The 54334-nt window shown below is 46.9% G+C and overlaps 1 protein-coding gene across 1 annotated transcript; it reads left to right on the plus strand.

The window, feature by feature from the left end:
• Positions 1 to 4492: 4492 nt before the first annotated feature.
• CENPI (centromere protein I) lies at positions 4493 to 31209 on the plus strand. The gene is made up of 20 exons (XM_075007861.1): positions 4493 to 4721; positions 5473 to 5610; positions 8312 to 8430; positions 9796 to 9903; positions 10456 to 10504; positions 11806 to 11852; positions 15246 to 15335; positions 16972 to 17100; positions 17399 to 17563; positions 17811 to 17931; positions 19712 to 19803; positions 20143 to 20260; positions 20349 to 20413; positions 20966 to 21063; positions 21939 to 22074; positions 24011 to 24135; positions 25301 to 25349; positions 25495 to 25728; positions 29862 to 29903; positions 30851 to 31209. The coding sequence occupies exons 1-20, from the start codon at positions 4493 to 4495 to the stop codon at positions 30980 to 30982; spliced, it is 2286 nt and encodes a 761-aa protein (XP_074863962.1). The 3' UTR covers positions 30983 to 31209.
• Positions 31210 to 54334: the final 23125 nt, after the last annotated feature.

The following is a 54334-nucleotide window of genomic DNA, read 5'->3' on the forward strand; positions in this document are numbered from 1 at the left end:
AGAGTGCACGTTGCTGCCCGCTAGGCTGAGGTGCATTGGTTTGTGTGCCCAGGGTTGGGCAGGGGTGAAAAGGAAGGTGAGTATAGGTGGCCAAGACATGGCAGATAAACATGGGTAAGTGGGCACAGACAGGCGTGCATGGGGAGTCACACGTACATTGGCTTGGGCAGACAGGCATGTGTTGATGGGCAGACAAGTGTTTGGAGACAGGCAAGTTGGCTTCGGTAGGTAGACAGGCACCTGGAGGTTGGCTCGGGCAGGCACATGCTAGCAGACAGGTGTAGGTTGGCACAGACAATCGAAAGGTGTGTGGAGACAGACATGGATATACGGTTGGGCAGGCAGATGGGCTTGTGGAGGTTGCCAGGCACATGTACGTGGCCACAGGCAAGCAGAAAGGTGTATGTGGCATAGGCAGATGTTTGAGTGGCACAGGCAGACATTTGGGTTGACTAGGCAGACGGGCCTGGGTGATGGGTGGGTGACATGGGCAGACAGGATGGGCGGCACAGGTGGACAGGTGTGGATGGTACAGAAGGCTGGGGTGGGTGGCAGGGGCAGACACGTGCGTACAGACGGCTGGGGTGGGCTGCACAGGTGGACAGGTGTGGAGGGTACGGACGGCTGGGGTGGGCAGCACAGGTGGACAGGTGTGGACAGTACAGACGACTGGGGCGGGTGCCGGGGCAGACACGTGTACAGATGGCTGGGGTGGGCAGCACGGACGGACAGGTGTGGAGGGTACGGACGGCTGGGGTGGGCTGCACGGGTGGACAGATGTGGACGGTACAGACGGCTGGGGCGGGCTGCATGGGTGGAGAGGTGTGGAGGGTACGGACGGCTGCGGTGGGCAGCACAGGCGGACAGGTGTGGACGGTACGGACGGGTGGGGCAGGCAGCACAGGAGGACAGGTGTGGAGGGTACGGACGGGTGGGGTGGGGTGGGCTGCACGGGTGGACAGGTGTGGAGGGTACGGACGGGTGGGGTGGGGTGGGGTGGGCTGCACGGGCGGACAGGTGTGGACAGTACGGATGGGTGGGGTGGGGTGGGGTGGGCTGCACGGGCGGACAGGTGTGGAGGGTACGGACGGCTGGGGTGGGCAGCACAGGCGGACAGGTGTGGAGGGTACGGACGGCTGGGGTGGGCTGCACGGGCGGACAGGTGTGGACGTTACGGACGGCTGGGGTGGGGTGGGGTGGGCTGCACGGGCGGACAGGTGTGGAGGGTACGGACGGCTGGGGTGGGCTGCACGGGCGGACAGGTGTGGACGGTACGGACGGGTGGGGTGGGCTGCACGGGCGGACAGGTGTGGAGGGTACGGACGGGTGGGGTGGGCTGCACGGGCGGACAGGTGTGGAGGGTACGGACGGCTGGGGTGGGCAGCACGGGCGGACAGGTGTGGACGGTACGGACGGCTGGGGTGGGCTGCACGGGCGGACAGGTGTGGAGGGTACGGACGGCTGGGGTGGGGTGGGCTGCACGGGCGGACAGGTGTGGAGGGTACGGACGGCTGGGGTGGGGTGGGCTGCACGGGCGGACAGGTGTGGACGGTACGGACGGCTGGGGTGGGGTGGGGTGGGCTGCACGGGCGGACAGGTGTGGACGGTACGGACGGCTGGGGTGGGGTGGGCAGCACGGGCGGACGGGCGCCCGCAGACAGCCGGGGAAGCTGGCGCGGCGGCGCGGCACGGCACGGGACTCAGGCTCCCTGCCAGAGCAGGGCCTGTCCGCGGGCAGAGGTGCGAAGGACGCCGGGCTGGGGGCTCCCCGCGGCTCTGTGCGGGCGCGCGCACCCCTCTCGGTGAGCCCCACAAACACTCACGTCCCTCCGCCGCACTGAGCAGGCGCAGAGCCCTGTCACCAACCTGTCCCCCTAATACGCATGCGCGTTCTCCGGCACGGGAAGCTGCGCGTGCTCATTAGGCTCACCGACGCTTCCATGAGGTCAGTCTTTCCCCCGACCAATCCGTAGCCTAGGGCTCAGCGCGCGCCGCCATCACCGTCTTTCTTTAACGCCCCCGTGACGGGGGCGGACTACGCATGCGCAGGGAGTGGCGCGGCGGTTTGAATCGGGCGGGACCGTTAAAGCGACTCATCCCAGCGAAGTCCGGTAAAGGGGTGTTGCCATGGCAGCGCGGGTCGGCGGCGGAGGATGTAGCTCCCCGGGGGCAGGCGGGTTACCCCAGGGCCCCTGACAGGCGGGTGGGCGGTATCCGCCCCCGGGTCTCAGGGAGTCGCGGGGCTGTGCCGTGGGGGCCGAACCTAGAGGATGCGGCCGGGCGCGGGGGGCGTGAGCCCGCGGAGAGGGCTGGAGGCGTGGGCAGGGGTGGCCCCGCGGCTGCTCCCCGCCCCGCTGCTCCCGTGACCCGCTTCAGCGGGAGTGGAAGCCCGGTTCTCTGCACCACGTCGCTGCCCGCTGCGGGGTGTTCCTCTGCCCCGTTCCTGGCCTCTCGTATCGGGCCCTCCGTGAGCCGCCGCCATGAGTTCAGGTAGCCCGACACCCGCTCATCGGGGGGTGGCCACGTTTCCTGGGGTCCCATAAGGCTTGTTTCCCGCCGCCAGTCCCGGCCCTCAGTGCCGGTATGCGCTGTAATCTGCCCTCAATGTCTTCCTGGAGCCCAGCCCAGCCCCCAGCGGAAGGGTTCGTCATGGCCTAGGCCGTTATTGATCTCCCATGTCTAGCAAATTCTCGGGTCCGGCATCAGTCAGGTACCAAGGGTTCTGGGCTGCCCCTGTACCTAAGAAGCGCTGTGACCAAGGGGAGTTTAGTGGGCTGGAGAGCGAGCAATACAAATGGCTCTGTATGGGCTAGAACAATAATCCCCGTTGTTACTTCAGTGGTAGGTCATCAAGCCTCCTGCTTAATGGTTTGGTCAGAGTGCTACAGGAGAAAGTCAGACTTCAAGTACTAATCCATAGAAAAGAGAGGGTGGTTGCAACCTCCCCTGCCACTTAACTTCTCCTCGCAAGGAAAACCTGCAAGCAACAGGTAGCCTAAGGGAAGTCCCAGCGGGACCGAGACAAAGAATACCAGGTCCCTGGCTGTGGCAGAATTACAAATTCTGCTCTGCAGAGGTTCATAGCCCACAAATTGAGGATCCTTGGGGTAGAAATTTGTCCGCAATAAAACAGTGAAAATGTGCACGTATGGTGCCGAAAGCACAAAATAATCCAGGGGAAAGAATTGATTATTCTTTCTAACATTTTCAGTGTTGGATGTTGCAATTGTAAATTTCTTTCAGAGATTAATTTTCAAGCTGACATATTCCCCTTTTAAAAATCCCTATTTATGAGCTTTCCTTCATCTTACTCTGCTAGAGGGAAGAACTGGGCTTGGGTTCGCCCACTAGATCAGTTTTGGGCAACCGTGAACCATGAGTGGTCCACATGAGTGGACATCCTTCAACTAAGTAGGTGGCAGTAGCCTGTTGTCCAATGGGGCTCCACCTGTTTCATGGTATTCCAGTTCTAGGAGGGAAGGGGAAGGAGTAGGGAGCACAAATTGAGTGTTTTTTTTGTAGTGCTCTGAAAGTGATAGAAGGGTGGGATAGGAGTAGAAAGTGCGGCGCTCCAGTGTCCCAGTTTGTGAGAGGCATTGGGAGAGGTAGGCGGGGGCTGTCTCTGGGCCATGGGTGGAGCACCAATGGGCCATATGCAGGCCGCAAGTTCCCCATCACTGTACTAGATGGTCGGTATACAATAAACTCTTCCATATCCAGCACCCTCGGGTCCATGAGGTTGCCAGATATTCAAATGTTATGGATAAGTGAGAGGATCCCTTCACTGTCTGGGGTATGCACTACAGCAATGCTCCCCTTCCAGAAGCTCTCTGCAGCCTGGCCCCTGGAGCACTGCCTCCACCAGTGCAGCCCACCCCGTGCTCCCAGCAGCAGCTCCCTATCCTGTGCTGCCATGCAAGAAGATTGGGGGTAGGGGCTGGCTCCCCGTGCTCCAGCCAGCCATCTTGCCTCCCTCTTGCCGGGGTTCAGGAGCCCCCCCAGTGGCTCAGAACCCAGACTGTGCTGCCAAGTGCAGGCGGGAGGGGTTTGTGCCTGGCTGGAGGTGCTCTCCCCTTCCCTCCCCATACCCACCCAGTGGTGGTAGCTGCTGAGCAGTTCTTGTGGCGGTTACCTGAGAGTACAGGTTAATTGATTACTGGTTAATTGAATGCCACTTAAAAGAGAGTTTACTGCATATAGGTACTCTTCTGACTGGGTTAATCAACCTTTCTGGGGCATATGCTGCACTAAATGGTGTATGGCAAGCTACCATTATTTTATGCCAGATCCTTTAGTGGATGTGTAGAAAAGACTCTGAATAATTGACTTTCATTTTATGGTCATGTGACTCTAATATTCTTCAACTGCTGAGGGTATATCAGGCTTCAGGGCCTTGATTATATTTTTGCCTCTTCAGGGAGAGACGGTTTGGAACCAGACTGGCAGATGAGTGAGCACGTAATTTGCCCTTCCCAGCTGGGACACTGAAGGCATGAAGCAAAGAGAGAATGCCAAGAATCCAAAGCAGGCTTTGCAGGTTCGCCCTCATAGCCAAACTGATCTTTCTGCATGGCGGATAGGAGAGAGAACAGCTGACCCAAAGACTGCGGACTTGAAAAGTGCCCAGAAACATGAGAGAGAAAAGCACCCATCTGCTGGTAACCAGGCAGGCAACACCATACAAGACCAAGTGGAGCAAGCTCTGACCTATTTTGAGAGTGGTAAGATATTGGTAGGACTTTTCTTCTGCTACTGAAAAGGGCATTATCACCTTGAAATCTAGTCCATTTTTAAATGTTCAAAATAGTTTCACATGCAGCTGTTGTCTTTGTGGTTTTGTAATAATTTTTCTAACCTTCCCCCCGCCCCCATTGCTTTACTGGTGGGCGGTTAATGAGAGCTCTAGGTGGACAGCAGCTTTTGCAAATCATGGTGTTTTCTCTTGGGCCATGTCTACACTAGCACAAAACTTCGAAATGGCCATGCAAATAGCCATTTCAAAGATTACTAATGAGGCGTTGAAATGCATATTCAGCACCTCATTAGCATGCTTCCGGCTGTGGCTTTTCGCAATTGTCGCTTTTCGCTGCCACGTGTCTCGTCCAGACAGGAAGGACCCTGCCAACTTTGAAATCCCCTTATCTGCTGATAGGAATAGGGGGATTTCGAAGTTGGTGGGGTCCTTTTGAAAAAGACCCCCTGTCTGGATGAGCCACGTGGCAGCTAAAAGCAGCAATTTCGAAGAGCCGTGGCAGACAGCATGCTAATGAGGTGCTGAATATGCATTTCAGCACCTCTAGTAATCTTCAAAATGGCTATTTGCATGGCCAGTTCAAAGTTTTGTGCTAGTGTAGACATAGCTTTGAAGTGTTAAAGAGCAGGAGACAGATTTGGGGGCAGAATGCATTGGGCATAACCATCCTTTTGAGAAGTGTGTCTCAGGGTGTATTAATTTTTTTTTTTTTTTTTAAGTCAAAGACTACATTCCTCTGAGAAAGAATGAGGTTCTGCAAAAACATTTGGCTACTGTGGAAACAATTGGCCTGCAGAGAGGGTTATCCCCAGAAGGAGTGGATGTGTTGCTGAATGTGGCACTCAGTGGCCGACTTGGTAAAACCTTCAGAAATTGCTCTTGTATTCACTGTGAACGAATTTCTCTTCCTGCCCTCTCCCCGCCATCATCCATGGCTTTGAGAACAAATGTTATAGTGGTAGTATTATCATGGTTTGTTGCTTACTGTAAATTTATAGCATCCTTAAAGTTCTTTAATGCAAATTCTGAGTATTTCCTAAAATAAGTGTAGAAAATGTAGTAGGAACCGGGAATACTTCTGCTTAAAAATTGTAAATATATAGAGGGGGGAAAAATGACTGCTTGTCTTCAGTATTTAAAAGAATACTGCAGTGTAACTTACTTTATAAAATCTCTTAAAGTCTTGGAGTCCCTAGAAACTTTTCTTTCTGAACATGCTTGTGATTATTTGGGTTTCTTTTCTCCTTTTTCATGATTTCATGGAAAAAACTGGCACGATTGCTTATTTTTTAGCTTCAACTTTTACTGTATCACATATGGACAAAGGAACAAAGTGGCAGTGCAGACTCAATAAAATGTGTTCTTTGAAATTATTGGCCACCATTTAGCTTTTAAATTAATGGTGATCCAGTGGATTTAAAATAAATAACAGTTCTCTGCCTCAAAATCCTAAAGCAACATATTTGATTTTGGAAGATATTTTTCTTCTGGTTATTTAATAGCTTCCTTTTTTGACCTAAAATAATTTGTGACCCTTTTGAAAGAATTAAATTGCTGATGTGAAACTAGTAATTACACCCTGCTCATAACATTTGAAATGAGTGACATTTTCAACACTTTTCACTCTTATTCAGATTTTTCTCCTTGTCCTGAGTAATAACTTAGTTTCCTTTTCTAGCTCCCCTGTACTAGCACCATGTTGCAAATGCTGTAAATTTTTTAGTATTTAAGGTGCTACAGGTCTGCTTATTGTTTCTGAAACTACAGACTAACATGCCTATTCCTCTGAATTCTCTCTAACTTAAAGTCTTTAAATAATAGTTACAGAACTGGAAGAGACCTCAAGAGGTTTTCTCTTCCAATATGCTTCACTCGTGGCAGAACTCAGAATTAGCTAGACTGGGGTGGGCAATAATTTTTGATAGGTGAACCACTCCGAGAATTTAGTAAGTTGTCAAGGGCTGCACTGTTCCGTGACATAGAGGAGGTGCAGAAGGGAGCTTGGAGCTGGGGTGTAGGAGAAGCTTTGGGGTCTGGGAGGGGGATGTGACTTCGGGCAGGGGATTGGGATTCCAGAGAGGGTGCAGTGTATGGGAGGGGATTCTGATGGGAAGGAGGAGGTTGAGGGGTTTGGATTGTGACCTAGGGCATAAAGAAGTTGTGATCTGGGTCAGGATGGGGAACACAGAGAATTGAGGGAAGGGGGTGCTGGAACACCAGGAGCAGGCTGTGGCTGGGAGGTGCTTACCTAGATATCTCTTGGCCAGCGGCCCATTGGGACCCTCGGGCAGGCTCCTTGCCTTCCACACCACTGCACACCGCTCAAAGCACCCTAGCTGCCTGTTGGGGGGCAGAGGTGCTTCATTCCCTGCCTGCACCCCAAGCATGGCCTGGGTGAGGTAGGGGAAGGGACTGCCCAAGGCTCCCTCTGGGCCGTGGCATGCAGCAGGCTGGATCTGGTCCATGGGCCATACTTTGCCTGCCCCAGACCCAGAGAATTATGGTTTGAGGATTTCAGAAACTCAGCCAGAGATTATGGGCCCATTACAGGAATGGGTGGGTGATGTTCTGTGGCCTGCAGTGCGTGGGAAGTTGGACTATATGAGCACAGTGATTCCTTCTGACCTTTAAAGTTTTGAGTTTAAATAGGCACGCTGGTGCTTTTCATATACCAGTACGGAACAATGTTTGCTTTGTAGTCCTAAGTCTCTCTCAAGCATTGTCAAACTACTGACTCAGATGCTATGTCCAAAAAAAACCAGCTGCTAATGCAAATGTTTTGTTCCTTAGTCAAATAGTCACCAAGAATTCTTGTTACTTTTGCCTGACTCTAAGAACTAAACACTATTCCAATATCAAAATTCTCAGATGGTTTAATTTTATTTCCAGTGGACATTATTGATAGTTAGGATGAACTTGACACTGGCTATAATGTTTAATAACACCAGAAGATAAGGATGCTGGTTTTAGCTTTCAGGCCACTTGAATGTATAGTTCAAAATGATTTCAGATGCTTACCGTATGCTGATTCAAAGGAAATTCCTTTTTTGTCCAGGTCATGTGTCAATAAAACTCCAGGTATCTAGGGTAATAAAGATAGTATGCATATCAATACTGTATCATTTTCTTTCCTCTGTTACTCTATGCTCTCGGAGAGCCACTCCACAAATTTAGTAAGTTGTCAAGGTCTGCACTCTGCCATGACATTTAAAGGAGGGGATGCAGAAAAGAGCTTGGGGTAGGGGATTGGGATGTAGGAGAAGCTGTGGGGTCTCGGTGGGAGTTTAAGTAAAGGAGGGGGTTGTGATCTGGAGAGGAACATTTGTAAAACTATGTGAGGCAAATCTGATTCCTACTTTTGACTATTGCCAGTCTTAAAGATTTTGTAACGTTTTTCTCCATTTTTGTTAATAAGAAGTCCTTGTTAGTCTTATTACAGCCTGCAAATATGTAAATAATAGGACCTAGAAAGATAGGATGGCCTCACCTGTGTAAGACATGCCAACGAATCTGGAAGTTTGAAGCAATGTTTTACTTTAAATGGTCTTTTTTTTTTAGCCGATGCAGTAAATACTCGAATCTTGAAGTGCCTGATTCCAGCCTCCATAATAGCAGAAAGTTCAGTGGTTTCGGCTGTGTCCTGGCTCTCTGTTGGCAAATGCTCTGGTAGCACCCAGGTAACTTTATGAACACTTGTAGTAGTAATAGCTATTGGGGACAGGTGGCTCAGAGCATGCAGCTTGTAGGAGCAGAAAATCCAGAGGCTTAATATGCGAAGTCGTCACAAAGTTTGGTATCCTTTAGCAAAACTGGCAGAGAAGCCAAGTACTGGTATAGCAGGTCTTTGGCAGAGTTGTGTGAAGTAGGCACAACTTTTGCTTATTCTATGCTTTTGAATTTCTTAGGCATATTGGTGCAAGCAGTTTCCCTTTCTAGCAGGGGTGGGCAAGATACAGCCCACCAAACTGCTGGATCTGTCCCATGGACTGCCTCAGGTACAGAGCAGCCAGCTGCTGCTTTAAGTGGCTCCTGCTATGTGTAGCTCTCTGCTCTGGATCCCAGGAGGGTAGGGGAGGCTTTGTGCACTGCTTCTGCCACCTTGCAAAATATCTCAGCTCTTTGGCCAGTTTATTGTTTCTGGCCAGTAGCAGTCTGGGGCTGCAGCAGGCAGAGAGCCTGTTTTCAGTGCCCTGCAGGGCTGCTGGTCATGAGCTGCCCAAGTAAGTCTCCTGGGCAGAGCCTGCCTTTGGCACCCCAACCACTCCTCCAGCAACTCTCTGCCCCTCTTCCTGCACCCCAACTCCTGCCCCAGGTCACAACACACTTGTTCCCGCTCTGTGCTTCCCTCCCCCTTGTCCTAGGTCACAACCCAAACCCCTGCATCCCAGACCTCTGCCCAAGTCACAACCCCCTCCACCCAAACTCCCTCCTACACCTCAGTCCATCACCCCTAGCTCCCTTCTGCATCCAACCTTCAACATCATGGAAGAGTGCAGTCCTTGACCACGTTCCAAATTCTTGGAGTCTCTCCCCCTGCCTCCACCCACCCAAACAAACATTACCTGCCCCAGCTCAACAGTGTCAAGCCTTTCTCCAAACTGCAGAAACATATTTCTGCCTGTCATGATCATTCACGATCTGAACATTATATGGCCTCAAATAATCCTTGAAGGCACATAGACCAAAGTCTTTATCTTGGAATCCCTTATATCTGGGATATTTTTTGTGGGTGGGTGGGTGGGTGGGAGACTAGTTGGAGCAGTTTAAATTCAAATTATCCATTCCCTAGAGGTTAGTATGCGCTCAAAAGCGGGGCACTTGCTCCATTAAAGTTTAGCGTTAACTGCTCTCCCCAAGCTGTAGTACTATAACCAGGAGATTAAGCAGTTTGGCATAACCAAAGATATTCCCTAGGAGCCTTGCTGATCTCAAAGAGGGTGGATACCTTTAAAGTCCCTGTGAAGTGGGATGTTAGTCTGTCCATCTAGTCTTTTCCCTCATTTATAGCATGGTGATGTTTTTTTGTTTTTGTTTCCTTGTAGCTGCTCTTCTTAAGATGGCTGATTGCAATGTTTGACTTCATTGATCACAAAGAAAACCTTCATGCGCTCTATGGCTTCTTTTTCTGCTCCCTACAAGATGACAAGCTGGTAAGAACAGGAGAATTAATTCATGTCCTTTGTTAACCAGCTTATGAATTGTTTAGACCTAATCTGAGAATCAAGGGCCATCTCCCAATGGGTCCCAACAGGACAACTCCACCAAGGAATGTGCATAATGATGTGAAATGAAACTATTGAGGTATGTACTGGTTATCAGTCCGAATGCAGAACTGTATAAATAATGTATACATAAGACAGCAAGGACACGTAAAATACTGCTGCCTTGTGAGGAGTCTGGTGCACATTCTGCATCGTGGGAACTGATTGACTGATGGAAGCATTTCAACCTCACTATGGCAGCAAGCTCCTCAGAAGGTTTAGTTAAGTAATTGATATCTACCTGTTAGTTGTGTCTAGTGGAAGTATAATCATCCTGATAATCACTTGTCTTCTGTTCTCCTTCTCTGGGGCACCTGGCATTGGCCACCGTCGGCAGATGGGATGCTGGGCTTGATGGACCTTTGGTCTGACCCAGTATGGCCATTCTTATGTTCTTATGTTTGATGAACCAGATTATTTACCAATGCCTTTTCTTTGCAGTGTCCCTATGTTTGTCATCTTCTGTATTTGCTAACCAGAAAAGAGAGTGGTGAGTCCATTCAGTCAGCTTCCTGGGAGCTCCTGTGGGTCCAGTTGATAGGGCCACCTGGAACATAAATATGCATTGACCATCCATTATGTGTGATACAGTTCTGGTTCCATGTGTTCAGAAAGGGGATGGCCTTTATCTTCCCCAGTGACTTTTTTTTTCCTATTATAACAACATGATGGCTTCAGTAATTCATAAACTTTGAAGCCAGAAAGGACCATTTATGCTCATTGAGGCAAATGTGCATAACAGGCCAGAAAACCTCGACCAATAATTTCTATACAAAGCTGGTGCTGGATCTATCTATTCCTACTGTTTCTGGCTATTATCATTTGCAACTTGGTCTGTTCTGGTGCATTGGCAGCCCCTGCAATCACTGTTGTAGCAGGAGCTACAGGGAAGTGGTGTGACTCAGCATTCCCCAGAGGCCCTGCTAAAGGGGGGGTCCCCACTGATTTGCTCTGCTCTGCTCCACCACCATCTATCAGGCAAGCCTAATTGCTCCACTTCAACACAGCAGCAACCAGGCTGGCCTGGGAGATGGCAGCAGGGTGGAGCAGGCTGCTGCCTTACTCTATTTCCCTGTGGCTCTTGTTGCTACAGTGGTTGTGTCTACACTAGCCTAAAACTTGGAAATGGCCATGCAAATGGCCATTTCAGAGTTTTGGGCTAGTGTAGATGTAGCCAGTGAGTGGGGCTGGGGGGACCCCTGCTGCTAGCCTCAGCCCATCCAGGGCCCCATGGACTACCCTGAGTATGGAGGAAGGTCCCATCCATAGGATGGCGGGGTGGTCATCGGGGGGCCCAAAGTGTGAAAGTTAGGGTGATGCTCTGAACTGTCCTATGGACAAGACAACGACTCTGCACACACCTCTGGGGTTCAGGGACATGCCAACATCAGCGCAGAGGCAGGCTGCTAGAAGTCTCTCTAGCCCTGTTGTGTAGCTGGTGGTGGTAGTGGTGGCGGCAGGGGCCCCAGAGGGCGTTTACATCAGCTGATGGGGATAGGGAGACACCCATTCCCCACAGGTCTGCTTGGAAGATTTTACCTTAGGGCCTGTGCCACTCCTCAAACTGAACTTGAGATCCCTGTGCTGCTGCTTCTGGGAGCAGTGCAGCCCACGATAAACATCAGACCTTGCTCCCCAGTGAGTGCTCAGCAGTCATTTTAACCTGGCCCTTGGCTGGGATGTGGTCTGCAGGCTGTAGTTTGCCCACCCTTGGCTAAGAGGTTTCTCATTTGTACCAAATGTTTGCTATGTTATATTCTACCCATAATGGTCTTAATTTTTTTTTCTCAGTTAAGCCTTTTCGTGTGAGGAGACTGATAGATCTACAGGCAAAGATGGTGAGTCACTAGAAATACTGAAATGAGTTAGCAATATAATTGAAATTGGGCTTAAAACTCTTATGGTTAATGTGTCCTGTGAAAAAAACACAATGACAAAAACAATCTCACAGGAAGTTAGACTGCAAAAGAGTAGCTTCCAGCCATCAGAATGCCAGGGACTGCACATACAGCTTGCCATTTAGCATATGGGCTCTATCTAACCATACACAGCCACAATTTATACTTGGTATCCCTTTCAAGCCACCACACAATGGCAACTTACAAAAAAAAAAAACTACAGCTAGGGATGATATAATTACAGCAATTTGAATGTGATCTCTTCCCTTCTCTTTTTCTCTCCTGCACTCCCTTCTTTTGTCTTCCACTCATCTTTTCATTTAATATTTCTTATACTTTTGTCCAAGAATATCAAAGCAGTGGGAAGCAAGCTTCCTTTCTGTGAAAGAGAAAGTGGGGCATAAACGCTGTGAATTGCACAGCTGTTGAAATAAATATCGGAGTCAGGAATAAAACCTCATACGCTGACTCCAGGTCACTTCTAACTACCAGATTGCTTCTTCTCACCCCATACTTTTATTCTCTCTACCTTTTCTTTCTGATTGGTTGTCTCTTTTGTTCTCTTTGCGGCCAGTCCTCTGTCTACCCTTTGCTAGGTGTTCTCCAGTTCCTTGTCGTCCCTTCACCTTTTCTTGTATCCTGTAGTCATTTCTAGACAGCATTTATTTCCCTTTGCTAATTACTCTTAAGTTAGGCTCCCAAATGTGGCTTTGTGGTTAGCCTAGCATTTCTTCTTCCTCTTACAAGATACGTAGTGGGAGCCTGAAAACACAGGGAAGAGTAGTTTCCTACCTCCTACAGGCAAGCAAATTTTTAAAAGATTATAAAGTGAGATCACGGATCATAAAATGCACTCTTGATAGGTAACAAGCTGTCCAGCTCCGAATTAGAACATGACACAGAATGTAATGCGGGGTGAGCAATAATTTTTGATGGAGGGCCACTCAAAGAATTTGGTAAATGGAAGAGTGAGGCCCTTGACCATGATATTAATGGAGGAGGGGCAGGGTCTGGGATTGAGGTTGGGTGCAGAAGGGAGTTTGGGGTAAGGGATTAGGGTGTGGAATCTGGGAAGGAGTTTGGGAGAAGGAGGGGGTTCTGACCAGGAGCACAGGACTGGATTCGGAAGCGAGTGCAGGGTCTGGGAGGTGTGTGGGTGAAGCAGAAGATTCTGGCCAGTGTTTCCCTCTAATTTTTTTCAATAAATGGGCAAAATAAAATATATGTCCATCATCAATAGAAAAACATGCTGGTGGCTGTGGGCACCCCGGTAATCAAGTGGGCAGCACCTAAATCACCTGAGTGGCTGCCCGAGCACTCATATTGCAGGGAACACAGACTGACTTGCAGGGGTGCAGGGTCTGGGAGAAAGTATGGAAGCAGATAATTTGAATTATGTGGGACTGGGGGGCAGGGGGCTGTGAGGAAGGAGGAGCAGAGGCGCCTGAGGCAGGCTGTGTCTGGGAGGCACTAACCTGGGCTATATCCATTAACATAGTTGTTGTCGTCTTTGTGTTGAATTCTTCAAATACAAAAATTCCAAGAAAATATTTCAACTTTTTAAAATCAAACCGTCCACTTTCACTGATGCTGCTTTTGATTGGGAAGGAAACAAATGATTTGGGGCTTTGCTGCAGAAGTTTTAGGAGAGAAGTTGGGGAGGGGGGTGCAAATGATTTTCTGTTCCAAACTACTCCAGGCCATTGAAGACCAAAGTCTCACTTTTTCTGTCATTTCACTAGGTCACATTAATCTTTCTATATGAAATATTGAGCTGTTCGCAAATGCTGAATCTTGAGAAACGGACAGTTTTAGAGAATGTTCAAAAGATACATACCCTTGTATAGCAGGACCAGCCAGCACAGTCAAGTTCTAGACCCTTGATATTCTGATAGTCACAGAAATCAGTCAAGCTTAATATGAAGCTGTGGCTCTACAGGACTGAAACATGGGTGCTGGAGAGACTGAAGAGTACCAGACTGGTGTCTTCTCTCTTCATTGGTTGCTCCATATTAAGCGTCAGGCCAGGATCAACTATGAGCATAGTGGTAGCGTAGCCCATCCACTACCACCACCATCAGCAACAGTTCAGTCTTGGTGATGTTGGAAGACCAGTGAATGACAAACTGTAGTCATGTGGCTAGCAATTGCATGGACACCAGCATTTCTGTGGTACAAAAAGATCACCAGTAATGACGTTAACTAAACCTCTAGCTAGATAGTCTTAAAGTTGTAGCTAGACACAATCTCAGTGGCATTTGATCTGCAGGAAGGCTGTCCTTTTGGATTTGCTGCCATGAGGATTTTGAGAATGGTGCTTTTGAGACTTCATGACTAGAAGTAAAGGCTTGTGTGATTGTTTTGAGGGAACAAGTAGGTTACAAAATGTGGGGCTGCGCCTATGTCCAGGTAATCTTGCTACAGACCTCAGTTACAGGAGGACTGGTAGTATTCACAGAGGTCTTAGAATGATTATAAATTCCTACAATTGTCAGTTTTGCTTGTGTGGCACAATTCATCCCTCTCCATCTCCCCACCCTGATTTAACATTTGCGGTGCCCTTAAGAATATCTTGGAGGATATTACTTTGTATTACAGAAGGTACACTGAGAACTCTTCCTGTAAGAGATGGCTATTAATATATTTTTAAAAATAAGTAGCGCTTCAAGAAGTTTGTGCAGTGGTTGGTTCACTCCTTGGATAATGGGGTGCAGCTGGGGAGTATGGCTAGCACAGTAATACCACTTGGCTATGTCTACTCTGCATGCTGCTGCCAGCAGAGTCATGCAAATGTGGCACTCATTTATAAATTGCATATCTCATTTGTACACTCCTGTGTGAGCTCTGTTCCGCAGACAAAAATGAGGGATAAGGGCCTGTTGGCTAGTGGGGGTTTGGTCAGCAGATGCCTATCTACATGGCTTGTTTTGTGGCAACTGAAGCCTCTGCTGGGACAGCAATCATGCAACGGTATGCAAATGAGCAACACGACTTATAAATGAGTACCTCGTTTGCATGATCCTGCTGGCAGCAGCACACTGCGTAGCTATAGTCCTTGTGTGTGTATTTAGACAAAATAGATATAATGATATACACTTTGTACAGTAATTGTGATTTATTAGTCATTTTATCAATTGCCATTGAAACTCCTTCTATTTGCACCTGAATTTCTTTATTTCCAGCTTTGGTACAAATGTTATATTCTTTCTCCTTTTCCTCCCTCCTTAGTTGTATAATGCTACTTGGAGCTAATTAATAATACTAGTGTATAGACTTACAGTATCAATTGACTGTTCCCTATACTGCACATTTTAACTCTGTATCTTCTTCCAGGGAATGCAGCCTCATCTGCAGGCTCTCCTATCATTGTACAAACTTTTCTGCCCTGAGCTGGTGTCCATAACTCTGCCTGCAAAGGTGAAGGTGAGGAATCGTGTGACTGTTGAAATGAAAGTCTGTTCTGTCTTTCCTAAATGAGCAGGCAGGCTTACTTCATGATTCAATGGTTAAAGAATAATTCTGTATGCTCTTTCCATTAAATACAAAAAGTTTTCTGCAGGATTTGCTATCGTTTATTTATGTTGAAGTGAAAAGACATGTAAAATGATTCAGCAGAGAAGACCAGGTGTTATCACGTTCTTATTCTTATCCTCTGTTGCCTGTTTGTCTCTTATTATACTATTTTTGTCTTGTGTATTTGATCATGAGTGCTGTAGGGGGAGGTAATATCTCACTATGAGTTTGCTGGTCATAGTCCAAACAACTTTCAATGCTATTGCAGCACAATAGTAATAATGAAGCCAGCAGTTAGGTAAACAAGCTAATGTCTACTCTTATTTCTAAGTTGAAAAGCATTAGCTATATGAAAGGTAATGGTGACAATGCTGATAGTGTTTCTGAGATGGATTTGGGGGGAGTTTCAACCTAGGAACAGACTTTATGACTTTATTTTAATAAATGTTTGTGTATTGTGTACACAGCAAATTATTTGAAGTTACAACATGTTTACTACTATACAAAGACTCCAAGAACTCTGCATCAAACTGGGCATACTTTTTGTAGCAAGGCTACCTTGGCTTTTCTGGTACCCCACTGAAGAAGATTTGTCCAGGTCCAAAAATTGAGGCTTTTACTTACTACAGTGTGAAATCAGGTCACATAATCAGACCAAGTTTTCCTTTTGGCATTTGTTTTAATGTTTTTAATGTTTGTTTCAGATTATTTTACATTGCCCAAAATTTGTGGTTTTTATTATGCTGCAGATTTATCTGTGGGAGTAGTCAGAATTTTTGGTACTGGCATGCCTGAGAAAGAAAGAAAGAGAAAGATGTTTCTAGGCTTTGACCTCATATCTATAAAAATTGCACCATTTCACTTAAAAAGAAAATTTATGAACAATTTAACTAAAATATATTTTAAGATAACTTTAGATTTCCTGCATATGGGTTTACAATAAGTTTGTGGTTTTAAAAACTGGTTGTAGCTTCACTGATGCAAATTTTGTTAATCTGAAACCTTATATTGGCAATTTTGCATTTAGTTATTTTTAAAAGTTTTCTTCCATGATATCTAGAAACCTATTTCATTGTTCAATGACAGCTGTGGTTACTCAGTTCACTTCTATGGCAGATCTCGCTGCAGTTTTGAATGCATGCGGTGTTCAGTATAAATACACACCTGTGCCTGGGCAAGTTTTATTTAATGCATAGGATACTCAGATCCAGTCTTTGTGAATAGATAGCAAATATATCAGTATTGTGATCCTAAAATAGATGCAGATTCCCATGCCTTTGAGATCTCAGCGACTTTTTTTCCTTACCTTTTGAGAAGGGGGAGCATCTTTCAGATTGTAGTCAAAAGAGAATAAGTCCAGAGACACACAAGCCATACTGTTCTATGACAGGCAAATGTTGCACCTTGTTTGGAGTGTTAAGTGCAGCCCTTGCAATAGAGCACATAAATATGACCGTAGTGATGTGTATCAAATTGACAATTGATTTTTCTGTCACTCTGCCTTAGAGTTTGGCCTAACACATAGATGCCTGGATTATGTTTTCAGACCTACTTCAAGAACTCAGAAAGCTTATGGAAGGCAGCAATCAATACCATAAGGCGAAGAAATCAGGGAACGTCTCCAACATCCCAGCAACTAATTCTAGGCACAGGCTACCCCCAGTCCCGGAAGAGAGTAAGTTATGAGAACTTATGGGAATACTAGCAAATGCCAAGTCTCTTCTCTGCTGAATTATGGAAAGGAGCTAGAGATGAGTAGATATTGGGGAAGATAATGTAATTTAATGGGAAATGAGTACCCCACTCTGACTTTACGTTGCAAGTCTAAGATGTCGTCTTGCAAATAGCAAGCAAGCATGAGTGAGTGACTCCCAGTGTGTGCTACTGTTAGTTGTCGTCTTTATAGTATATTTATCTGACTGTCCTGAAATCTTGTTTGCTGTTCAATTTCAGTTTCCTGTTTCCCTCTACAGAAATGGAATACCCAGTTGGTTTTGCCTGTGTGTAACACTGACACAAACAAGCCTACTAGGAGTCAGGAGATTAGCCATGCTGACATCCTCAGTCATAATGAATCTTTCCCAGTGGAGCAGCTGCAAACCTTCTCCCAGCTCTTACAAAACATCCACCGCTTAGAGGTGAGTGGCATGAAGGCCTCAGCATGAGCGTGTGTAAATTTAAAGGTGACCAAGGGAGGGAGATAGATGATATATCCTACTTATTGGGCAGTAGGTGCTCATGTTGTCAGGTCCAAAAAGATATACTGTATGAAAACCTGGATATTCCTGGGTAGAGACGTGCTGCACTATTCTGATAGCGTCAGCTTTGTTTTGGCATCTTTCAGAGCAGATATGCAATAGCTGGTTGTTCTGGTTTCTCTTGTAGTTTCCTTCCCAGATGGGCTCAGTGCTACGGAACTCCTTGCTGCTTCACTATATTAATTGTGTCAAAGATGAATCTGTCTATTTGAGGCTCTATTATTGGATGGGCCAGACTCTTCAGGAAGGTAGGAAATAAACATTGCCAGGCATGGTGGGAGGAGAAGGGATATCTTCGAGGCTGTAATGGTACTTATCTATACAGGCATATGTGACTGCCTTTGAAGATATGCCGTTATATCTTAATAAATTTAGATTGTGGTATATACTTATAAAGCTTGTAGGTGATATCAAGCCGAGCGATGTTGCAAGTGATTTGCAGGGTAAGATTCAGAATGATCTGGGCAAATTGGAGAGGTGATCTGAGGTAAACAGGATGAAATTCAATATGGACAAATGCAAAGCACTCACCTGGGAAGGAACAGTCAGTTGCACACAAGAGAAATAACTGCCTAAGAAAGAGTCCTGCAGAAAAGGATGTGGAGTCATAGTGAGCCACAAGTAAAATATGAGTCAACAGTTGCCAAAAACAGCAGCCTTCATTCTGGGACGTATTAGCAGGAGTGTGATAAGCAAAAAACGAGGAGTAATTCTGCTCTTCTACACACTGATTGAGGCATTAGCTGGAGTACTGTGTCCAATTCTGGGTGTCACTTTTCAGGAAAGATTTGGACAAAATCTAAAGAAGAGCAACAAAAGCTATAAAAGTCTAGAAAATGTAGCTTATGAGGGAAGATTGAAAGAACTGGGTTTTTTCAGTCTGGCAAAGAGAAGGCTGAGAAGAGACATGACAGCTCTCGAGTACCTACAAGGTTGTTACAAGGAGGAGGGAGAAGAATTTTTCTCCTTAACCTCTGGTGGGACAAGAAGCAATGGGCTTAAATTGCAGCAAGGGAGGTTTAGGTTGGACATTAGGAAAAACTTTGTCAGAGTGGTTAACCACTGGAATAAATTGCCTAAGGAGGTTGTGGAATTGCCATCATAGAATATTTTAAAGAGCAGGTTAAATACATGTCATGCATGGTCTACATCAGTGGTGGGCAACCTGTAGCCGGAGAGCCACATGTGGCCCAGCAGGGTTCTGTGTGGGTGGCCTACCAGACACTTTGTTTACCATTGCTCATGTGCAAGTTTGCCTGATACACTGAGTTTTGCCCATGCCATGTATTTTTCTTTCTTAACATGCATGTCATTTTATTAATACCAGTAAGTGAGGTGTGTGCTGATTGCACACAACATTGACCGTAAGTGCTGTGAGCTCTATCTGCATCCATTCATACAGCTGCTATGGTTCAGTTGGTGCATCATTTGAATTCTAGGTACAAAAATACAATTAGCAAAGCTACCCTCTCCTGGGAGAACATCTTGAGTACAACTGTTTTGCGACTCACTAAGATGGAGGGCCACTTGTGCCATCCACTCTCTACCCTAAGCCCGTTTCCACACTACCATGGAAGATCGACCTGCTTAGTCAATGTTCCATGGTTTTGTTTTGTGCATGCATGAAATGGTGCTCTCTGGGGTCAACATCGACCCTGCAACTCCTTGCGAGTGGTGAGGATTAAGGAAGGTCAATGGGAAAAGTGCTCCTGTCATCCTTCTTCTGTGAGGACAGCCCTAGCAGCTGACTGCTGATAAATTGATTTTTAGCTATGCAATTTGTGTAGCTAAACTTGCTTCTCAGCGGTTGACTGCTATGTCTAGTGTAGACATAACCTAAGTTGCCTAACATTGACCAAATGGTGCTTGGTCATGCTATGCGTGCAGAGGATGGGACTTGATGACCTCTTGAGGTTCCTTCCAGTCATTAATTTTCAGTACCTGTTCAGGACTGCGGGGGAAAGAAGGGGCTCGTTGCATCCTTGTCTTCACTGCTAGTACCCTGTTACATTTTTCCTTCTGGTTTAGAATGCACTTGGTATAAGATTGATAATCATCAGTATGAAGAAGAGTTCAAGGACTTCCTGGATGTCATCTACAAGACAGAGTGTTTCTTACAGGTAAGCACCTACTTAATGAAGCCTTCTACTCAATTAAGCCTATCTTAAGGTTGTATTTGGGACTCATCCATTTCCTGTGGGATTCCTTAAAGATTACAACCTTAGAAACAGCAATAAGAGATGAGCAAAAATGTGCTGAAAGCACAAGACCAGCTTCCTGAACTCATCCCTCTTCCTGGAGGAATGATAATTTGGGAAACTGCAATCATTAACTGGTGGCTTGCATGAGGGAGTGGAAGTGGGGTAGTCTCTGCCTTTACTGAATTGTGCCAGGGAGTAAGAAAAGGGAAAAGATCGTGATGATTTGTGTTCTTAAGTTTTTAATCTGGTATCCTTCAGGAAGGGTTCTCTTCCTGTGAAGAATTCTTGTATAAGAGCCTTTCCCTCTGGGATGGTTTCTGCTGTCGATCGCATGTCCTCAGACTGGTGAGCTGGATTCCCCTTAGCAGCTTCTCAGGTACATTGTCCAGACTATGATCTTGATCTGTATCACCTCAAGGTGGACTGGATTTTTCCACAGATATTTGATTTATCTTTTTTTCCAGAAATGAAACCACAACTTTGTGAGCCTCTGGCGCAGCTTTTTTTCACATCATCCCTTTATTTTAAGGTAATTCAACATCATTCTACTGTACGCACAAAGGTCTTTGTTGGTATTGCTGTCCCCTTTATGGCAGTGAAGTAATCTATAGCCAACAGTACAGACTTCCCAGTTTGGCATTGGGTACGGGCTTGTCCACCCTGGGTCCACTCCGGTTTATAGAGAGGGTTTAAAATACACAGTGGGACAGTAATTATTTTGGGATGCCTGCTACTTAATATTTATTTTAGGGAAATAATCCGGGATGTTTGCACCCATCATGGTGCTGATTTTAGAATGGTACAATCCAGCAAGACAGCTTTTCTTTTCTTTTGTTGTTTTCAGCCTGAGTTCTGTGTTCCTGCACTTGCTACTCCTTCTGTTAATTTCCTTGCCTTGAGTGCAGGTGTACTCAGATCTCCATGGACATCTCAGCTAGCTCTCTCCTCAGTGTGTGTCCTAGTCCTAATGATAAACTCTCTGAAACCTTCCTGGCATACTTTGAAAATGATGGGCCATTTTATTTAATATTTAAAGACTCTCTATGTTATACATAATCCACTGTTTTCCTTCCCTCCCCAGTGCAGTGTTCTTGAGAGTCTGAAGGAGCTGTTGCAGAACTGGCTGAATTGGCATGTGACACAGTTGGATATAGAGTCTGATCCTAAAATCAGTCCTTTGTAAGTTCATCTGAATTGCACACAATAGAGTATTTGTGTGATGTGCATTAAAATACCCTGTTTTCTTCCCTGCCACAAAGCTAACTAGAGAATCAGAGAATTAGCTTAATTCTTATTTTAGTTTGTTATTGTCACTTCTGTTTGGTTTGCTATGGTTTATTTGTATCTTGCAGTAACTTTATGAAAAGTACAGCTCTTGATATTTTGCATGTCTTTCCGGCAGCGTAGTACTCGAGTAGAATGAATGTACCAATAGGATAGAGTACACTTGCATCACTGTATTTAAACTAGTTCTTGAATTTGGCTGGACAGCTTCTGCATACCACAAGTCAAAATTCCTTTTTCACTTATTTCTGCTTGACAAACATTATTTTCTTGCTTAGAAATGAACAAGCGTCTGCCTAGGTTCTCATACCCAGCTCTCTCATGCCGTCTGAACACTTAATTCACATCCCTTGCTTTCTGACTTATGAGCACTTTTAAAATTGTCAGTGTAGCAAGTATTCCAACTAATCATAGACCACAAAGTAGGCAGGTTGGGGTTAATTTTGTCAATGCAGGGTTGGGGCTGTAACACTGACGCAGTGATGCAAAAAGTTGTGTTTGTAAAAATACTAACACTGAGAATATACATGCCCAAAACTCACCAAATTGAAGTCAAGATCCTTCCAGCAGTGATGTGGCTATGTTTAATATAGTATTTTGAATAACTCTGTTCTATTAAATTTAATAGATTCTATCCTTGTTTCACATTTCTGACTTCAGCATTGAGGGTACAGCAACTTAGAGTTCCCTTGTCATTCTGCTTAATTCTTCTCTATTTCAAAGCTGACAAGTTGTGTTGGTATTATCTGTCTCGCTTACTGCTGTTGCAGGGACACCACTCTTTCTGGACTGGTGAATTCTGTGGCTGAGCTGATCCACTTTGTCGGGTGGATCTCCAGTGTAGCACTGCGTTTGGAGAACAATGCTACTTTCTTGCTGTACTTTATTCTGGATTTCTATGAGACAGTATGTATATGCCATTACTCAGAATTTTAAGATGTCTTTCTTCTGTAAGAGCAGTTTCAATTCACTGTGCAAGAGCATAAGGTTTCTTTCCTTGTAGTAGTTTGTAGATGTTATCCCTGATTAAGTGCGATTACCTCCTAATTACTTGACAGGTCTTAGGTTTCAGAAAGAGGTGAGGGAGGAGGAGGAAACTCTCTTCCTGGCTGTTCCAGGAGATCAGCTGAAGTGTGGACCTAAGTAGCTGTCACAGAAACTTTTATTGGTTTTAAAGGTGTTGGGAGCTGTTGATACGGAGACACCCACCCACCACGCAATAGCAAGATATTGAATGGACACTGCCAATCTGTGTGGTTTTTTTTTTTTTTTTAACCTAACTTGAAAAAAAAACCTCAATTTTCAGGCAGAATGTTCCTTTCAATATTGGCAACAATATTAAGGTTGACATTTGATATAAACTGTTAAGAATTTACATTATAACTAACACTCAAGTAGTCCATGTTTGTTGCCAGAGTTTTTAAAATAGTCAAACTTCTGAACCTGGAGGAATTCACCAGCTAAACACTTACAACCAAAGTTTGCTGAAGTGCTTAAACCAGCTTCTTAACAGAATTGGTTGAATTAACCAGTTGATTCAAAGCTGAGGAATTGGTGAGTTGGAAAAGCAAGAAAACTTGTCTTCCTCTTTTTCAATCAGGGATAAAAACAATATATGAGACGAGGTGTCATATTTCTAAAATCTTAAAGCCTTTGTGACCAGAAGTAATTAATTCAATTTATTAATATTTCCCTTATTTAACAGATCATTTGGTTATTTAAATGTAAAAAAGTGATAATTTTTTTTCTTGTTTCCACCATGTTAGTTTTTTAACCAATAACCATTAAAATGCTTTTATCCACAACAAGCATGGTAAAAATCACAAGTGAAAAATATTAATCTACTAAATCAGAAATGCATTTCTTCTATCAAAGTAAAAATCTAAAGTAATACATTAATCTATTTGATTTAGTAAAAGTGTATCAATATCGTGTTGTCTTATGGCTGGCAAAAAAATACAAAATTTATCATAAATGTACTTGATTGCAAATTCCACGTGTTTTAATGGTTACCAACCAATGAGAATTAAACTTTCTTTGGGAGAATGATCTAAAAATGCAAATGCAGCTTGAGATTTAAACTGATTTAAATCAACTTTGCTGCCTGCTGGTTTCAAATAATGAATAAATCACACTTTTTCTGTGTCAAGTGATACGTAGCAGGAAACAAATTCAATTCAAAATATATAAAAAACGCATTATTTATTTTAAATCTCTTGGGGTTCAAAGCTTTCTGCTGTGACCATGGAATCCCAATGGGCCAAATATAATTACTTAAATCGTCTAACTGATGAAAATTATTTGGTCACAGTTTTGTGGTTCATTGATCTGCTGCTGAGTCAGATCTGGTCTGGTCCAAGCTACAGATACGGAAGCATCATGAATGATCCATGAGAAGGTGAGTGACTGCTGTATGTTCACTGAAAGGGAAGATTAGATTTCCACCACCCAGTGCTAGAGTGTAGGCTAATTTGCAGGTTTAGGCTGACATTTACACATTCTTCTTTGTAAGAATCATGGTGGATTCTACATCCATGGCAATTTTTGAAATCAAGATTGAATGTTTTCTTAAAAGATTCTGCTCTAGGAATTAAAATAGGGAAGTTCTATGGCCTGGCTTATACAGGAGATCAGATTAGAAGGTGTCACTGCTCACCTCTGGACTTGGTGTGAGTAGGGTGGAACAAATGGAACTGCTTCTCCCCCACAATTCCTTCCAAGGTGTCTGACTTAACAGGTGGGCATGAAAGTAACATAATGATAATTTTTCTCCGTAGGAGTTGTTAAGGATTGATAATGGTCATGGTTTAAAAACTCATCTGGATTTACTTCCTTCCTTCAGGTATGTGATGTGTATCTGAAGTATAACCTACCCTTGTTGGTGATGCCTCCTCCTGGAGTTTTCTACCCAGCCTTGCTCAGCATGGATTCTGTCAGCCTTAACCAGCTCTGCTACATTATGTACAGGTACCAACAATGGGGGAGAGCTCTCAGTCTTACTGATTCTTCCAGTCTGATCACCTGTTTGGGGGAGAAGCCGCTCTTCATCTTGTCAAACAAGAGCACGGGAATTCCATGAAATCATTTGTATTTTCTCCCCTCCCTGTGTGAATTCTGAGTGCTGGGCATGTACCTCACAGCAGAGATTCTCAACCTTTTCCGTATTGTTATCCCAAATAACAGTAGAAACAAGTCTTAGGACACTGCTCCCTCCTTTGGATGCCATCTGTGTGGTAGGTAGGTAGGTGTTCCCTTAGTACTCTGAGAGAGCTTAAGTCAGTCACTGAATAGGAATCGGTCAGGAATTGAACCTAGAACTTCAAAGTCCCAGGTTTGTGCTCTGTTAGACTCACATTAGCAGAAACAGGAAGCAATGTGCAGCACTGTTTAGGGCAGCGCTGCATAGGAGGAGTTTTGCTGCCTCCGAGTCTAGGGAGCCCGGAGGCTGCCTGCCAGCCTGGCGAGTGCATTGTTCATTTCTCTGTAGGACCTACTGAACTGCTGCTGTTCTTGGTGGTGTTAGCTCCAGTGGTTGCATCTGATAAGAGAAGTAGCCAGTTGCTGACAGCTGGCGTAGGGCTGTCCATGCGGTTTCTCTCTGAGGAGACTGTAGGGTAATTAACGTGGCAGAACGCTCTCTGGGAGATAAGAGCAGCCAGTGCTTATTTGTACAGAACTGTCATGTTCCATTACTTCCAGTGGCTTTCATTTTCTATACTTGCTGAATAAAAGGCTCCTTCTTAAAGGCACACTGCATTTTTGTGCTAGATTTCAGGACTGCACACTGATTATAGTATGTGTGTTGTATGAAAGTGATTTTTGTCCCTGATTTTGCTTGGAACACATTGCTCATGCAAAAAGGATGTCCCTTCCAGTCATGTGTTCTCTTACTATGGAACCTCAAAGTCTGTTACCTTAATGAGAACAGCTCATCTCTTAACACCTTCCTTCTCCCTAGTCCTTGGAGGCAGGCTGGCCCTCCTGTCAGTATTTATACTTGGGGAAGGAAAGCTCAGCCATTGTAGTAGGGGAGAGTAAAAGCTGTCTTTAACTCATTCTAAAGCAGCCCTTCTACCTTTGCTAGTATTTGTCTGCATACACTTAAGTCTATTCCATGTGTTCATTTCTTTAGGTATCGAACCAACTTGGTAGCTGCAAAAGAAAATGAACGGATCAAAAAGGTGCCATGACTAACCCTTTGCAATAAACACTGTAGACAGGGTTAAAAATGGGTTGTTGGGGGGGCATTGCTTTCATGACACAGTTGCAGTGAGTGAGGGTAGTATACCAGTGCTGTGAAACTGAATTGGTTTCTGGTCTCCTCAGACGATACTGCAATTCAAGTTCAGTAGCCAGACTTACCAAGAGTACAACCAGTACATAATGGCCATGGTGGGCTGTCTGTGGACATCCAGTGCATTTCAGAAGGATATACACCCTCAAGGCATTCGCCTGGATCCAGAAATACTGAAGAAAACCAGAGTGCAGGAGGTCAGAAACAGCTTCAACATTGTCCACCATCCAGCCCTGATGGGCTATGCTGTCCTCTTCCTGCAGCAGGTAATGGTGTGAGCAATAATGGGGCCACTCTGAATCAGTCGCTCCACCTTAAAGTCATCTAGAAAACTGCACCCAGGCTCCTCCCATCCCATCCCTGGGCATTGGTTGATTAATCACGTCAGTTGTGTTTTTAACCATTGGTACTCTGCTAGGTGGGTTGAAACCAGTGCTCTGTGTTCATTGCAGCCTGAGCAGTTTTGGTCTGTTTGTACCCTTCTAGAAAGTGGAGCATATCTAAACTTAAACTTCTGAAAACCAGGAAAATATAAATTGAAGCTACGTGTCCTCCCTGCCACATAACCTTAACTGTCCTCTGGAGCTGGCATGAACTACTGGCAATAGTTCAATAAGGGGTGGGGAAGGGACATAAAAAGTAGACATGAGGCTGTTCTATGAGAATTTGTGGTTGTCTTTCGGAAGGGCTATGGTAATGTGGCACTTTGGAATATGCTAAGGAGGTGCTACCATGAATATGCAGTGCCTCATTAGCATAATTGGAGCCATGCGCACTTCGAAACTGCTGGTTTCAAAATGAACACCGCCTGTGTAGCCAGGGGACTTTATAAACAGCCTGTCTGATTTCGAAAACCAGGTGGTGGTGGTGGTGTTTTGAAACTGGCAGCTTCAAAGTGCACATGGCTGCCATTATGCTAATGAGGCACTGCATATTTATGGTAGTGCCTCATTGGCACTTTGGAATATGCTACATTAACATAGCACCTCCTGAAAGGAGGGGCTGGCGTATCCATGGCCTCAGCGTTTGAATGTAGACCAAGTGGAAGTACCTACTCCTTTCTCAAACCTGTATTTTGCTCCATGGACGTACTACGCATGTGCTGTCTTGCCGAAGGGTTTTACAGCATCTGTAACAAAAATGCTAATAATTATTGGCATTTTTGGGATCCTATTGTGCTATCTTTGAGTTAAGGTCGCAATATGGGGGTGGCGTGCATGTACATAAATAGTTTTGTATTCCTGGTTTTCAGCATTCACATGGAGGGCAGGAAGAGAGGCTTATTCTCCAATAAGAGTCCTGCACTTGACATTGTTACAGAATAGCTGTTTTGCATCAAATGTACTCTTGAAAGTTCAAGTGTAGGCAAGCCTTCAAGTCCATTGTTCAGGAAATGTTGCATTATCCTGTCTTTTACCTTTGCTCTGTATTCACTTACTGCTGATTTCCTTCACAATGCTTCAGTGTAAAATCCAAATTTGTGTGTGGGTTTTAGAGCACTTTAAACTATTGCTCCGAAACCAAAGAGCTTTGGTGTCGGGCAGAACTTCCAAAAGGTGTCCATGCAGAATGCAAAGAGAGCAAGGGACATGCACAACATGCAAGCTCTGAAAACTAATAAGCCCTATCCAGCCCTCAAAATCTCAGCGCCTGGGTGCAGCTTATACCCATGAAGACATTTGCGTGCAAAAAAAAAAAAAAAAAAAAAAAGGAATATATTTGTCAAAATAACACAATGTAATCACACCTTTTTCAATTATTTGAGTAATTTACTTGAAATACCTGTCAGCAAGTATGTCTAACAATACAGATTACAAAATTCAGGAATTTTTTTGACAAGTAGTTCCCTTTCTGAGCATATTAGCACATTTGTGCAGCTCTATAGCAAACGAGGGGACGATATCTCCCATGCATGCCCAGCTCTACCTCCCTGATCCACGTGTAGGACAAGCAGGCTCAGCCAGGGAGGATACATGTGTAGAGGTGCTTAGTCTGGGGGGACCCAGGTGGAGGGTAGAATGGTTTGGTGTGGGTGGCTCAGTGGATGGGATCTGGATGGATGGGCTCACTGGGGAGAGTTGGGTGTAGGGGGAATAGGATTCTGCAAGTGGGAATCCAGTTAAATACGGCTGGGGGCTCAGCAAGGGTGTGTGGAAGAAACTGGCAGAAGGTTCAGTGGGGCAGTCTGGGTACTCCAGGGAAAGGGGCTCAGTAGAATGGAGGTTTGCGTTCAGTTGGTTGGGGCTTGGTGGATTGGGGAGTCTGGATACAGAGAGGGCAGGGCTCAGTGGCAGAGTCTGGGTTCAAGGTGGAGTAGATGACGTAGCTTTCTGCAGAGTGGCCCACCCCCACAGCTGGGCAGGAAGCAGGGGAGATGAGAGTACAGGAAGCACCACAGGAAGTTACCTAGGGCTGTCTGAGCTCGCCCCAGCAGGAGCTTGTTCAGGGGAGAAGAGTCCTATATGCTGCCTCCCGCCCCAGCCCAGATGCAGTTAGTAGCTGGAATCAAGCACAGAGTAGAAGCCACTGATTGGTGGTGTGTTCAGGACCAGAAGATATACAATAGCTAAAGAGACCAGAGCCAAAGCAGTGATTTAAATTTCCCCCAGCTGCTCCTGACACCCAAACCAGAAGTGCCCCATCCCACACCCAACTACTCTGTGGGTGAGGTGACTACGCTCTGGAGGAGGTGACATGAAGCAATTTTCTGTGGGGAAAGAATAAAATCCGCAGGGCACATTAATTCTGCTCTTGCTCAGCGGCACAGAATTCCACCAAAAGTAGCTGCTTGGATTCAAAGACCCCTGCATATTACCTTGAGCCACCCAGTTGCTTTAAATACAACAAGCGCTGCTTGTTCACCTAACTTGAGTGGGGGTAAAATTTAGACCACCAAGCCTTTGGATTGGGCCTGTGACCTGCTGGGACCTTCAGGCAGGCTTCCTGCCTGCCACAGCCCCAGGTCGCTCAGTGTCCTGCTGCTGGGGCCCTCTACCTCTTGGTGCATCTAACACCCCACCCCTCTTGTGATCCAGCTCCATGCCCCAAGTCGTCATGCTTTCCTGCCCCAGGTCACCACCCAAACCATCTTCATTCCAGCCCACTCCTATACCACAGTCGTCTCCTACATCCATACCTCCCCTGCCCCATGTCACAACCCAAAACCTCTGCATACCTCCCCCAGTTCAGTATCCTTTCCTGTACCCACACCCCCTCTTGGACCCTGCACCCCAATCCTCTGACCTATGTCACAACCCCACCTTCACCCAAACTCCTCAGACCCTACATCCCCTCCTGCACCCTAGTCCCCCTATCCCAAGTTCCCTTCTGCACCCAAACTCCATCCCACACCCTGCAGTGCCTCTATAAAAAAGTGCAGCCCTTGACCACTTACCAAACTCTTAAAGGGAACCTTGGGCCACTCCAATATTTTCCATTTATTTGGGGTTCTTTTTTTCAATCCATGTGCAGAATAAATGTTTTATGTGTACCGAGGCATGTGGGAATGTGCACCACCAACAGAAACACAAAATGTAGCTGTGAGCACTTTCCTAATTAGCTGGGCAGCATTTGAATTTCTCCTGAGTGGCTGCACAGGTGCACGGCTTACAGGGAACACTGAAGTCCCACCCGCCCCCCCCACCCAGCAAAAATCATTGCCCACCCTGACTTAACCAAACTTTGGAGGGATTTTTCTTTTTTCTTTTTTTTTTTAAACATGATAAAAGTTGGGAGAGAGGAATTTGACTTCTCCAGCATTAAAGGAAGACTGTTTTTATCAAGTTCTTCTCCTTCTTTGTCCTGAGGCCCTCTTACAGCTTCCCACCCCCCTGTAGAATCAAGACATCGCTAATTGGCAGTGCCAGCATTCCCCATTCTGCAGCACTGAGTGTTCTTTATATGGGAATCACAAACCAATTTAAAGGCTGTTAGGAAAATAAAGGAGTGGAAAAGTACTTGTCTGCATTGCCTGCTTGTCCTGAAAATCTGCTCCATGACTGAATAAATTCTTCCCGAGCACCGGAGGGTGCTGCTGTGCAGCAGATGCAGAGACCGGTCCCCGCAACAGTGCGGTAACAGACTAAGCTCTGCAGGGTGCTCTCTTCTTGCTCCCTTTGATAGTGTTGTGATGGTGGCTCCTTAGTTTTTGAGGCACAGGAGTTCAATAAATATAACTGACTTTTGGCAGCGTGTTCTTGATGGTGCCTTGTCATTTATGAACTGGTCTAAAGAAAATGCTACAGCCCAGTCCTGGAGCATATTCACACTTGACATAGTTTCCTTGCCCTCGGGGGACTCCTGCCTTAAGAGGGAACTCAGCTGGGCTGAGGCTCAGCAACTCACGATAGAAGATTTCATGTGATCTAACCTCTGTTTACTATTTTTTTGCCCCCACAAGGCTTGGCCAGAAGATAAAACCTTGAACTTCAGCTTAATTAAGGTAATGTTTTATTTGTAAATATTACATGGAAACTGGCTATCAGCTATAATATGACTAGAGGGGTGATTGTCACATCTTCAGAAATACCCTGTCCAAGAGAAGAATCAAAGAGCTTGAAAAGAAAGTGTAGGCTCTAATCTGGGTATGAAGGCTCACTCATGGACTCAGAGTAGTGTGCTTCAGTTTTGTCCACTACATAGTTCAGGCTCTTCACAATGAAGACGGGACAGTGTGATACCTGATTACTAGAGCTGCATACTCTCGTCTGAGAGCATTCTGGCATAGCAGCCAAATGGACTGACCTACTTACCTGCACGCTCTGACTTTACAATCAATGTAGCCTCAGGGCAGAGAAATTCTAGTTACCTCTTAACTATTGGATAATTTGCTTGTCACTCATTCTAGTATGAGTCTAAATTGTGTGAATATTCTGGAGTATCAGTACATCCTTTTCTTTCCGTTTTAAAGTGAGTGTACTGCTAGTGAATGGCACTAGATACAGAAATGCTCCACTGAAGAGGGTCAGCTTAGGCAGTGACGGTTCAAGCTTCCCCCTCATGTTGCCCCCTCAATGTGCTTCAAACTTGAACTAGGATGACTTCTTATTGTGAGAAGGAGAGTAGAGTTTTATGGCTCATTCAGTCCTCAGCCACTTTGCTGGCCCTGCCAAGGAGACATGGGCTTTATGTATTTCCTGAGTAGTTCCCATGTGGTAATGACTTTAGATCACTCTCTAGGTAGGCCACATTTAAAATGGTGAGAAATCCTGTGAGTTGTCCAGTCACTTGAGGCGGGATGTAATCTTTGTGCTGATGCACAGTTGTGTGGCAAGCTAGGTGTAGTCATGCTTTTACCATCTGGACTTGCATGTTTCCAAACTGAGGCAAGAGGGGAGTATAACTGCATTTATGGCCCCAGACACTTAACACTCAGTTTTGTTTCTGTAGGGGAGGAGGTGGAATTGGTATCTGGAATATCTCTACGCGCAGGGATTACAAGGCCTGAAACTCTTCATCGAAAGCAGCATCAATCGTGTTTCCCAGGCCTCCCAAACCAAGTCCAAGAATGTTCAGGCGTAAGATTGGTTTGTCTGGACTTCTCTCGTTGTCCAGACCAGGAAAGCAGAGTATGGTGGGCCTTGCCTCTGACTCCTCCGTTGTCGATGGGAAGAAGTAAACGAGCAGCTAACCATGGTACATTTTGATACTGATGTGCCCTGGGGAAAACAAGAACAGAGAGAGAATGGTTGAATGGACCTTATTCCACCAATTTCACTGAACCTGTTGTCTCTGCCAAACTTTTGTGATGTGATGCTGCTGAGTTTGCAAAAGACAACGTCGCTGTTTGGTAACAGTTTCCTCATACTGGAATGTCTACTTCAACTAAGGCACAAATGTTCCTGCTTTTCTTATTTAATGGTGGCACTTAACAGTGCTGCTTCGCCTAAAATGACTCCTGACCTCCCACTGCAGCATGCAACAAGGCACGTTGTGTGTGCATGTCCACACACAGGCACACCTTCCTAGTGTATTGTGTGTATTGCCTGGGACATTGAGGAACCTGCTGGGTCTTTGGTGGTGGTGGTCTGTTTATGCTAGTTTAGGGGATCTGTGACAGACTGACTTAACTGACTCCTTAGATATTACTTTCAGTATGAAACCTCCTAAGGATGCTTTCTTTGGTATCCCTTTATAGGACATTCTCACACTGCAGCTGGAAGATTTAGTGCTGTAGTTCATGTTTTATGGATGTTTTGAGCACCCGAGGGGCATTGCTAACAGCTCACTATTTTCTTGTGACAAGTCTAAATGCAGTTTTCCCTTTTGTGTTTGTAGCCATGTACATAACTGTATATTGTATATATTTATATTATGAAAAATACTGCCTGCCACTGCCGAGGAACTCTTACAAACTCAGATCAGTTAAAAGAAACTGAACTTTATTTCCTAAGCTGCGTATTTTGGTGAACGTCACGCTGATAGTGTAAAGCAGGGTCTGGACTCTTCAACTTCAATTCTCAGAGGACAAGGAAGACTGATCCTGATTCCAGGCGGTTTGTACCTTTTTTCTTCCTCCAAAAAGATCGTTCAGGAAATTTGATTTTTTTTTTTTTTCTCAGAACTGCTTAGCAGCAGAGCCTCTGAAAGGTTCTATTTTTCCTTTGTCTGCAATACCATATAACCCTTGGGGTCACATTGTTGAAGGCTAATGGCCTTGTTAATAAACTCTTATGCTCAGATAGTGGGTTTAAGGAATGGTTTACTTTCTCATCAGTGGCTGTGCTCAGCAGTGTGCCTTCTTTCCTCCCAAAGGGAGTGAATGTTCTGCTAAAAGACTTTTAGAATAACTCTCAACAGAATGAACTTTTAGTTGATGTTAATTTTGTGATGTTTTGCAGCTTCCTCTCTCACTAAGGGGCATAAAACTAGGTCACCCTCATGGGGTGCTAATAGGAAAAGATCTCTCCTCCCCAGTCCTCTTTAAAAGGTAGCTCATCAAGGCCAAGAAGGGATCCTATTGACTCTTCTCACTGTGCTCCACTATTTCCTGAGGTTGTGTTGTCTTACTTGGTCACGGTTCGTCAGTACTGAAACTCGATGCCCACCACATCAGTGTCAATGGCCTCCGTCTAGCTCCTCTTGGTATCATCAATCCCAGAACCAAAAGCTTTTACAGTGTCACACAATCTTACAGTGCATCCGGAAATATAAGAGCCTGCCCGACTTCTAGGGCATATGGTTTCTTGTGCGTACATAACACAGTGTGCCAAATGTCACCTACGCTGTGCAGCGAGTGCTTGAAATCTCCACCCAGAATATATCATCTAGATGAGGAGTCAGGTTTCCTCAAGTTTCTTTTAGGATGAGGGACCATCTGTATGTGTTTGTACTGCCTCTAGCACTGGAGCGTCTGTCTGACACGGGCTTCTAGATTCTATGCTTATATGGATTATAACTGAACTTGTGGAAGAGTCCTCTGAAATATGCAAAGGGGATATCTCTTTCCTGTTCTCCTCTAGGCTGCAGGTAACATGTTTCCAAATTCACTTGGGGAGCCCACCTATACAATTATACCACCCAACCCATAGACCAGGCGTGTTCAACCCGTGGCTCTGGACAGCTAGTAATGCGGCCCCACAAGATCGTAAACTTTTAATATTATTATGTGATTTATATACATTAACTATATTATATTTTATGTGCAGCCCAAGACAATTCCTCTTCACTCATTGCAGCCCAGGCAAGCCAAAAGGTTGGACACCCATGCCATGGACTACTTCCCAGGAAGTCTGCCTTGAAATAAACATGCTGGAGTTTGGGAGCAATTTATCAGGCATGCACAACATTTCTTTCCGTAATGAAGAGATGGACATATCATGCCCGTCCTGAGCAGCTGATATTTCTTACTCCCTCCCCATCTCAAAAACTGAGTCTTTGGAACTCTGATGTGTTCACCATGAAATTACGCTAGGAGCTTTTCACTTACTAGGTTCTCAGATCCCCTCATCAGGCAATCTGCAACCAATCGCAAGTGGCCTAAGAGAGGTATAGCTACTCATTGACATTTTTGTTGCAGAAGAGGTTTGAAGTTCTGGTTTCCTGTCGCATGCCTTCCTCTATGCCTGTATTCCAGTTATAATATATGCTTATCTACTAATTGGTTTGATATAATGGCCGTGTCTACACTAGCCAAAAACTTTGAAATGGCCATGCAAATGGCCATGCAAATGGCCATTTCGAAGTTTACTAATGAAGTGCTGAAATACATATTCAGCATCTCATTAGTATGCAGATGGACTCAGCACTTCGAAATTGACGCGGCTCGTCCAGACAGGGCTCCTTTTCAAAAGGACCCCGGCTACTTTGAAGTCCCTCTATTCCTCTGAGCAGATAGAAATGGGATTTCGAAGTTGCCGGGGTCAATTTCGAAGTGCCACAGCTGTCCGCATGCTAATGAGGCGCTGAATATGTATTTCAGCCCTTCATTAGTAAACTTTTTGAAGTTTTTGGCTAGTGTAGACATGGCCTATGGGTTCTAACAAACTTTAGCGCTCACAGTTGTGCAGGTGTTCCTACTGTTGTGGCCAACACAATTCTGGTTCTTGGATTTGCTTGATCCTGGTGACTAATCAGCTGAACATCAGTTACCTATGTGAGCCTGGGGATCAAAGAGCTAATTTTGATCATAGCAGACACAAATAGGTATCAAACAGGAGTGCGGGTGATTCTCATTAACTGGACCACTGGCTTAGAAGAACAGGCAGGGGAGAGAAGAAGGAGTTGTGATGTATGTGAGAGAGCAGTATGATTGTTCAGAGCTCCAGTGTATAGAGGGAGAAAAGCCAGCTGAGAGTCTTTTGGGTTAATCTTAGAAGCGGAAGTAACAGAGGCAATGTTGTTTATCTGCTATATACCAGATCAGTAGACGAGGATTTCTTCAGACAATTAAGAGAAGCTTCCAAATTGCAGGCCCTGGTTCTCATGGGAGACTTTAATCACCCAGACAGTTATTGGGAGACCAATACGACAGCGCACAAACAATCCAGGAAGTTTTTGGAGAATGCTGGGGACAACTTTCTGGTATGAGTGCTGAAGGAACTGACCAGGGGCCATGTGTAGCTTGAGCAGCTGCTCACAAATGGAAGAATTAGTGGAGAAATAGAAGTGGATGGCAACCTGAGCTGCAGTGATCAGTAAAATACAGACCCTTGATTTCAGAAGAGCCAACTTTGAATCCCTGAGAGAACTGATAGGCAGAATCCCCTGGGAAGCTAATATGATGGGGAAAGGCATGCAGGAGAACTTGGTGGTATTTTAAAGCAGTCTCATTGAAGGCACAGAAACAAACCATCCTGATGCACCGTAAGAAAAGGAAATATGGTAGGTAACCAGCTTGGCTTACAAAGGAAATCCTTTTTGAACTTAAACTCAAAAAGGATACGTATAAGAAGTGGAAACTTGGACAGATGACTGAGGAGTATAAATCTATGGCTGGCGAATGCCATGGGGTAATCAGGAATGCAAAAGCAATATTGGAACTGCAGCTAGCAAGGAATGTGAATGGCAACAAGAAGGGTTTCTACAGGCATGTTAACAATGAGGATTATCAGAAAGGGTGTGGGGCTGTTACTGGATGAGGGAGGTAGCCTAGTGACAGGTGATGTGGGAAAGGCTAAAGTACTCAAAGCTTTTTATCTGTCTTCATGGACAAGGTCAGCTCCCAGACTACAGCACTAGGCAATGCAATAGGGGAAGGAGGTGGGCAGCCCTCGGTGGGTGAAGAACAGGTTAAGGACTATTTAGAAAAGGGATTTAATGCATCCAAGGGTACGAGGTAATTGGCAGATGTCATTGCAGAGCCTTTGGCTGTTATCTTTTGAAAACTCATGAAGATTGGGAGAGGTCCCGGATGGTTGGTAAAAAGCAAATGTAGTGCCCATCTTTAAAAAAGGAAAGAAGGACAATCCATGGAACTATAGACCAGTCAGCCTTACCTTGGTCCCTGGTAAAATCATGGAGGGGATTCTCAAGGAATCCATTTTGAAGCACCCAGAAGATGGAAAAGTGATTAAAAGTAGTCAGCATGGATTCACCAAGGGCAAGCCATACCTGACCAATCTGATTAGCTTCTATGATGAGGTAACTGGCTCTGTGGGCATGGGGAAGTCAATGGGTGTGATATACCTTGACTAGCAAAGCTTTTGATAGTCTCCTACAACATTCTTGCCCATAAGTTAAGGAAGCGTGGATTGGATTCATGGCCTGTAAGATGGATAGAAAGCTGGCTAGATGGTCAGGCCTAATGGGTAGTAATCAATGGCTCAATTTCTGGTTGGTGGTCGATTTCAAGTGGAGTGCCCCAAGGTTCAGTACTAGGGCCACTATTGTTCAACATCTTTATTAATGACTTGGATGATGGGCTGGGTTGCACCCTCAGCAAGTTTGTGGAAAACAGTAAGCTAGGAGGTCAGGTACATACATTGGAGGGTAGGGACAGGAGCCAGAGTGACCTAGATAAATTAGAGGATTGGGCCAAAAGTAATCTGAGATTCAACAAGAAGGGCAGAGTCCTGCATTTGGGACGGCAGAATCCCAAGCATTGTTACGGACTGGGTACTGACTCGTTCTTGGAGACTTGGCTCATCTGTCACTAAAGACCTGGGGTTGTCCATAAGCCCCTTTTAAGAATCCAGCCCTCTAGCAGCAATATTGGCTAACCCTGCAATGCCCCCCGCACACAGTCCCACCATATTCTCCCACTTGATGGTAACTAGGTTCTTTAACAGTCTTTTTAGGTACTTGTCCCCTAAGATGCTGTATTTCCTTACTGGAGAGTCCTTTTAACACCTGGATTTGCTATTGGCAAAGGAACTGAGGGACATCTAGCCTAAATTTTCTTTCTATGCCCTTTGCTGGGGGCACACAAGGGCACAGGCACAGCCTTAATAGCTACTGCGGGCCATAAGGACAGGGATTCTACCAGGAGTGGAATCCATACAGACAATACATCTGGTAGAACTACAGTAACTGTCTTTGATCTGTGCCCAAAGGTCAGATCTGGATAGGAGGGGGAGAAGGAAACAAGACTGAAGAGGCTTGTCCATCTGATTAATGACATATGCAGGATTATCTTCAAAGATCATTGACAACCTGGGCAGGCAAGATACAGCCAACAGGCTGACTCCGGCCCCACCAAGCCTTTTAATCTAGCCTGTGGTAGGGAGCAGCTCAGTGTAGCTGGCTGCTCCCTGTGGCTTTTTGTGCTGTGGAGGGAAAGGGGTTTGTGTGCTGCCCCTGCCCCCGCCCCCAACAAAATCTCAGCTCCTATTGGCTGGAAACTAGCCAATGAGAACTGAAAGATTGTGCCAGGGGTGGAGCCAGTGTAACATATTTCTCAGCTCCTATTGCCCAGTTTCCAGCCAACAGGAGCTAAGAGATTTTGCTGGGGATGGGGCAGTGGGTGAAGCCCTCCTTACCCCCAGTGCAGAGAGGCACATGGAACAGCCAGTAGCTGGCCTGCTGGGCAACAGGGAAGCCTGCCTGAGAGTGCCACTGGCCAGGGGGTGCTTAGGTAAGCACCTCCCAGCCCATGTCTGCCTCTGGCACTGCATCTCGACTTCCTCAGAGACCCTGCACCCCTCCTACACCCATTCCCAGGCCGGAATCCTCTCCTGCACTCCAGTACCCTTCCCAGGTCACGAGCCCTTCCTTCACCCGAACTCCCTCTCAGCCCTCACACCCTCTGCTGCACCTTAGTCCCCTGTCATAAGCTGTCTTCTGCTCCCAACCTCCATTCCAGACCTGGCACCCTGGCCATAGAAACATGCGGCCCTGGACCACTTACCGAAACTTTGGAGTGGCTCCATATTAAAAATTATTGCCCACCCCACCTAACAATATCCAGCAGCCATGTAACTATCCTGGATAGATGGATAGAGCTAAACAAGCCTGGAAGAGGCTGCCTTTCATCCACTACAGGTGTTCGAAGGCTCTCATCAGTGAAAGGAATGTGTACTGGTTACAGCATAATGATGCATTTATCCGGGGACGTGCCGGCTACTCTCGCAGTATTTGAGTTAACGGTTCCTGAGTACGGGTATGCCAGTATTTCCTTGGAGTGCTACCCCTGAGCTTTTGGTTTGGAAACTGTAGGCTCAGTTGATCATCAGGACTATCTCCACCTTGCTAACCCTGAATTCTGTCCCCACCGGCATATCTGCAATGGTAGTTTTTAAACCCACGAGCACACGCTTCTCCATGCTCAGGTTGGCTGCCCAAAAGGCCAGAGTTAATGTTGCTGGGACAAATCCTGTTTTTCCTTTGTCTAGGCATCTTTTGCCCTGTTCAGTGACATGCCCTGCACTGTAATGAATAGCATGCTCATCTTTTCTGGTAACTTTCTTTTGGTTTTCTCTGTACTCCTTGCTTATCTTTGCATGCTCTCTCCTTTACATTCTTTCCCCATCTCTGACATGCTGGCATGAGAACACCTGTTGTCCGACTTTCTGTTTTCTTTGGGGGTTTGTTTGCATTCGAGGTGGGGATGGGGGCGCCTTTCAGAGAGGAGAAACTGTGGCTGTACCTCTGCGGTCTAACTTTCTCCTTGTCTAAATGCTAGTGTAGAATCACCTTCAGCCCATTTTCTTTGGCCTGCTAGAGAGATCTCCTTAGGACACTGGCTGACCATGAAGTCTGATCTGAGACAGAAAAACACCACTTCCGCGATCATTTCTTCTGCCAGTTATGATTTGACCTCCTGTTCCATTAGTTTGTTGTGTTATTCTTCTGACTCCACCCCAGCTATGCCTCAGGCAAAAGGTGTATGCTTAGCTAGGGTTGCTATTGCCAAAGCGCCACACAGGTGTGATGTTTGTCTGGTACTGTGCAACAAAAACTCTGACATGGTCAGTGCTCCCAGACTTTACATTCAGGTCAACTCGGCAGCTGTTCCTGGAGGGAATGGCAACTAACCTGCTTAATTTTAAAAGTACATTTGAGATTGTTTTTGAACCTCTTTCTTTGTACATTCAGCAGTAAACTGTGAACTTTTTGCATGGTGTTTGAGTTCCCCTGCTCAGGCCCGTGTGGGGGTTAGATGCAATACTCCACCAGCCCAGCAGATTACCCTAAAAGTTTGGAGAATATAAACGGACATCTGATCCAATGCACACTGCTTTACCTCCCCACCCTTTTCCCCCCATGAACACATGCCAACATCACGCTCCAGAAGATAAGTAGCATATACTTGTACAAGGAGACCCACCCTGAGTTTAAGGTGAGAGGTTCATTACGTCACAAGCAGGATAGATCAGCAGCTGTTTAGCTCTTAGCTGCATTTTGGCTGTTTCCTAGTTAATCGGCTCTGAAATCTGCTGAGTTTTCCTCGTGTATGTGCAATGTGCCTCTGGTGGCACACGACCAGGATTCATCACAGAATTTGGTCTACTGGTTGGATCATTAGCTTTACTGGGCCAGGTACTGATGAGGAGTATGACATGAAGCTGCTCGTTGCCCCCCCCACTATGCATGTGTTAGACGGGATTTCAAGTTACAAGGATGAATCCTCAGCTGGTACTTATTGCTGTAACTACTGCTTACATGTAGCATCCTTCAGTCTACGTAGACTATGGAACGCGCCCTTCGTAGTTCCGTTTGGCATCCTCATTTGCAGCGTCGGCTGTGACTGTGAAGACCCACACGAGAGTGACAGTCCTTGCTGCATCTGTTGCATATGTAATGGATGTCTGGCAGGTCCTTGCTGTGCTTTCTGTGGTTCTCGCTTCTCTGCTAGCTGTTTGATCCTCAACTCACCCTTCCGAAGGCCCTTGTATAGCTCCTGCCTCCATCTGCTGCGATCGTCTGCCAGCTCCTCCCAGCTGTCTGGCCTGATGTCTGCTTCCCTGAGGTCTCTCTTGCAAACATCTTTGTAGTGCAGCTGGGGGCGTCCGGGAGGTCTTTTGCCAGAGGCTAGCTCGCCATACAGGATGTCTTGTGGGATCCTTCCTTCATTCATCCTGTGGATATGGCCAAGCCAGCGGAGCTGTGACTGCCTGAGGAGGGTGTGCATGGTTGGGATTCCAGCTTGCTCAAGGACGGTAGTGTTGGACACTCTGTCCTTCCCCTACTGCTATGCTGCTATGCTGATTTATACCTCCTGCACATCTGGTCCATGGTTTGAAGGCCAAGAGCCACTATGCCCTCAAATGTCAGGCAGGGTGACCTGATGAACATACAATGCATCTGGAAATGGAGAAGCCTCTGGGTATCAGACTGAACTGTTTTCTAAAACCATCTTAGCTCTATCAAAACAAAAAAGCAGTCAAGTAGCACTTCAGAGACTAACAAAATAATTATTTGGTGAGCTTTCATGGGACAGACCCACTTCTTCAGACTATAGCTGTACCAGAACATCTTAGATCTATGTGTCTGTGAATTAAAATTGTCTTTTGTAGGGAGAACCCTCTATTACTGCACAATCTTAATTCATCAGGGTCTCATTCCTTAGCCAGAGCTGCCCTCTCAGAGCCACGTGGCCTGTTCTGAAAGAGTTAACAGCTTCAGCCTGTTTTCTGCAGCAATGAAGAAACTGGTTTCTCTGTGTTCCCACTTTCTATTCTCTTGTTGGCCTACTTCCCCATGCTTGCATTTTGCATTCCTAATGCTATGAATAAATCAGGACCCAAGGATTTAGAAGGTGGTACAGCTGTAGCCAGTCAGAAAACTGTACCTCTGAGGCTTGGATAGCAACTCTAACAACTGCCAGTATGTGTACTCATGAAGTCTTCTAATGGCATCTAACTGGTACCAAAGGACAAAGATTAGTGCTTGCTTCAGTACCCACATCTATTGAGTTTAACCCCTGCCACTTATTTTAACCACAATTTCCTGCTCCTGCTGCCTTTGTCTGAGTTAATGCTCTGTTACACACCCCGCTGCTAGGCAGTAACCTCCTGGGTTCTGTGACGAAATGATTTATTGCTAATCTTTGCCCACCGCAGGGAAGAACGAAGACGGTTAATTATGGGATCAGACTAGCTGATCAAGTGTCCTACTTTAGCCATGTGAAACCTTTGCTACCCAGGGGAGCTGCCTTTTTCTGGAGTAAGACAGAGTGAGGTGGGTTTTATGTGCTTTTCTCACCGAGGGGATGCGCTGGTCTCTACAGAACAAAGAGCAGCTGTGTGTGCTCTTCATGATGGTTATTTTGAAAGGTAGACCAGAGTCCTGCTGATTTCTTCCCTCTAGAAAAGCTTGGCTCAGAGCCAGCAACACCCAGCTCTCTTTTAATGCACTGATTTGTACTCTGCAGTTTCCAGCTGGGTAGGTAGAAAAGGAAAGAAAGTGGTTTGTTTTAGGTCTTTCACCCAGCACCTGGTTTCTGTGCATCTTAGGTTCCCCCCAGTGCTTTACTCTAGGCCCTCGACCTTGTAGTTCTTTAATATTTGGCTGTCTGAAACAGTTTGAGTGAGGTAAAATCAGGAAGCTCTCAATATAATAACTGTAGCAGCAACGAAGGGTCCTGTGGCACCTTATAGACTAACAGAAAAGTTTAGAGCATGAACTTTTGTGAGTTAACTCACTTCTTCAGATGCTGGTCCTGGAAATCTGCAAGGCCAGGTATAATTAGGCCAGAGCAAGGCTGGGGATAACGAGGTTAGCTCAGGCAGGCAGGCTGAGTTGTATTGTCATCAGTAGATCTGGAGGTGTGAACTCCAAGAGAGGGGAAGCTGCTTTGGTATTTAGCCAGCCATTCACAGTCTTTGTTTAATGCTGAGCTGAGGGTATTGAATTTGCAGATGAATTGTAGCTCAGCAATTTCTCTTTGGAGTCTGTTCTTGAAATTACTTTGCTGCAGGATAGCTACTTTTAAATCTGCTACTGTGTGTCCTGGGAGATTGAAGTGCTCTCCTACGGGTTTTTGTATATTGCCATTTCTGATGTCTGATTTGTGTGCATTTATTCTTTTACGTAGAGACTGTCCAGTTTGTCCGATGTATATGGCAGAAGGGCATTGCTGGCACATGATGGCATAAATTACATTGGTAGATGTGCAGCTGAATGAGCCCACGATGGTGTGGCTGATCCGGTTAGGTCCTGTAATGATGTTGCTGGTGTGTATATGTGGGCAGAGCTGGCAACAAGGTTTGTTGCATGGATGGGTCCCTGAGATAGAGTGACTGTGATGCGGTGTATAGTTGCTTGTTAGGATTTGTTTTAGGTTGGCAGGTTGTCTGTGGGCAAGGACTGGTCTGCCTCCCAAGGCCTGTGAAAGTGGGGGATCATTGTCCAGGATGGGTTGTAGATCCCTGATGCGCTGTAGAGGTTTTAGCTGAGGACTGTAGGTGACGGCTAGTGGTGTTCTGTTGGTTTCTCTCTTGGGCTTCTCCTGTAGTAGAAGGCTTCGTGGCACACGTCTGGCTCTGTTGATTTGTTTTATATTATTTGAATATAATAACTGGTTATTAGTGCTGGTTTGTGCTACCAGACTTTATTTTAGAGACTCAGAAAGGCAATGGTGGTGTGGTTCCAGCAACGGATTATCCAGGAACTCTAGATCCAGCTGTGTTATAAACTTCCTGAGTGACATCCTTATCCTGCAATCAGCTGCATGCATGTTGAAGGATGGGGGTAGTTCCATTGCCTGCAGTGGGACCCCTGTACAAAAGTTAAGGGTGTGCACAAGCAATTACAGGATTATACTCAAGGTGTTGGATGGGGCCTTGAGAGACTTGGCTCTGTTTCCAGCCTCCATGACCGACTTCCGATTCTGTGACCTTGGGCAAGCTACTTAATTGCTCTGTGCCTCAGTTTCCCCAGACTGTAAATTGAAGATGGTACTTTCCTGCCTTGTAGGGGTAGTGTGAGGCCTAGGAATGTCTATGCTGAATTTGAAAACAGTGAAACATGAAGCTATACATGTATTTCGTAGAGCTGGAAGGGACCTTGAGAGGTCATCTAGTCCAGTCCCCTGCCCTCCCAGCAGGGCCTATCACCATCCCTCAGAGAGGGATTTTTTAAATCTAACCTTGAAAGGTCTCCTCGGGGGTTGGACTCACAACCCTGTGATTACAAGGCCAGTACTCTAACCACTGAGCTATTCTACATCTCCCCTCCCACTGTGATCCGCCAAGCTCGGGATCTACAGACTTAGACTCCCACTACAGCGCTAAAAATCAACTCCCTTTCCTAGGGCTTCAAAGACAAGCCCCAGCCTCAATGTCTATGCTGCTGGCTTTAGCCTGGTATCACAAGCCCTGCTAGCCCAATGATCCTGTGCTCTAAGATTCGCTGCTGCAGGGTTTCCAACACCATATAGATGTGCCTTTGTGACTCAGAGCAGAATTTCCAAAGGTGCCAAACAACCTTTCGCAGAAGTGACTCAGGAGCCTCAGCCTCCCTGAAGACCAATGGATCTGAAGCTCTAAGTCACCAGTGGACTTTTTGCCAGGGATTTTAGACCCTCAGGGTCCAACACACTTGAGATCTTCACCCAGAAGGTGCTACATCTATGGAGATTTAGAATCTTCCTTGCATTTATTTTTCATGTGGCAGTTGCTCTGTCATTTAGTTCAACCTGCTTCTCCCCAACAGCTAGACCAGTGGTGTCCAAGAGAAAGTTACTGGATTGCCACAGGTATGTGCGCGCACACCCCCCCCACCAGATGCCCCCCGAGATTACTCACTGGAGCAGCTCTGTGGCTGGAGACCATAAGAGCTGGAGAAGCTCCCTCTGCCGCTGCCAGCGCGCGCTGGTCCCACCACGTAGTGTGGTGCGTGCACTGAGTGGCCAAAGAGATGCCCCACATGTGCAGCTCTCCTGAGCCGCATTTCATGCATCAGACAAGGAGTGTATTGGACACTGCAGAGCTAGACTCGTAGCAGGCCCTGGGTATGCTCTCCAGGAAGAGCCTAATCTCAGGAGAGGGGGGCCAACAGAGACTGTGTGGAACTTCAGCGAGGTTCGTTGCATACGAGCAGTTTTCTTTCTTGGGGCACCTCTGTTCTGTGTCTAACTGAACTTCCAGCAGCACCTGTGCAGTGGCTCTTCTCCTCCTGTGTACAAACCCAGGCACTAGGGCGGGAGATGGAAAGGCCCAACGTAAACCCATTGACAGCATTTGATGAGCAAAAATGGCCCATGAAGGCCATCTGTGCTCCCTTCCCTCCATCCGCTACCACTGTCTCCTCTCCTGCTTTTTCCGCTCTTCTGTCACTCTTTGCCCTCCTCCGTTTCCTGCTGTACCTCCCGCTCCCGTACCCTCACCCCTAATCTTGGATGCCCTCTGCCCTGAAAGGATTCTTCCTCCTCTCTCCAATCTCTCTCATTTCTGCTTATTCAAGAGGGACCATTTGAGCTGTGATGCCGGGGCAATCCCAAAGGGAGCCGGGCTGATTTCTGACCATGTGTAATCTGGCTGGTGGTATCTGTTCCATTCCAGTAGAGTGCCGCTAGAAAGGATCCCACTTTTTTTCGTCTCCCACCCCCAAATGATTTAGTGCAAACCGTTGTTTGGCTAGCCCCAGCAAGGGCTGGTTCTCCTATTCTTTAGCGCTGGGGAGGGTGTGAGGGTAAGTTACTTGATATCAGTTATTTGAACAAATTAGCTACAAGCTAACGTGCCTGGTCAACATGTCTTAGATTCTCTTCAGTCTGAAGTCAGAACCATCAGTTCCATTTTCATTCCTCGCCCTGGCACAAGGGACTGTATCCTCTGCTGCTTCCAAACAGGTTGGCTTTGGTACCGTATTGGAGCCTCACGCAGGTTCAGACCAGAGGTGTGAGCAGGACACCACGCGCAGCCATCCCTCTGCAGTGTGCTGAGCTGTTCTGTGCCAGGGAGTGATGGTGTGGCGAAGGCTCAGAGAGGGGCACTTCCTGCCCCAAGACGCGCTGCAAACTCCTCGAGCCAGAGAGGGCTGGATCGACGCAATGTTTTCAGTGCACACGGTGTCAAAGATCTCTCAGACCCATGACAGGCCCGTGCCCACCCTCCGTACGCGGCCGTGCTCCAGAGGGAGCAGCCCTCTGCACTGCGTCTGCATTGACCCACGCTGTGTTCCTTGGGCCTTTCCTGTTCCCTGCCCTCTCCTTTTTCAGAGGAAGAGTCTTTGGCACGTGAATATGGTACCCTGAAGGGTTCCCAGGCTTGTCTTTCCCTCTCCAGGGGACTGTAACACTTCTGCTCATTGCCCGCTGCTCACTACGTTTTGTGTTTCTTCAAACACTGGCTGGCTGGAGTGCAGGAGCTTGTGCTGCGGGGGTGAACCCTCGCTCCCAGCCCTGAACGCAGGTGGCTTCTGGTCACTGGTACCAAACATCTCCAGGTTTTCATTGCCTCAGTCAGTTCCTCCTGTGGCTTTGCTAGCTGGATTCTCTACTGCATAGATGCTGGCTGACTGCCTAGGTGTGTGTGCGTGCGGGCGTGGACGGACCCCCCCCTGCACCACAGGCCCTAGCCCACATCTTCCCACCCTGTCCTGACCCCTCCCCGATCTCTGCTCTTCCCTTTCCTCATGAGGCTTCCTGGATGCCATCAATCAGCTCTCTTTTAGCAGGGCCTAAGCATCATTTGTTCAGGGCCAGTACAAGCTTGTAACACAGGCCCCCTCCCACACACACCACGCAATTTGCAGCCTCTTCCAGGCCCCCCCAGAACCTCTGGGTCCTGGTGGAATGTACTGCCCTCCCTGGACCCCACATGGGTGCTCTGCTTTGTGGCAGGATTCACTGGGAGGACGGGGAGGAGTAGATCAGTGGGGCCCGAAACCACAAGAGTTGCAGTGCACTATGGGTGAGAAAATACTCCCTTTCTCATTTTACCTTATCATAAAATAAATCAATGGGGATATAGGTATTGTGCTTACATGTCAATGTATGGCAAACAGAGCCCTAGAAATAAGTCATTGTCTGTGTGAAAGTTTAGTTTATACTGACTTGGCTGGTGTTTTTATGTAGCCTGTTGGACAATTATGCTAATCTCTGGCTGAGATGATGCACCCCCAGAAGACCTCCAGGTTCCCCCCCAGGTACACACAACTTGGCTGAGAACCACTGATTTAGCACAGGTCGAAAATGAGTCCCCAGTGACTGAGTAACGGGAAAGTGGTGCTGGAATAATAATGATCGCAAGCGCTTGAATAGTATATTTATAAAACGGCCATACTGGGTCAGACCAAATGTCCATCCAGCCCAGGAGCCTGTCTGCCGACAGTGGCCAGTGCCAGGTGCCCCAGAAGGGGTGGACCGAAGACAATGATCAAGCGATTTGTCTCTGGCCATCCATCTCCAGTCTCTCACAATCAGAGGCCAGGGACACCATTCCTACCTGTGGCTAATAGCCTTTTATGGACCTAACCTCCATGAATTTATCTAGCTCTTTCTTAAATTCTGTTACAGTCCTACCCTTCACAGTCTCCTCTGGCAAGGAGTTCCGCAGGTTAACTATGCGCTGAGTGAAGAAGAACTTTCTTTTGTTAGTTTTAAACCTGCTACCCATTAATTTCATTTGGTGTCCTCTAGTTTCTCAGTAGATCTCAAAGTGCTTTACAAAGGACATCAGTATCATTATCGCCATTTTACAGAAAAGGAAACTGAGCCACAGGGAGGGGAAGTAACTTGCCCAAAGGCACCCAGCACGTCTGTAGCAGAGCTGGGGATAGGATCCAGAAGAGGGCAGAGGGTTGGGGTGCAGAGGAGACGTGGGGCTGGGGTGGAGGGTTAGTGTGTGGGGCGCTTACCTGGGGCAGTTCTCCTTTGGTGGCACAGGCCCCGGGGAGGGAGGAAAAGAGAAGAGGCAGGTGACTGGGGACACTGCCTTGCACTCACCCCCAGATGCTGCACCCTCAGCTCCCATTGGCTGTGATTCTCAGCCTGCCTGCAGGTGGGAGAAGTGTGTGGAAGGCACCTCCTGGCACCTGGAGCTTCGTTGCAGCGGGGTCAGGGGTTAACAACAGTGTGCAGGGCCATTTCCCCCCTGCTCCAGGCAGGGCCTGATAACATGCAGGGGCATTAATACCTGCAGCCCAGAGCCCCGGACAAAGGGACTCTGCCCAAAGCTCTGTGCTTTGGAGGGCCCGAGAGCTCTTTGCAGGGCCTCCCTTTAACCGGGGGCCCTGGGCTGCAGGTGCGAAAGTCCCTTTCCCAATCCCACCCTAGCTGTGGTACTAAGGCACCAGTGTCGTTTGGACAAGTCTGGAAAGTAAGAGCAGTAAGGTGTGCAGCTGCCGCAGGCCCCGGAGAAAGGGGTGTGAGGAGAGGGGGTTGGAAAGGGCGGGGCCTGGAGCAGAAGGGGTGGGGTCGGGGGCAGCCAGCCCTTAGCACTGCCCGGACTATAGTGTGTGTGGCCCCCCCCATCCAGCAGCCCTCAGAGCTGTGCAGAGCACCCGGTGTGGTGGTCTGGCAGCAATTCAAAGGGGCCCAGGGCTCTGGCTGCTGGTACAGTAGCACCAGCAGAGGCTGGGCAATTGCCCTTTGCTCCACCTCTGCTCCCCCTCCGGTCGGCAGGCTTGGTAAAGAGTAAAGGAATAAAGCTGGCAAAAAAAAAAAAAAAAAAAAGAAGCCCATAGGTTGTAGGCTCAGCCAAAACTAAAAGGCCGTCTTCCCCGGTGTGACTCTCTACACAAACTGATTGGTCACGTTCATTTGCATTTGGCTCATGCCCTGTATTTTGAAAGTTCAGAGTGGTCCTGATTCTCATCTCACCGGGTATATCGGGACTACCTTCACGGAAATGTGATACGGTTATACCATGAAGATGAAAATCAGATCCTGCTTCACTATCCTGAGCCTGTCTGATGAATTTATCTAGGTTTGTTTTATCTGCTGCATGTCTGCCCTATTACTTTTCCTATAGAACTTTCATGTTCCAGCATTTTGATATGTATTAGTGGAGAGGGTCTGTATCGATAACAAGTATTCCTACACGCATGTGCGGAATATTTGGTAGCTGTTTGGCCATCACATTTGTCAATGGATTCATAGCTCAGTTCTGCTATCAAGACATCTCTTTGACACGTACGGAAGAAGAGAAGTCTGAGACCCTTGCTGATCAGAAAAGGGATGGACTAGGCAGTAAACTGTCTTTCTCGGTTTGGATGCTTGGAGTCTTTCGTTTACAGAATTTCCCAATTAAGTTACCCTAGAATGTGGTTCATAAGAAAAATAAAGCAGCTCACATTCATACAGGACTTGTAGTTGTCTTAACATATCAGTCTTCTTTTAAAATTTGGTGCTGCAGTAAACTCTTTCATATCTGGCATTCTGTTATCGGAACTCTCAAATGAAGGGTATTTTACCTGTGAGTAAATTTTAGTTACGTTTTCCATAAGTACAGTACAGTGAAAGTAAATAGAAATAAATACAGCAAATACAGGGTAAGTTTACATTGTGTCATGCTACCGCTATTGGTAAATAAAGTACTCTGCATACATTTTTGTTTGTTTCCTAATCTTGTTTTTCTTTAGTGTTGTGCATTGCTATGTATACCTCTTTATTATCCAGAATATTTGAATATCTGGCAACTTCCCGGTCCCAGGGCTGCTGGATATGAAATAGTTTACTGTAATTTCCAATAAAACTTCCATTTATCATCCACGTTTTACTGCTTATGTAAAAAGACACTTAAAACCTGCCCTTGTGATGGATCTTCTGAGCTTGTCACTCTGGCTGTGGGCTGAAGGCTGAATTGTTACACTGGCTTGCCTTGGTTATAACCTTAAGTCACTGGTCTTTCAGCATCCTGTAATTGTGCTTTCCTGCTGGGGAACCGACTTTCCATTTGAGATTCTCCGTTTGCCTCTGCCGCTCAAATTACATTGAAGGAACAGGCGTTTGCTGCTTTTAACTCAAAACTCATCAGTAATTTAAGACAGTTGTGTTGCAAAGGGCCCTGCTTTTGAAAAGTCGATGGATGCTGTTTAAATGATTGTTCCTCCAGGCTGTTGTCTACCTTAGGTACGACAAGGAGCATATGGCTTGGTGTGCACTTAAGGCGTTTATGCATGATATCTTGACTGTATCCGGCAGCACCTAAGGAGCAGATAGATGCATTGCTGCGTTTCCCATGGTTGTGCTATCAAGCCATGGTCTGTCAAGCCCCTGGGTGACCCTTCTCGAACTTGTTCTTTATGGCCCTGTGCCTCTGAACAAACTGCTGGTTCCTGATCCACAGGTGACTCAGTAGGAAACATAAAATGGGAAAGGAAGTTTGAATGCAGCACAATAGCCCTGATCTGATGAAGATTTTTCAGAACACTGGGTTTTCTTGAAAACATTCCTACTGCTGTCCTGAAATGAATGGCCGCTAATAGAGGAAGGTCTGTCTGGAAATGGGTATACTGCTGGCTACTCATTCTGATATATTTAGGATGGAAAAACTGCTTGAGAAGCATCATTCAACCCGGCTCCACGTGCTTCCTTTGCTCAGCTGTGCTTGGGCACCACAGTTCATATCCCATCTATTTTAAGATTCTTTTTCTTTTTCTAAACATTTGTCTGAACCTACGCTCACTCACAGCACAGGTGCTTGGCGCAGGCAGACTGCACCCCCTCCTGATTAGAGATGGTTGGGATTTTATTCTGTGAATCCCCGAATGCCAGGTCATTGAAACCAAAATTGCTCACGGAGCAGGGCTGGTCTTACAAATCTCCCGACTTGAGCAATTATACGGGAAATAAATTTGAAATCATCAGTGTTCCCTTTCAACATCATCAAAATGAAAAGCTTTGAATTTTTGAATCATAAGAACATAAGAACGGCCACACTGGGTCAGACCAAAGGTCCATCTAGCCCAGTGTCCTGTCTGCCTACAGTAGCCAGTGCCATGTGCCCCAGGGGGGTGAACCGAAGACAATGATCAAGCGATTTGTCTCCTGCCATCCGTCTCCCGCCTTCGACAAAGGCTAGGCACCATGCCTTACCCCTTGCTAATAGCCATCTATGGACCTAACCTCCAAAATGACTTTTTGCCTTTTGAAATGTTAGTGTTCAATGTACAGGTTGAACCTCTCTCATCCGGCACCCTCGGGACCTGACCGGTGCCAGACGAGAGAATTTGCCCGACCGCAGGAGAGCAATATTATCTAGAAGCATTGCCAACATTTCCACTGCTGACTGGGTTCTTGGAGGACATTTAGGTGTAAATTACAGCTAAATAACAGCACAGAACACAGAGAGCCAGGACTGGTGGCTGGAAACAAACTTTATGGGACCGCTGGAAACTTGGCCACACCCATGATAAGTGGTTGTCCGGCTCACTGAAATCATGCCACATGCATCTTAAAAGGTGTGTTGTGCGGGATACCGATTATCGTTGCAGTGGGTATTACTGTGGCCCCTTTTCATCTCCAGAGACAGTGGTTAGCAGCAGCAGTGAGGATCTATGAACAGTGTTTGAATCTGCAGCTTCTCTTGTGGCTTATCCATCCAATATTGGATTTGCACAGTTGATTGCAATAACCACGTGTCAGTCTATTCCCAAATTCCTTGAGTCAGAGAGTTTTTTCCTTCTGAGATGAAGTTCTTTTGCGTGGCTTGCACATATGCTATCGAAGGATGACACGCCTGCCGTAGCAATCGTCGCCAAGTATTTCCATCTGGTGATGTAGATTCCCGGGATTTTGGATGGATGTTGAATTTTTCATGGCGTTCTCGTATGTACCCTTGAATCTTAGCTTTGGTCTTCCTCTTGTTGTCAACCCACATGACAGTTCACCGAAGAGGAGTTCTTTGGGAAGACGTTCATCCCCCATTCTTCTCATGTGACCAAGCCATCGTAGTCTTCTGCTGTTGAGGATCGCTAGGAGGCTGGGTATCCCAGATCTTGACAGGACATCTGCATTTGAAACTTCATCTTGCCAGTTGATGTTCATAATTCTGTGGAGGCAGCGAAGATGGAAGCTGTTCAGTTTTCTCTCCTGGTTCGAGTTAGGTGGTCCATGCCTCAGAACCGTATAGCAGGGTGCTCAATACACAAATAAGAATTATGAAATAATAGTGTTTTGAGATCTTTGAGTGGAAAATGGTAAAGAAGTATAAAGTGTAACTGTTTCTGTGTATTACACATGGGCACATATATAAATCTCGGCTGTGCATGTGATTTCAGAGCTAAGTTACTGCTTAAGCCCTTTGTCTTTTAGGGGCTGAATCCAAGTACCACCAAACTATGACATCCCACCCCACACTTTGCCAAGCATGGGATTGTTGGACCTATCTTTTTCTTTTGCAGGAGAAAATAGGCCTCAGAGAAAATGTTGCTCTCCTTTGATTTCAAAATAGCCAAACTGTTACTGAAATGATCAACTTTGTGCCAGCGTAGAGAATACCTGGGGTTTTATTTAAGCTGTTCTATTCCTTAGCTGAGCACTTGTCCAGCAATTTCCACCACTCACGGACATATGTCTCCTAAAACGAGAGCTACCATTTCGTACTAGAAACATTGTTGATAGACATCCGCCGTCTGCAGGCAGCGTGTGTGAATCCAGCAGTCCGTCAGGTCTTCAGAGGCCAGACTGTAGTGCCTTTGTGCGTCTGTATTTCTCTCTCCCCCCGCTTTCTATTTCGGTGTGTATTTTGTCTCCTCCTACCTCCGAGTGCGTGTCCCTCTTCCTTTGCATCTCCCCTTTCTATTCCTCCCTTCCTGCCTTTGATCTCCTAGCCAAAGGCCCTCCAAAAATCGAGGCGGTGCACAGAGCTGTCCTTGGTGTGCTCCTGCCTTGCCCAGTCAAGGGTATCTCAGTCTGAGGTCGGAAAGATGCTGTTACGCCTGGTGAGATGATTGCATAGCAACAGAGCAGCACAGGGTGGAGGAGGAAAGCCAGCGTGCACCCAGCAGCGCTCAGCCTCAGCATGCAGCCCTGTCACAGGGACTTCTTTGCTGATTCACAGAGGCAGTCCCGGCCCCTGGCACAGAAGCCCAGCTGCTGCTTTCATTTCAGACTGGCGCGATCGGAAGGTAGGCCCCAGACGAATTGTTTCCTAGCCAGCTCCTGGCTCTGTGGGGAGAGGGGATTTACCAGTGCACGTTCACCCTCAGCACTGGGCTGGTGTGTGCGTCCATCTGCTGTTTGCGGCTGGGGAAACTTGCGTGGACGAGAAAGGGGATGGGGGAGAGAGCAGCAGCCAAGACTTTGATTCCCCAGGAAGGAGCTTGGGGAAGGGGAAGTAGATGCAGACTCCTGAGAAAAACAGCAACAGCAGCGTGGCGAGTCTCTCCAGCATTGAGTCTGTTTACCTCGGAGGGAGATTGACACGGCGAGCAGCTTTCTGCTGAGCCGGCAGGCTGCTCAGGTCAGGGCACGGGGGCCTTCTCGCATTCTCCCAAATAGGGCAAAGCGCAGCCTCAAGCACTTTCAGGTAGTGAGCTGGGATCAGGTGAGAAGCCATGGGGACTCTGCTCCCAGCCCTGGTCTTTCATGCACTTCCTTGTTCAGTCCTGTCACCGCTTTTCTATTGTTTCCCCCCAGCCCCGGGGCAGTGCAGCTCTTCCCAGCCCCTCCGGCTTTTCTCTGGCTCCCTTTCTCCTGGTGTTGCTGGAGGAGGGCTAGCCAAGACTAGTAGGAACCGTCAGTTCTGCTCTACAGTAGCCCAGAGAGGACACGGGCCACTTCCTGCTCTCCAGAGCGGAGCCCTTCGCCTGCCTCTGCCTTCTTTCCAGCCCGTCAGCCAAGACCTGGGTGCTGCATGACACGGCGACCTATAATTTCTAGCAGCCCAGCCCAGCCCGTTTCCAGGCACCACCGGCTTCTTCTCACCTGCCCCCTTGCCGTGGCAGCACATCGTACTGCTGGCCGTGGGTGTGAGAGGGGACTGGTGGGCCTCCCTTCCGAGAAGCTCGTGTGGAGCCGCTGGAGTGGTGGAGAGCTGTTGAGCCACCCTTGGGTTTCTCCCAGCCTACTGTTGTGCTGGCAGGTGGGGAAAGCCGCTTTCGACAGCTTGTGTCACACCCTAAGGAGGTCCTTTCCCTGAGTACACAGTTCAAAGGGAGCGTCAATCCCCCAAACACGCGTCCAGTGCCATGGGGGTTTCCTTTCCCTGGCAGACCTGTTCTCTGAGCGCGCTCTCCCTATGCCTTGGCACTCCTATTTTGCACAGCTGGGTGTGTTACGGACTGATCCTTCCAGATGAGGAGTCTGCCATTTCCTGGCAGTGCCTGTTATTCCGTGCAAGCCCCTGGTGACGCGTGTGTGTGAGGAATGGGGTCCAACAGGGAAGGCCTGTGTTATAAACCCATGCAGTTTTGAATTGCCCCTTATCGAGTGACCTGTGCTCACTGGCACTGGAAGGTATTGTGTGTCGAGCCAGAAAGGGTTTTGTCCACATTTAGTCTGTTAACCAGAAAAAGACTAGGAGAGTCTGTTTTGAGATCACAGCCTGGGACGTATAAGCCACACATATTAAACGTGGTGTAAAAGAGAAACGACTAACTCTAACCAGGGACACAGCTCCTCACAGAGAGCAGGATGAGAGGCAGGGCGTCCAAACTACAGCATAGCAGACTGAGATGGACTCTCAGGAAAAACTTGCTACCTGTATGAATGGTCGGACCAGGGAACAGCGGGTTGGAAACTCCTCTGCTGGAGGTTTTCAAAAGGAGGCTGGACACCCTCTGTGTTAGATGCTTTCACCTAACAAATCCAAATGTTGGAAGGGGGCAGAGCTATCCCGTCCATGGGATGGTTCAGGGTGGCCACCCCCAGCCCCGCACTTTGCGGGGGGGCCCCGCAGCAACCACCTCAACTGTCCTACAGATGGGTCCCAGGGCAGCCCAGGGGACAACCTAGGGGGATGGGCCTGCCATAGGGCAGCATCAGGGGTCACCTCCCCACTCACTATAGTCGTGGGAGCCAGGGCTAACCATCAGCCTGTTCCAGCCCACCCTCCCCCACCACCCTCTCCCAGCCTGCTGAGCTCGGTTTCACTGCAGTAGAGGAAGCTGGGTGCACTGGGGTGTGAGGTGGGATCCAGGCGGAGTGGAGCAGGCTACTGTGATGCTCTGCTTCCTGCTGCCATGGTGAGTGCAGGGCCGGGCGGAGAGTCCCCTGCTGCTGTGCCTGGTAATGCCCCCGCTTGCATTGCTCTAGGGAGGGGGCTTCAGCAAGGGAGTGGGGCAGGGGTGGGCCTGTGCTGAGAGTTTCCCTGACAGGTATGACGAGATGACCCTTGTGGTCCCTGCTGACCCTGTGGCTCTGGGATTCTATGAACAGACTGAAATACCTTCTTAGAACGAAGCTGGACCCTCAAGCCCAGCCAGGCAAAATGTGGCGCTTAAGCTGCTAAGTGGGTTCCAGTAAAAGAAAAGGTCCAAGTCCTCTAACCCGTCCAGTGAATTTCAGACTATGATGATATTCTGCAGAGCACCGCACAGAAGCCTGTTACAGGTTCAGTGCTAACGCTGAAAGCCCCTAGGTGCATCTTGTCACCCAGCGCTTACACCATCATCTAGCAAAATAAATCCACCACTCAGCTGGCCTGATTGTGGCAAGTGGGTGAGTATCAAGCCGAGTGTCTGAGTGTAAGTCAGACCCCCTCCCTTTCCACGTCCTACAAAGCCGGAAGAAGGCTGCACTTATACATTCTGAGAAACGAAAAGCATATGCGCATTCCAGCCCCCAAATTCACAGCCTCCAGAGGCTGGGGAACTCCATGTTGTGATTGGAGGCCTAAGGCTAGGGCTGTACCGCTCATTTATTTTGAAGCAGCTGAGCTGTCGTCCGCACTACGCACATGCTGGTTCGAAATAATTTTGAAATCCTTGGGTGTATTATTGCAAAATTGGTAACCTTCAAAGGCTATGTCTGCACTAGCCCCCGCCTTTTGAAAGGGGGATGCTAATGAGACACTTTGGGATATGCTAATGAGGCGCTCCCATGAATATGCAGTGCCCCATTAGCATAACGGCAGCCACGGCTATTCGGAAGTGCCACTTTCGAGT

This window comes from Carettochelys insculpta, chromosome 13 (assembly GCF_033958435.1).
Source record: "Carettochelys insculpta isolate YL-2023 chromosome 13, ASM3395843v1, whole genome shotgun sequence".
NCBI lineage: Eukaryota > Metazoa > Chordata > Testudines > Carettochelyidae > Carettochelys > Carettochelys insculpta.

Bases quoted from the DNA above. Each gene is read 5' to 3' on its own strand.
- CENPI (XM_075007861.1), top strand. From the start codon at position 4,493: ATGAAGCAAAGAGAGAATGCCAAGAATCCAAAGCAGGCTTTGCAGGTT. The intron at 10,505-11,805 runs GTGAGTCCATTC...TTTTTTTCTCAG, and splicing joins GCTAACCAGAAAAGAGAGTG to TTAAGCCTTTTCGTGTGAGG. The intron at 17,932-19,711 runs GTAGGAAATAAA...CTTCTGGTTTAG, and splicing joins GGGCCAGACTCTTCAGGAAG to AATGCACTTGGTATAAGATT.